The sequence below is a fragment of the Ziziphus jujuba genome, chromosome 10, assembly GCF_031755915.1.
Source record: "Ziziphus jujuba cultivar Dongzao chromosome 10, ASM3175591v1".
Classification (NCBI taxonomy): domain Eukaryota; kingdom Viridiplantae; phylum Streptophyta; class Magnoliopsida; order Rosales; family Rhamnaceae; genus Ziziphus; species Ziziphus jujuba.
The window spans coordinates 20,207,191-20,276,761 of record NC_083388.1 but is presented as its reverse complement, the minus strand read 5'-3'; the positions used below and the strand labels follow the sequence as shown (position 1 = coordinate 20,276,761).

Sequence of the window (69,571 nt, the reverse complement as noted above, 5' to 3'; positions counted from 1 at the left end):
TGTTAGTAACAGTGGTAGCGTGGAAGTATTTTGAATTTTTGTCACCCACCGAGAGCCATAACTCCCTTGACTTTTGTCTCCAAAGAATTTCTACTCTTCTTCTCCACTCGTTCAGTTCCCATTGCGTACTTCTTTCCTCTGCCAGGACTCCCTCAGATGGTTCTAAACCTTGAAGCCATTGTATTTTGTCTTCTAGTTTTTGTATTATGGTCTGACAAAAGCCAAAAACATTTTTGTTCCATTTCTTCAAGGCTAGCGCTGTGCTATGTAGTTTGTAGCAAACCGATGCATGACGATTTTCGGATTCTGCACCTTTCCAAGCCATTGCCACCACATCTCTGCACGTTATATTTCTTGTCCAGATTTTTAGGAATTTGAATGGTCTTGCTTTATGACTATGATCCAGAGTTAATTTGATCTGGATGGGAACATGGTCTGAGTTAGCACTAGATAGGTGAATAACTCCTGCTTGTTCGAAAATTGTTCTCCACACTGGGCTGGCTATTACTCTGTCAAGTCTTTCCCTGATATTGGCTCTACCTCCCCTTTTATTACACCACGTAAATGAATTTCCATGGTACCCAATGTCTATTTCCCCCATATCAAATATAAAATAACGTAAGAAATAATTGGATTTCTTCGAGACTAGTCTACCCCCTAATTTTTCATCCTGCTCAACGACATCATTAAAATCTCCTACACAAATCAACGAGTCTAGTCCTGTCTTGACCAGTTCGATTAATTTTTCCCAAAAAGCCTTTCTCATGGATCTTTCCGCTGTGCAGTGACAGAACCATACCATCCAGCTATCCGTATGGTTTAAGTCCACACTAAATCCAATGATTCTGGTCGTGGCCAGCATGACTGACCATTGCCATTTGGAATCCCAAAAGAGAGCCATTCCACCTTTTTTATATTCAACCTCAATAACAAAGGAATTCTCGAAGGCCAAATTCCTTTTGATCTTTTCAATTTTCTCCTTACTAGCTTTAGTTTCACAAAGGAATGGGCTTGTGGGAGAATATTTTCTAATAAGGCAATGGAGGCCACAGACTACCAAGGTTCTCCCCAATTCTCGGCAGTTCCATGATATGAGATTCATTGTTTTGGGGGGGGAGGGGGGGGGGGGGAGCATGTTAAGGCCCTCCTCCTTAGCCTTGGACTTAACGAAATCATTTACCAAACTATCTTCTAGGGTTCCTTCATTAAGGAAATCACTAATGGTTACTTGACTTAGTCCTCTAGCACGTTTCTTGAGTCTAATTTTCGGTGACGAATAGCTAGGCAAGACTTGATTCTCCAATGTGTTTTCCTCTTTACATAAATCTCCAGTAGGTTGGGAACCTCCTAGAGACCTAACATTTTCCAACCTTCTGGATTGGTCTAAAAAAGATGATTTATGGGCTTGAAGATCTTCTTGTGAGGGCTTTGGATCATTGCTTTCCTCTGTTGGGCCCAGATCAATATTCGTTGGCATCTTTGTTTGATGGGCCTCATCCACGGATGACCCATACGGTCTAACCTTTCTTTTTTGTCCCACGCCAATTGACTTCGTACCTTTTCCTTCTTGCCTCATTAGGGATCCAACCCTAAGGCATGAAGAGATTTTGTCAGAGCTTTCCTGTTCCTTGCTTTGAAGGGAGATAGGTCTCTCCTCAGTGACATTAAGCGTAGCTCTTAGGACCTCAACAATCCCGCTATGAACATCAGGTATGTGAGAATTTGAATTTGAAAGGGTCTTTCTCTGATGTGAATTAGGTAGTTTGTTAGACTTTTCAGGCACAGGTTCCAACGGGACCCTAAGGTTAGGGCTGCGATTCATGATTTCTTAATCCCTTGAACAGTAGCGATCTTTTGATTGATCACGTGACCCTTGAGGCAACTCGCCAGAGTTTAGAATCAGAAAGTCTACCGAATCTCTGGTGGGAGAGGAGTTGTGGTTGAGGTCTGAAGAAGGGATTCGACTCGGATCTATGGCTTGGTCTTCCTTGTCGATTCTCAGTTCTTCGTTTGAATATGAGTCAAAGAAGTCCTTTCTTAGATTCTCTATTCTGTGCAGTTGGCTTCCTTTCCTCATGATAGAGAAAGCCCCATCTTCGCCTCTCAACCATACCCCAAACTTATCACCATCCGTCCTTGCCGAGGGATTATTAACGAGCTTGCAAGAATTTTTTAAATGCCCTATTATCCCACAGTTATAGCATAAATCCCTTAGTTTTTCGTAACAAAATTGGATCCAGGTTGTTTTTCCAACAAATTTTTGAAAGAAGCTAGTCGGGAGAGGCTTTGTAACGTCAACCTCGGCTTGGATCCTCATAAACGACATCCCCAACCCATTCTTCCTCGAGGTATCTTCACAGCTTACCACTTCTTTAAATAAGCTTCCAATTTTGACTGTGTTTGATTTGTTCATATATTGTAGAGATAACCCGTGGATTTGAACCCAAAAGTTGGAATGGGAGAAATCGAAATCCTGCTGGGTCATTTATGGATTCCATTCTTTAAAAGATAGGTGAGCCCTATTGACAATCCATGGAACGATGGCTCCAAACCCTGTTTCGATCTGCAATTTTTTGGAAAGAAAAAAGAAAAGTGTTGTTGCTTATTTGGTCCAAACTTACTGGATCTTGTGTGAACCAAATTCTTCTGGTGATCAACTACACTGGGAATTTCTTTTCAGATTTTTTAAAGAAAATCCTCCCTACTAATGTCAAATTAGATTTCCTTGTAGATTCTGCTAAGTCTGGAATGAGATCCAGTTGTGGAAGATGGCTCGTCCTTGCGTCTGTAATCTCCTCTTATTCCATTGCTTATGATTTCTAACTGCAAAAAAAAACTAGAAACTAAAGCTTGTGGAGAATCAATTAAAAATCCCTCTCCGTGCACCACTATACAAGATTAACTACCAGAAAATCGCTGTAAGTGTAACGACTAACCTTGTGTTAGAAGCATTCTCACATGGAGAAAACACATATATGTAAACACCTATCACTTCAATTGAGTACTATTTTGAACATTATATGTCAAAACATGGCATTTTTATTTCACATAAGCTTCTCCAATAGAAGATTATCAAATTTGCCGATCACAAATTTAGTGTTAAATTTAGCGTTAGTGTTAAATTTAGCATTAAATGTTTAATTGGTTCCATTTTCATGAAGTATGTAAATCCCTTATCATTTAATAAATTAAAAAACATTATTTTATATTTAAGTGGTAAAAAATAAGCCAAAAGTTAATATTTTTACTATTTAATGAAATTTAAAATTAATATTGTCTGTTTTTTAATATTCATTATTAAAATATAAATGGTAAAATTTAATATTAGTATTGGTATTTAGTATTGAAGTGCTATCTCAATGTCAAATTTTAAAAATATTAATGGTCAAATAATATTTGTGATGCTTATTTGTTTTTAATGATATTACAGGTATTATTTAATATATTAATTAATAATTTATTTATTTATTTTTATATTATATTAATATCTTACTAATTAAATAATATATGTATTTTTTATAAATATATTAGTAAATTAAATGATATATTTATTTTTTTTTTACCCCATTTCTAATTTTTTTTTCCCATTTCATATTCATGATTTTATGTTATATTTTATGAGGTCTCTTTTTTTTTTTGGGTAATATATATAAATATATATATATATATATAAATATATATATATATATATATATATATATATATATATCAAACTTCATTTGAAAAAATAACAAATTTTACTACTTTATAATAAATTATTAAGTTTAAACGGTCTAATTTGTAGAATAAAGGGATCTTAATATTCTCTAAGCAAACGCGCACAAAACAAAAAAGGTAATTTTATAAATATAGGCAATAGTAGATTTAAAGAATGACAATTCAATAGTTAAAAGAAACAGTCTTATTAAGTTCAATCTCACCGAACATGTTTGTCAATATATATAAGATTACCAAATTCATAAGCTAACTTTTTAAAAAGGGAATGTCTGCCTGGCTAGTAGCTTGTTAGCTCTTATCATATCCCAAGAAAATTGTACCTCTGGCCAGTTGTTATATGACTCCTTTTACAATAATTTTGGGTGAACTTAACATCAATTATTTTGTCCAACTTTTTGCTTAATCATGTGTTCCACCTCTTAAACACCTCAATCAATGGACCAAGAAAACGTAATCAAGTGTAAAAGCATCTCCATTAGGAGTATAGATGTCGATTTTCATCGGTGAAACAAATTAATTAACATATATTAATATATAGGTGGCATGATTATATTGAAAGCAGAAATATAAAAATAAAAAATAAAAAAATTCCAGTGATATTGTGTAAAAGGATTATTAATTAATTATATATTTTATTAATTTTTTTTTGTTATAAAAAAATTAACCTTTTAAATAATATTTACAATGTTTAATAAAATTTTTCAAAAGTAAACATAATGTTTAATAAAATTTTTAAAAGTAAACATTCATTTTATAATATTTTTATCCTATTATATTGATATTCAATCTATACATTATCATTGAAAAATAATTATTTAAAATAATCTATATTATTTATATCACATATTAATTTTTATGATCCATAAAAAGATGCATTCACCAAAAAAGAAAAAAGAAAATCTACATAAAGATGCTCTAAATCAAAAGAAGTTTTCATTGATGTTGTCCCCTATTGATTACCAAAAACACTTTAATTAGCTATGAAAGATATGATAGTGCTTCCTAACAAATGACTGCACATTTTCCTTAATCGAGCAACAATTAAATTATAAAATATTCTAAAAGAAGATAATATTATTAATATTAAACCATCTTCTTTTTGGTTTGTCTACCATAGAGAAAAAGAACATGGAAAAGGAGTTCACCAAGAGATTCTTCTTTTGGTCGGGAAATTATAGATTTTCGCTACCAAATAAATTATCATAAACGAATCACTGTAATTACAATTAGCAGTATCTGTAAAGTGAGAAAGTTGAACAAACAAATCTTTGACTCAAACAAAATGGCTCTATCTTTCCTACGGCCATGTAGGCTTGATTTTCCTATGCATATAATTTAGCTTTTAGTATTGTGTATTATAATTCATGTTTAATAAAAAGCAGGCAAAGGGTATAAACTGGTTTGGTTATTTAAAGGAGACATAGGGATTAGATTACTTGTCTAACATAAAATCAAAAAATATTAATCAAAGATTCTTAACTTACTAATTAGGTGCCAATGAGATTAAAGCATGCTGGCTACAGCAACCAAGAATTATTAGAGTTCTCCATCTTTTAGGGAAGAATTATATGCTTTTAGGATATAAAACCAAAATATGATGCTTACGAATCAAGGAAACCCAGTGTGTCAGCAAGATACAAACTTCAATGAAGTATGTGCGAGCTATATAAAGTTATTTTCCTAGCTATCGGGATCATCCTCATAGATGGTCACCAAGTTTTTTATTATTATCTTTTGAAATGTTTTAAATTTAGTAAATTATTTTAACCCAAGGGCAAAGTAAATCTTTTGTAAATGCATACAGATGCAAAGTAAATTTTAATTGTCAAATTTAAAGCTGATATGGAAGATACTAATAGTTTTTTATCGAGATGGTTATAGTATGAGAATTTCTATACATATATATAATTATTCTATTTGGACATTTAAATTATTTTTCTATCAGAATTTTTATCATTATTTTTTAAATTATTTCAAAGGTAAAGATTTAAAAATATTTTGGAAAACTATATAAGTTTGATAAAATATTAAAATTTTAAATAGATAAAATGAACCTTGTATAAATTCATCTAAATTTCAAATATATTTTTAAATTTTAACTTTTAAAACAATTTAAAAGCTAATATGGAAGGACATAAAAATTTATATATTTATATTATATACATATTACTTATAGATAAAGATTGTGAAAACCAATATCTACAGCCTTCAAATTTACATAATCTATATTATCTAATAGTAATGGTTGTCCCTTATAATTTCTTTCCATTAGTCTTTCACTATATTAAACTATCATATGTATATGTATAATACACACACATAAATATAACTAAGATTTTATTTTTTATTTTTTTCATGAGGGTGAATTTGATAATATTATACTAAGAGTTCTCATCGTTAAATTGGAATGAGTTAATCTTAGTATAATATTATTAGATTCACCATATACAAGACTTATTATATATATTTTGTGCCAGCTATATGTTAAATGGGACCTAAAACTGATTAAGGGTTGTTTTGAAATGCGGACTCTTAACGAGAAGCAAATAGTATTATTGAAATTAGGAAAGAGACCTCATCTGCAGCACTACCTGCATGTATATATAGAATAGTTGAACGTAACTCCAATAGTTTCTTTCTATGCACTATATTAGGAAAAGGAATTGGATATATGTACAAAGCGATTTGTTTTAATTTGTGCAAATTTCTATGGCAATGCAAAAAGCTGAAAATGACTTTTGTGGATGAATTCCATTTCTTATGAACTTGTAGTGGAACCACATCACCCACAAGAAATTAATTAGATAGGTAGTGCCAGAGACAAGTTGTGGCCACAAAAGACACTGAATCTAATGCTAGAAAGGGTACCGACATGGAGAGGAAGCCAAGGAAGTGTTAGGAGCTAAGACCATTCCTCAATAATCAATACAGGCTAAAAACTTGAACCGCAATTCATGGAACATTGTCACACCCTCTTCACAAATTCCTCATAGACAAGTGCTATGTGTGGGGTAGTTCTAACCTAAGAAGTAGGTCACTATCTTTGTCTCGTGGAAAATAAGTAGTAGCTCTATATAAATTGGTGCAAGGCCACTTCTTCCGATAGTGAGAGAACCTGCAGCCCAATGACCCAAAAAAATAAAATAAAATAAAAAAATCTCTTTTTGTTTTTATTTTTATTTTTTTGAAGCTCACTGTTGTGGGGACTAACATGGCCAATAGATTTCTCAACTTCCCTCTTGATTGACTAATTTAACATCAACTTTGCTTGCCCTTCACTTAATTTGGAGTGGACCGATTCTATTGGAAGTCGAATAGGCCCGATACAAGAAAAAATTTAACGAATAACTATAAATACGAGCAAAAAAGCTTAAGTGTATTGTAACTTTGGGTCAACAGCAGGGAACGAGTTTGATATTGAATTAAGTTAAAGACCATGTTTTTGGCATGTATACCATGTGCACACCTAGATAACACGTTTTAACTATATATGTAATGCTTTCGGTCTATGATCCCCAGTTCTATGGTTTTATAAACAGCGTCATTTCCTTTGATCTGCAAGTTTGAAATTTATATAAAACTGATATTTTCAGCTAAGCATGCACAGAGAGAGAGAGAGAGAGAGAGATCAGCATACTGCAAACTACACTATGACTAACATTAGCTGGCTACAAAGTGTGGATACAAGCATTAATTAATAAACCAGGCATTTAAGCACTTTTAAAGATCAGGGACTGCAAATCAAAGATCAGCTTAAGCTAAACACTCAGAAGATTTCCTAGAAAATGTACAATATGGTAATATTTGCGTATTGCGGTGTAGGCTTCAACACCCAGCTGCCTTGAGAAAGTTGTCAAAAGGGCTAGCAGGAGGCAGCCTCATAGACAACCACGGATCCTGCCGCAATGCGGCTCCATGAGAAGACCCGCATTCACTTGTTATCTGCATGAACATACAAACAAGTCCACTTATTAGTTCCTAGCCTGCAACTACCCTCACCATTTAAGAGTATAGTTATAACAATCTATACTGATAGTTGAGAGATGCCATAAACAAGAACCCATTCGCACAGGTACAATAGTCTCTGACCTGAGAGAGGGCTGTGCGCCCATTTGCAGGAAATGTAAGAACGAATTTCTCAGATGTTTCACCATGATGAGTATCATGGGCCAACCAATTGCATAATTTCTTCCTTGTGCCCGTGCCAAGGGCTTCACACTGGCTAGCCATGGCATTGTATGGAAGAGGTGATGTAGAGACAGATGATCCTGCAACTTGACCAGCGACCTCAAGCGCCTGAAAAAAAAAATATATATATATATATATATACATATATTCATTAATATAAATAACAGGAAAATTTTTAGTCTTCAGATGTAGACTGCACGTTGCATGCTTAAACATGTGCTAGTTAACATGCTCATATTTTGGACTGGAGGTAAATACAAGACTATTCTGATCAAATTAAGAAAAAATACCATTCCCTAGAAACATGGTTACAACTTACAAATGAATTAGCATCTTGCCATCAAAATACATTGTAGAGAAGTTACTGAAATTTACAAAACTTTCACTGTATTACATGAGGAACCAGGGGATTTGCAATTAACTAGATCCTAATAAGAATATATCTTCTCTGATCTTTGTGTACTCTCTAATTTATCTCTCTTAATCCTACTTGTACCTTTTCCTTCTTATCAGCTTTTGATGGTCATTTTACAAGGGTAATAAAGCTACATTTATATGGTCACAATTTTATATCTTTGTAAACCTTGTTTCTATTCACTTGTGTAGCTTTTAGACGAGCCTACAACAGAAAGGGGAGTCTTTAGTGTGTTGAAATGAATTGGCATAGTTGGATTCACTTCTTAACAATATACCTTAGATACCAGTGAATATATATGCTTGTGATGAGTGTGAGAGAGAAAGAGACCAGGGAAAGGGAGGGAGACAGAGTAAATAATGGCTACCGATTCTAAAAGCTGCCCGATGCTGATAACATGAGGCAGAGATGTGGTCGATGGCATTTTGGGAATGAAGCGAGAAAGGTCTGCAACAGATGCTTCACTTGTCGTATCATCATCAACTAATGAACTTGTTGCAAATTCCTGTCACAAGTGACAATCAATCACAAAAATATTAATCCATTGCTTATGTGATTTTTTTTTTTTTTTTTCTTTTCTTGGCTTACATACATATTACAGCAGTGGCACCGAGTATAATGACAAATGGAAGGTAGCATGCCATCAGAAGTAACTAGGATAAAGAGTATACCCCATCAAAGGAAAGGGAATCTTTGGAATGAGCAACCATTTGATTATGGTCAAAGTCCAGTACTGATTGTGGACCAAACATGAATGCATCATCAGGTGTGAATGGCTCCAAAAGTTGCTTTGACACTTCTTTTGCCTCCAGCTGAGCAGGAACAAATAAATCACATGAGAGAGGGAGATGAAGAGAGAGAAAACAAGGGAAGAAATCTGAACCATTGAGAACCATCATACCTTAGTAATATTTGTTAGACTCTGAACTAAAATATCTACTATGACGTTGTCAGATTCATGTAATTTGTTCCTCAACTCAAATAGTAACGATGTAGCAAGCTGATTATCAGCCACAGATCCATATTCTCTAAGATCTGCCTCAGGCTTTAGATATACCTGAAGATCATCACTAATGCCTAGGTACGGATCAATCTGAATTTGCAAAAGATATTAATAAAAAGTTATTTACATAAAGTAGTGCATACCAATAGCAAATTATACAATTAACATCAGACGAATACTTGAAAAGCCCGAATGCATATATTACTTAAAATTTGAAAGCTTTATCATCATATTAGGAAATGTAAGGTACTGTTTAACAGAGACTACAAAACCAATCATATGCTCACATCATTTGGAATAGATGACTTGAGAAAATCATTCAGATCAGGAATATGAAAGATCTTAGCCGCAAACATCAACATCCCCATTGATAGTACAAGGATGGATCTCTGGCATGCCGGAGGCAATGACCCTGGCAAAAGATAAAGAATGATTGTTATACACTATTATTTTCCTCAAAACTGAAATAGTAAGGTTTTTGTCCATCCACACCACTGTTGGGGTCAAGAGCCATATTCCTGAGAGATAGAAGAAGCTGAAAGAAATGGACCACAAGGCAGTCATTTGGATTCTGCAATATCATAAATTTAATGAAATTTCATTAGATATTATTCGAGGCCTGAGCACATGCATATATATATATATATATATATAAATGTACAAAACAAGAGATTATACATGTAAGTATCTCATCAATCAGAATGAAATAATTTCAATTTAGGGGGTGGATTCTCCAGAAATAAAAATAAACAAAAAGGATGAGATATGGGCACTGATCATGCAGCATCATTTTTCTCCCTAACTGTGACATAGATTTCTATTTTTTACCCTAAATATTTGATAATAAATTGGTTTACCAAATTATATATAATATAAAATAATGTAATGTGAACTTCAGTCTTGCAAATACTATATGCGAGACACTAGAAAAGGAAATTGTATATGAGGCTTTAGGCTCAAAGTGAAAATGACAACAACAACCAAAAAAAAAAAAAAAAAAAAAAAAGGTACAAAAAGACAAAGTAAGAAAGGTAAGATGAGTCTGATAAATCACCTTCAAGCGTGAAGAAATAAGTGTTAGAATGAAAGAATGAGCAATGGCTTCAATATTTGACGGCAAATTATCTGGAAGATTGGCTTGTATCCAAAAAGCAGACAGCAAGTGTGCAATTTGCTCCTCAGTAAGCTTCATGACAAATGGCTCCTGAGAAAAACAACAAACAACAAATTATACAGACTGATCAAAATAAGAGAAAACTACACAATCCCATATATGTAACCAGTTTAGAAATGATGATATTGCTTACTGCATCATTTAAGCTGATTGACCCAGCTGTTCGGTCAATGATGGAGCTAATCTTGTAAAAATTAGGGGAATTCTTGCGTCCACGCCCCTGTTTGCTGTCTTCTTCCACAATTTCCTTTTCTTCAAAATCATCATGAAAATTATTGCATTGCTTTTCTGCTTTGGAAGCACCCTTTTCCTTCCGAAGCTTTTCAAGTCTAGCTGTAATTGAAGCAAAGGTAGACGAAGTATTTGAATGCCATCTTCTTGATTGGTATAGAAAACCAGATCGCAGTGAAGCAACTTCACGTCGGAAGCGATTAGAACTTGGAATGAGAAGAATAGAAAATATTTGGTGTGCTCCAACACGTGCCTCAACGTCTGGATGTAACATCACTTTCAAGAGTTGTACTAGAAGTGATTCTGGAAACTGCATGAAAACAATTTATTCTTTATTTCCAAAGCATGGAATAGAAAGTATGCCATCCACAATCATTCAATTGGTTATCAGCTACCCTTTCTAAAAAAATATTGCAAACGTCCATAAACAAAATTTCCAGGAAAATGGGCATTAGGCATTACATGAAAACCTTAAATACAGAGGCCAAAACGTTATTCAACTCCTCTAACCTGCTGGGAATGTGAAGAGATTGCCAATGAGATCATATGAGCAAGAATCATTAATGATCCAACGGTTGCCCTAGCAACTATTCCTGATGGCAGCTTCTCCAGAGTTATTGCCATCATTTCAAATAGTGGTTGTGCATTGCCAATCTAGAAAAACCCACCACAGATTTCAGTAACAGCACCACAATCACAGCAACTACATATACAATAAAGGCAACAAACTTACTCTCTTAGCAATTTCAAGTAAGCAATCTTCAATGGAAGTCTGGAGTGTGACATTCAAGTTTGACTCCTGCTCTCCAACTGACTCAACAGTAGCTTGAAGACTCTTCCTTAGATGCCTGCACAGGTCTGAGACAAACCCAATTTCTGCTAGCATTGCTCCAGATCTAATTTGCCTAGCTAAAGCAGTAGCAACTAGAATGACGTATGATTTGAGTTGGGGATCATGTGAAACATTTTTGTGGTCAAGATGGCGGATCACATAAGTTAAGATCAATTGCTGGTTTCCTGAAACAGAATTTTGAAATGACTAAGCACTGCTAAATTCTATGGTTCAAGTGCATGTACATGTTCGCAGTCCATGATATATATGTGAAGGCTAATAACATGGAAAGGCGATTTAGATACCAGAGCTCTCCATGAAGTAGGACATATCCGACAAAACCAACATGGCCAACCCTTGCTGAGGAACCCAGTACCCCCCAGAGTCAAAGTAGACAAACATTGGATCCAATATGCGGCGCATTGTTGTGCTTTCCTTCGCTAATTCAACCATTCTCTGGATACAAATTTGAGCCCATACTTTTGGTGTCTCAATCTCTTCCCTAAAATAATGATCAAATAAAGCAAATGTCTTGAAAAGAAGAAGAAGAAGAAGAAGAAGAAGAAGAACTGCAATGTGATGCCATTGGAATGATAAATGAATTCTAAAGTATGGTCAGACAAGCTTTCCTTTATGGGCTGCTATTCAGTAACTGCTACCTTGTCAGAAGAGAAGGATCCTTCTTCTCTGGCCGTGGCCTGATGACCATGCTGCTAGGGCTGGAATCATTACCAACACCAACTCTGCCTTCACTACGAACTACTTCATCCACCCAATTATGATGTGGCTCCTCTCTCTCATCATCATCAGAATGTGCTTCTGCCTCATAGTTATCTAAAGTCACATGTACAATCTGCACACATAAGAAAAACTTGTAATCCTTAACTGAAAAATGAAGGGTGGAAAAATGCAGATACTATAAAATTAGAAATTTCATAGGGATATGTTCAACTAACTTCACTGATGATGTGATCAATAGGAACCAAAACCATATAGCAGTCAGAGTGACCTACACACTTTTTATCTTATAGTCAAATTTATTTTGAAATCTATTGATCATAAAGCACTGACCCTGTATGAAAGGACAAGAGACTCTCCCCTCCTCATGGATCGAAAATTAACTGATCTAGTGGAATTTGATATTCAATATGGGTGAACATTGCAAAATTAAAGAAACTTCCCCACTAGAAAGTATCCGTACATCTTTCCTTAGAGGTATTCTGCATATTCCTAGATTACTTCTGCTTAATTTCAAATAAGGTAATGATAAAATGCTTATACATACAATAGCTTCAAATGCAAATAGAAGAACTAACCTTGTCAAAATCTACAAAAATATGAGAAATTTCAGTCATGAACCAGACCTGCAAAGAGACAAACTTATCGATAAGGAATTCTCCAAATCCCCCCACCACCAAAAACCAACCAAAAAAAAAAAAAAAAAAAAAAAGACCTAGAGTAGTTTATAGATTAAAAATTCAGGCCAAAATCCAAGAAAACAGAATCAGAGAGTAGTACTAACCTTGTTCTCAAAAATATTGCCAAATTGTAACAAATCATTAAAAACACTAGTCAAATCATGAACATACCATGGCTGAAAGACATTGCAAGCTTGATGCCCTCAAGCAGATCTTTTGATGGTCATCCCCTTTCTCACATGCTAGCGAGCATACTTTGGGAACCAAATTCTCAATGTTACGTGCGTATGTGGCATCTGCCTGTTCATGCATTGGGGTCAGACAGAAGACTTCATAAAAACAAGAATAGTAAGTATAAACAATGTAAAAATGATTAATCTATACATCAAATTGAATAAATCTTCTAACACCCACAACTCGTTTTATCAAATACTAAAAGAATGAACAACAAAGACAAAATATAACCAACATTTTCTGTTAGTAATGAGTGGATGCAAACAGCAGAAGACATCTTCATCGCTAAGATATACGTAATAAAACTGAATAAATTAACTACGGAAAGACAAGCTTGAGACCCTCCCACTTAACTTTAAAGTAAAAAACCTCTTATCTATCCCACTTTAAAGGAAAAACCTCTTATCTAAGTTTAGTTGATATTCTAATCAACAATAACATGCAAAAATTCAGAGGGATAAATTATATATGTATTCAAACTAGCAGAAAGTTTAGTATGTAGTGTTGCAATTTTCATTTGGAAAGCCGAACTCAAATGTCCAAAGAATTTAAAATAGGATCTTCAATTTGTTTTCCCTACAAATTTGCAATGACCTATCATTTAATATAGATCGCGCTAGTCAAAAAGTAGTGTTTTGCTAAGCATATGGTAATATTTCTTTCAAAAGAAGGGTAAACCTCGTTGAAAATTTAGCTTACCTGACCATATATGAACCTTGTTAAGGTTTGGCATCCAAGTATTCTCAAAGCATCTTGCTTTGAGTTCTCCAGAAGTTCAGTAACCACATTCAGAAGACTAATGGTAAAATAAGCCCTGCAAAGTGCAAAGTATATTCAACATGAAAAGAAAAGAACGCAAATTAAATTTCTCAACTGCATCTTCAAAAATTAATTGCAGCAACATTTTTCATTGGCAAATCACCATATGCATTATTCATTAGAACAAAAACCAAGGAAAAAAAGAGGAAACAACTAGCTCTTACATCTGCTCCTTGCACAGGCAAAGCAATTTGCTATAAGCCTCAGTAACAATATTGATGAATTTAAGGTGCTCACATCGCAGCTCTTTGTAGCACCTTTCTTCAAGATATTTTGCAATCTATTGAGAATAATGAGCACCAATTAAACCTCGGCAGTAGACTCAATAATCTCAGGACTCCGCCCATGTTTATTAACCAACAGGTGGAAAAGCGGGATGAAGAGTCCATACCTTTGGGATTCGAACAGGGTTTTTTGAAGCATATTCACACAATCTAATAATTTTCCTTTCGCTTGAAGGTCCATCCTGCAAATATTCACCACTGACTCGTTCATTTTGCATAAAATTAACTTTAACATCTAATTCTGGATACTTGTAATGCAACCAATTTTACATATAGTCAACTCAATAACATAATCTCAAAAACTCATTTCCTACTTGAGTAAGCCCGACAGAAACAATCATAGGAAAACTAAAACATGGCTGCATTTAGATCTTAGAAAGTTAAATGCTTTAAAATCCTTCTTTCTTATACATTTGGAATATTTATAAAGCTTCCACCGATTACTTTCTAAAACTCATATCAAGGAAAAATTAATCTCAATTCAAATCTCTTTTTTTTTTTTTTTTCTTTTTTTGGTGGCAACAATCAATACCAAAGAGCATGCATATTTATTCCTTAGAGGGAAGCGTCTACAGAACCCCATTGATTTATCAATATACAATAGAACTAATAGAACTCTACGTAATATGATAATCACCCGCATTACATGATCAAGTGGTCAGATTACAGCCTACCGGACCATAACTAACATATGTAGCCACAGGAAACTAAATAAAAAACCCAAAAAAAAAAAAAATTGTACGGAAAGATAAAGATGATAAGAGACTCACAAGAGATTTGGGAAAAATTTCTGATAGCAGTTTTTTATACCGCTTGACGGGCTTCCTTGAACTTGATCTCAAACTAGGGCAGCATACACACATGCTCCCACATGCTGGGAATATCTTTCTGGAGATGATACCCATTTCCTGTCAATAAAAACAAAACAAGAAAGGAATAGTGAAAAACAAAAAGACCCACTAAAATCTTCCATTAGATTGTTAAAAAGCATCGTTTAATCAACCCCAAGTGCAAAATATTAGTTTATAATGTACCCCCAGAAAATGCAGTGAAGATATAGGGGGAAAAAAAACAAAAAATACCAAAACCAAAAATGAAGTTCAAAGAGAAAATCACGAGCTGGAACTTCCGTTTCAAATGCATAAGAAACGTATCATCCGAAAACAAACACATAACAAACGCTTAATTAGGACACTATGATACTTTGCTACAATTTTTTCTCAAGTACATTGAAGAAAACAGAAAAGGATAAACTTCTCGGTTCAACCAAAAAAAAAAAAAAAAAAAGAAAGACACCCAACAAGAAAATCAAGAACAAAACGGTAAGAGAAATTACTTATAACATGGTGAAAGGAAAAGGCTAGAAGAGAAAATTTTGAGGAGAAAATTTCGAGGCTAATAATTAGCAAAATGAACCATAAAAACAGAAACTTGCAGCAGACGAAAATTAAAACATGAAACGCCACAAAAACCCGAAATGAGGCGTCGAGAATAACATTAACACGACTGAAAACAAACCCATATACAGATTGGAGAGCCAAATGAGAAAACCCATTGAAGAGAAAAAAATAATAATAATAAAAATAAAATAAAATAAAATATGACGTGCACATACCTTGCTCTGCAGAGGCAGATCCGGGAGGTGAGAAAACTCCCACTGGGTTTATAAGGCTGAAAGCAAGAATGGCCGAGATTGCTTTCAAAAACAAAACAAAAAGAAGAACATGAAACTAATGGAAAGCAATGAGAGAGAGAGATGGAACAGAGAAGAAGAAGAAGACGCGCGTGGATTAAGACAAGTTAATGGAACATGGGAGTGTATGAACTATTTCACGTGATAGCTGTCAGATTGTTTTCTTTCATCACTGCTGAAAAAGTGAAACTGTTGCATTTTTGTGTCAGAACTTGGGTGACCAAAAACCAAACCAAATTGTTTCGCTTTTAAATTGAAATTTAAAAAAAAAAAAAAAAAGTATTTCCTTTTAGAAGAAAAATGCCTCAATTTGAATTTTCCATTTTTTTACTTTTTTTCTTTTTTCTTTTATTTTTGGATATTGTTTGGTGTGACAGTACAAATTTCAACGAACCTACCAGGAAAATATGATTGTTTTTCACGCTTTTGGTGTGTCCAGGTCAATGCCATGCTCAAAGACTCTACCTTTAATTTGAACTCTTTCGGGGTATTGCTTTATTTTGAACTCAACCGTGCTTCTTCTTTCACTACTTTGAAGGATCACGCACCATCATTTAAAAATAATTTTACATGTAATGGAGGTTAAGTGGGGTTTTCTAGACACCACAATTGGAGTTTTTACAGTCAAAAATAGAGGGAAAAAAATATATTAAAAAAATTTAACAATTTTATTCGAGAAACTTGGTTCTTCCACTCTCTTGAGTCTTGACCAAACTCATAAGACAAAGATAAGTTCTTTCTTTCTATTTTCAACATTCTTCTTCCAACATGCACCACACCCACTTTTTTTTTTTTTTTTTCTTTTTGTTTTTGTTCTAAAATAGCACCACACCCACTTTTATTTCTCCCCATTGGTCTCACAGTGCATAAATTGAATTTGGTCAAGCATTCTTTGTTGGTTTTCCAAATGGTTAAAATTGTGGCACATTACATGAAGGAGGTTGGAACTTTGAATATGATCCATCCTCCAAGAAAATGATTCATCCTCATTTGGAGGTATATCCTCGTGGGAAAGGTCTAGAGTAATTAACAATAATTAAAATCATGTGGAAATGAGAAACCCTTGTTTGTATTATAGGAACATTTCTTCAAAAGTTTGAAGGAATCATAAATGACACACACACAAACCTCCAAGCCATTACCATTGACAAACCCATTATCACAAAGTCTTCAAAAAAAAAAAAAATGTCTTCATTGCTTGAACAAGTTGTCCTACAGGAGATCTGCATATGCTCTGTAGCTGAGGAGCACATGCTATGCTATGGTCTATGTGCCCAACCAAGCTACAAACTAGTGTGGAAAAGATGCTGAAAGTTGGCCTATTTGACTCTTTTTCAGGCATATTAAATATAAAAAGGTTTTGGTATTTTCATAGAATTCAGAAAGAGGGAATTTTAAATATGCAATTCACTAGTAACTTCAAGTCAGTCAATTTATTTTACATTAGTTTGGTAAATTGAGCACAACAATCAACGATGGTTTGATTCTATGTGTTAATAGATCTTTCTAACATCAAATGTGGAAATAAAACTATATTTTTCTAGTGGAAAGAAGCCAAATAAGAGAATTTTCACGCCAATGATAGGGTAAGAGTTGCAAGTAGTTTTCAGAGACCCTAGGACTAGGACCACAATAATGATGTGGGGAATCTTAAGATTAATAAATTCCAGTGTACAAGTAGAAGTAAGGTATGGTAGTTTTGAAAAATCTTGCCCAAGAAATCTCATTGCTGTATTTGCGGGTTATCTTTGACAATTGAGATTATCGCTGGATTGTATCAAATACATAAAATATTATTCGCTTGGATGCATAGGAATTTATGTGGCTTCAAGGGTTTCACAAGCTCTACATTTGTCCAATCACAAATACCTCATATCAAAGATAACTATAAAACAAGGGGAAAATGTCAATTAAAAGTTTGTATTATTGCTGATTTGTGTTCTCCCTATCTTTCTACTGATGATTAAAAAAAAGAAAAAAAAAAGTCTGTCTTTCGATGAATATTGTTGTGTTTTTCAATGCTTAAGTTGATTGTTTGATTGGTTAACTGGTTAAGCAGGGCATGTAGCTTATCACAGCCCAAAATTAAAAAAGTCTGCTAAAAGTTGCTTTCATTCATTTAAACATCAACCTTGCAGATTAAGCAGGTAATCAGCAACTACTTATTTAAAGTTTTTGTATTGGTTTTGGTGGCCAATTAAGTCTCAGCCTTGGAAAACAGCCCCAGTAGCCATCAATCAGGAATAGTTTATTCATTTTAAAAATTGAAAGAAAGAAGCAAGGAGCCAACAAAATTGACATACCTTTTCTTTTTGGTAATAAAAATTGACATACCTTTAGGATCACAGAATTCTGGAATATATATTTACCCAAAAAAAAAAATAAAAAAGAATTCTAGAACATGTATACATTTAATGCATATTTATATTGAGGTGGGTGTGTTACAGGGTAGCCATGTGGCAGAGTTTCATGAGATTAGCAAAGCAGGGACCTCAGTTGGAGTCTTTATAAAACCCTGCAAGCAGATAAGCATGTGTGTATACGTGGGATATGGATGATGGGTTCTCAAACCTTGGACCCCAACTGATGGTGACTGAACAATGGAAGTAGCTAGTCCCAGAACAATGGCAGAGAAAAAGTGAGAAAGTTATTCATGATTTATGAAAAAGGCTTTTCAGGATGGTCCTACATAGGGCTTTTGGCGTGTGTTGGGGACAATGCTCCAATTCATAGCGGCTGGATTTGAATTTATTTTCTTTATTTATTTTTGGATTTTGGAATTTGTCTCTGGTTTTTGCTGATAAAATTTATGAAACTATATAATTTTTTATTTCTTTATTTTTCACACTTATACAGCGAATTCTATAATCACAATTTTATATATTGATATTGACCTCTGAAAATGCATCATATTGAGAACAGAGGTAACTGAGTGAGGCAAATGAACAGAAAATACGTCAAAATTGGAATATTATAACTGTCAAACAATTTGCAATGTGTCTTTAATATCATGAACGTTCCACCATTAAAATTAGAGTATTGGGATTCTTTTTTTTTATTTTTATTATTCTTATTTTCTTTGTAAACCAATTCTCCCACTTAGGAAAAGGTAATTTTCTTTTGCCTACTTATAGAACACAAAAATAGACTCTGGCAATGAGGCCCACATTATGGGTACAAATTGATAGCCCAAAACAAAATATGACTGAAATATACTCGCTCCCTCTACCCTCCCCACAGAATCCATGCCTGAAGGTTCTTTTTCCTCTAGTGGCACCAAAACGTTGACACAGACAGTAAATTGAAAGCCATAACCACATTCACTTTCCACGCATCCTCATTAAATACTGCAATCAACATGACCAAAATGGATGGAACTCATACACTACCAAGATGCAACAACAAAAGTTAAACCTACAAAAATTGGTTTACCGAATATAAGTTGCAAAGCACTTCACAAGAATTATTTACAATGAACTCGATTACAGATATTCGGAACTCAGACAAATCAATATCTCTTTATACTTGTTATATCACTTAAGGCAGTACTTCGAACGTAGCTTATCCAGAATCTCCACGTATTCAACTGGGGCTGCCTCGTTACAGAATACCTCGTCCCATAGCTTAGCAAGATCTGCCCACAAAGTTAATTAGTATAATGCTACCACTTCAAAAATCTACAACTCAGGGAAAATATAATATTGATCCCTGACCGGAAATTATTATTCACAGATGAATTGATAAACATATCAGAACAATATCATGATGTATTTAACATTTCTGACTTCAAAAAACATTTCCACGGAAAAATATGGGAGCACCCTTACCTGCTCTGTAAGTGGATGTAAGACACATCATAAGCACGTCAAATCTTGAGACCTTGGTTAAATTTTCCAAAAAACTTACAGCGAGGTCCATTTCTTCACTGCCAAAAAGAAAGGGACCATAAGAATTTTATCAAGCTAAAATGGGAATTCATATGAAGTACCAATCAGTGTCACTTACCCGAAAAAGGTTGCAACACACTTGACGATATCGACTAGAATGGGAACAGTCAAAGCATTTTTGAATATCTGAGGTAACTCACTGGGAGGTACAGCCTAAAAAAAGGGGGAAAAAAAAATCCTTATGTTGAGAAAATAAAAATGAAGAACACAGTAAAAACAGACTATAAAAATCAATTTGTGTGAAAATAATTATTTATGTCCATTCTGTGGTTGTGTACATTGATTATGGGTATTGAACAAATAGGAAGCCTCTTGTATTTGTTTGGGCTAGCACGGAAGCAAGGTCAACATACTCAAAATCCAAAACCCATCAATTAGGAAGTCACATTAATATCAGACTACAGGATGTCTTCAGAGGCCAATCAAACAGATGTCAAAAAAAATAAAAATAAAAAAATAAAAAAAAAATTGAGAACACATCGACTCGATTTAGTTCAGAAAGGATATGAGTCCATTTTCCCAGTCTTAAAATCTAAGACTTCAACAATGAACATGAATTTATAAAGCTAAACCACAATAACTGTATTACAGACCTTCAACAGACTAGCCTGCAAAGCAGGATCACCAGAAATTCCTCGCCAAGAAACCTCAAATTGATAAGCTGACTTTGGTGGTGTAATATTTTTTGCGGCCTCAATCTTCGCTCTAGAAGCAGCTCGAGAAGCAATCTCTTGCACAGATGTCTGCAACTCTTGTTTTCTAGTTACATGGTTTCTCTGCTAAAAGAATACAAAGTTTAACATAAGAAAAAGAAACAGACAATTCAATGAAAATTGATGCATAAAAGTTTAACATAAGAAAAAGAAACAGACAATTCAATGAAAATTGATGCGTACACCAATTTAAAAGCCAAGCAAAAAGACAATGTAGAGACCTATTACAGTTTCATCATTTCTGACAAACTTGAAATTTTATTTGTCATTCAACTCAATAAAGACAAAAATCAACATTACAGTATGAAAAGGAACCACAGCATGTGCAAGAGTCTCTAAATCTATTTTATTTATAAAGAAAATTTATGAACAGCTTGTTGAGTCAACCATTGAGACTATGCAGAATTGTTTCAGGACAATCCTCCCTCAATCACTCCCAATGTGATTATACAGAGGGCTTTTGAAAGATAGAAGACGTAAAAACAAGTAACAGATGCCTAAGATTCAACCAGGCTCTAATACCATGAAAATAAAATGGAGAAAATTCAATTTCTATTAATTCACTTCTATTAGTATCACCGGTACAGACTGAATAAATATACTTAAGTAGGACAGTTACAATAATATACCAGTTGAACTTTGAAACTAATTTAAAACAGGAGATATCATAACTAAATCTCCTTGATAATAGCTCTTTGAATTTAAAATATTTCTACAGAAAAATACACATTGGAAAGGTTTTTTAATAGGAAAAAAAATAAGTGCTCATCTTTCTAATCTGTGTCCTCAAATTACATTCAAAAAAAAAATAATAATAAAATAAAATAAAATAAAATAAAATAGAATAAAAAAAAATAAAAAAAAAAGAAGGAAAAAAGAAATGAAAAGAATTTAACAGTAAGTTAAATTTCTCACAATATAATACTAAAAAGCAAAAGCTAAGCATTATTTAGCGTGCACATTATGACCCGGTTACAAATGCAGGCAATATAAACTTCTCATGCCAAAGACAAGATGAGAAACCTATTACACTTATTTTCTTAACATGCCTTCTATAATTTTCAAATTTCTGCAGAACAATCAGTTTCAAGCAACTTAGAAACAGGAAAATAACGTTGAAATAAGAAACATGACAAAGCTGCGCTAGCTTTACCATTTTTATTTTTTTTCATGTTGAATGAAAGTTCTGATGACAAATACAAACAATGATAGCTTTAATTATCATTGTGAATACCTTGCTGCGATCTTGAGCTGCAGCGATTTCTGTCGATTGAGTAGCAATTGAGACAGGCTGTATGGGATGACCATTTACTTTGGCATCTGATGTTCTTCCTTCCTGAATTTCTTGTACTGAGACAGGGTGGGTACCCTGTCCATTTACTTTGGCATCTGATTTTCCAACTTTCTGAAATTTCTGTACGGTATTTTCCAGTGCTACAGAAGCCTTCTGAAGAATATTCTGGTTTAATTTTTAAAAAAAAAAAATTTCAAATTTCTTCCAAAAATTACATTAATGAAATACAAATGACAATGATTTAAATCATAACCACATTGTACTAATTTGTAGTCAGCACATTATAAATCCTTCCTAATGATCAAACTCTGCAGAGATCAATTCCCATTTTCCTCTCTTATTGGCACTAACAATCAACATTTTTAAATGCAGGACCACTGTTTCTAACTTTATATACTGGATGTGCATGGGGATAGACTTACTTTCTCATATAACGATTTGGCCTCAGAATACTGCTTCTTGATTTCTTGGTTGTGAGGCTCCAACCTCATGGCAAATTCAGCATCTGCAGTTTGTTATATTCATTACATCAGACAGCTTAAAGGTACTGCATCTAGATATCAAGAAATCAAGACCCAGTTTGGCTACACACCCTCAAGACATTCTTTTAGTTTTCCAAGTTCTTTTCTCGCAGTCGCTCTCCGTGAGTATGCTTTTATGTAACGATCATCCAAATTCAAGGCCTCTGTACAGTCATTTTCAGCCTCCTGGTAGCTAATGAAAAAAGTTGAAAAGAAAACTATATTATTAGTCTGATATTTAGATAACAAAAAGGGCGATACTTAAAGTTCTTAGTCTGGCATGTCAGCGCCAAAAGAATGTCAAAGATTTTTATCTCAGGTAAAACGTTTAATATTATTATCAGTTTCCAGAAGTGTAAGTCTAACCTGAATTTTGAAAAAGTAAAAAAGGACAAAACATATGGTTAAGGTACGTTTGCAAGGAAAAATAAAAACAAATTAAAAAAAAGAACAAAGAAGAAAGTTTTGGGTACAGGGCTTGCCTTTTGATTTTCAGATAGGCCATTGCCCTATTCGCAAAAGCAACTGCAGTTGGTGACAAGGCAATGCTTCTGGAGTAACAATCAATGGCTTCCTTAAATTTTTTCTGCTTAAAATACTCATTACCCTGCACGTAAAAACACCAACAGCAAACATTATAACATTGAAAATTTACAAAATATTGAACTTTTTCAACAACATCCAAAGAAAAGAACAACATTACAACTCCTACCAATTCTTTCTCTGAAGCAGCATCAGGTAGACTATCATCAGAACTGAAACTACTTGATATACTATTAATTGCGTCATAACTCCTTGCGTAGTCATATGGCCCTGAGCCACGTTTCCTGTCTTCACCAGTTACTCTAGTTTTCCCGGAAGATGAAACCTTTTACAAAAATTTCCCAGACCCAATGTGAGAAAGCACAGCATTTTCAAATTTGGGTTTAGCAACTAGAGAAAATTTCAGAAACCATATTAATTACCGATATTACCTTGTCGGAAGCTTGAGGTCTCATTTTCTTGTCTTTGTCTTTAAGGGAAAGTTCCCAATCCTGCAAGTCATTCAAAAACCCCTGGAAATCCTGGAAGAAGAAGAAGAAGAAGAAGAAGAGAAGGAACCCCACAAAAAAAAAAAAAAAAAAAAAAAAAAAAAAAGCAGTAGACGACAATTATTAATTAAACCCACTAACCCACTCATAAAAATCGATTTAAAAAAGAAAAAAGAAAAAAAAAAGCTCAAAATCTGCCATAGTTTTCATCCATAAATTTTTAGCTCACAATTGCATGAGGTGGTGGGATACATGTTCAAAATTTCCCTCACCTTACTCAGAAAACCCACAGAGAATCACAAAGACCAAAAGAGAAAAAAAAAGAAAAGAGAAAAAAAAAATGGAATACCAGAGCTTGATCGCGACCGTGCTTGGTTGGAACCCTAGCCATGGATTTCGCGAGCTGCTCTTGTTCGCAGATGGTTTCAGAATAAGGGAGGGAGAGAGCCTAAGAGAGAAAACTAGACAAAAATGCGAAATGGATTCTAATTTATTTTTTGTTTTTAAAGATTTATATACCTTATGAAGACTGTGGATCGTATATGATTTTTCCAGACAGTAGTAACGGTCTGCTGTAGCTCTCTTTGAGCCTACAATCTTCATTGGGCCTGGTTGATTTGACAACCATCCTTTTTGTTATTATTTGTGGCCCAGGCCCAAATACGGTTCAAATTTCTTTCTTGTCTATATATATATTCCATTTTTTTACTGGTTCGAAGAGACTCAAATATTCATATTAATTATCACAAATTTTATATTTTTATTTACATATAATAAAAATAGCTCATCGTAATGGAGCGAGGTAAAGTATGCAATGATCTAGAGCAATAAAAAGATCGTTGTATTTTCTTTAACCAACAATATGAAAAAAAAAAAAAAAAAAAAAAGAAGAGAAAAGGAAAAATAATCTGATATCACCACGTAAGGGTATGATTAAATATGTACACTCATAGTTGGGATTTCTTTCAATGTGTTCTTGGAAAAAGTGGAAAAAACAGTATACTAGTTAGAGAGAGTCCAGATGATTTATTTTTATTTTAACAAGCAGAGAGTGGGGGCATCTTTTTATGTATGGCCTTGTAGCATTGGAGACTGCACAGTGGAAGCTTGGACTGCGAATCCCGGTACTTGTATGGGTTTGAACAAGATGGACCAGCACATTTCTCACGGGGTGGTGGGTAACTGCATAATCCACATAAATGAACAACAATCCCAAAATCAGATATAATCATCAAAAACTTTTTCATAGATTTAATGGCGTTCAAAGCATTAGAAATAGCAAGTTTTAAGATTTGGGTCCGTTAAACATCACTTGTCTAAGTTGAAAGTCTCTACCTTGACAAGTACTTCACGTTCAGAAAACTCAAGGCTCTTATTAAAGCTCAAAACAATGTTCCATCACCAAAAGCAATATATCGAACTGAAATTTGAAAGTGTTTGTATACCTGCATGGCTTTGAGTCGAAGATTGTTGGCAAGCCAATTTCATCTGGAAATGTTACTACGGTTCCTGAGGGACCCATTACCCACCGGACAGAATCTGATGCAACTATCTCAGCATTTGCAGCCTTCTCCTGCAAAAACTAGGAATGTTTATAAAAGTAATTCTCTATCACGAAATCACCAAAGAAATGCTAAGAACAACCGTCACCTGTGCAAGATTTTCTTGACGTTTCTTAATCTTATCTTCCCGTTTCTTCCTACTGGAATCTTGGCCCAGGATTTTTCTGATTGCCTCAGCCTAAGGTCCAGGAAAACAAATAAATAACCACGCAAACATGTAAACAACTAAATAAAACATTTTACTTCTAGCAGACAAACAAATATAACAACTAGAGTGCTGTCAAACCTCAGATTCCCTTGCTGCCTTCTCTACTTGCATTTTACGTCTCTGAGCAGCCTCAGCCTTCTTCAGCTGCTGCTCCACTTCAGAGAGTTTCTCCTTTTGCTCTGCCATATAGAAAAAACAATTCAGATTATGGAAGTTTCAGTTTGACATATAGTATATTACTTTTTAACAGTTAGTAATAGAACTGAAAACCACTGAACAAATCATCACTCACTTCGTGGTGCAGCAGGGGGCAACCCATTGGGGAACTCAATTAAACTCACACTGGAAGAGACATCTTTACCAGTTTGAAGGGCTCGTTGGCGAGTAGTGACAGTCCTTTCCTTCTTAGGATCTATCAATGACTCAACAAACTCCTTTCTTGGCCTCTTCCTCTTGCTATCCAGCTCACAATCTGATATAGGTTCCTCCTCTTCCACATAATCAGTATCACCATAAACTCTTCCTGATCTGGACTTCTTGGTTTCCTTCACTGATCTTGATGAGCCATAGTCTCCCATATCAACAGCATACTTGGCATCAGCATTCCTCTTTGACAACCATGAAATTTTCCTTTGTGTCCTGCTTTCTCTTTCCTTGTCATCTTTGTCTTCCACACCACAACCAGTGGAAACCTTAGATGTTTTAAGTTTTTCAAGGTACCGAATCTCTACATCATCATCATCCTCATCATCAAATGTGTCAACTAATAAGCGCCTTTTTGGGACCCTCTTGCTCTTACGAAGAGGTTCATCCTTCTCCATTTTGTTTACATAGATATTTTCATCAGGCATCCTATCACTCAAAGGATCAGCATTCCCAGCATAGCTATTTCTAGAAGCATCCTTCAATGTGGCCCCCTGCCCCTGCAAGCCAGTCCCCTTATCTGAAGTGAAGGATCGATTGTCATCTGAATTGTCCTGTAGAAGAGATATATTTTCATGTCTCAATAAAATGTCAGCCCAATATGTAAGATCCGTACACATAAACACCAGATATACATTTGGCAGGCCAAAGAGGAGTACAAAAAAAAGGTAATTTCCAAGAAGCATATAGGCAAACAGAATAAAAAGTTTCTAGCAATTTGAAAAGAGCTTAATCTGAGATTTAGGTAATTCGCACAAGCAATAAAACTGTAAAAGCAGCTGATACGCTACATTTGTTTATGCCAATCAAAATATATTTTGATGTGGAATATAGTAAAACAATAACAAAATAATATATGCTATATTTAGTAGATTTTGAACAAATGGTCCTCAATACCTGAATTAACTTCTGCCGAGGCCGAGGGGAACCTGAAATGTGAGAAGATTTTGTAGTTGATGACCCAACTGCAGATGCACCATCAGATATAGTTTTGGCTTGAATTGTACGAGTAACACCTCCAACTTTAAGCTTAACCTTTTTCACTTTATTCTCGTTATCTAAACCATCTGAAGCAACTTCACTATGCCCGACCTTGCTTGTGCTTTTCCAATTTGCAGGAGCAAGGACACCTTTACTGGACCTTCTGGAATCAACCCCACTATTTCTCTGCTCATTACTGCCTCGAAAAGAACCATCATTCGAAGCTTCATCAGAATCTGCAAATCCTCCATCTTCATTTTTTATCACATTTTTGGCAGACTCAGATTCAGCAAGATTACTAAATGAGGCTCTTGAGCCGCATTGGTTCAGATTGATTTCTTTCCTTTGAGAAACTGAACCAAAATCATTATTATCATCACTAGAACCTTTGCTTGAATCATCTGAAGGTGGTGTTGATGACAGGGATGAGATATCACGGTAATCCAAAGGGACCTGTGAGTCATTCCGAGGTCGGCGAAATGTATTACTCCTTTTCTTTCTCACAGCACTATTTACATCACTGAACCCCAAACTTCCGTAACCTTCCATGGCAGTCAATGAGGTTGAACAATCCTGGTGCTGCACCCATTTCCACACACAGAGGTCAGTTAGTAATGGCTAACATAAATAGAAACCTTAAATTACCCAAGATAATGATAATTTGATCAATAAATAAACAGAAGTAGAGTCATCGAAACCAATACATGCACATAATGCCAGAAAACACATAACACAGGAAAGGGGAAGAAAATACATTTAAGTGCTAACAATATTCTCTGCTCTTAACGAGTTTTCACAAAAACAATGGATAAAACATCATTAACACTACTCTCATAGCTTCAACCAGAAATATCGATAAGAAGAATATAACAGGAATTTGGTTTTCTAAAATGAAAATTTCACCTCAACTAAGCAGAACAATTCTACTAAAATTGCAGGAATCCAAATTTTCTTCTTCATATCACTTCCTATCTCACACAATAAAAAAGTTTAGGTAATAAGTTTGACCTATTTTCCATCCTAAATTTTCAAAGCAGCCACATAGATGGCAATGGTATTAGGCAACCATCCTAACACCAAAACATGCGTTCCCAAAATTAAGGAATCAAATTTTAAGGCAACAAAAAAATTCAAAATTGATTAAGAAACAAAAACTCGAGTAGGCCAGAATTAAACAAGACATCAATCACTCTTATTGTCCAAAATGAAAGTAACGAAAAACCTTAAAATCCTAACTTTATTATTGGAATAGCCCCTCAAAATTCGAAACAAAGTCAGAAAGAGCGTCAGACAATTACACCAAGAAACCAAAAAAGACAACAAGCGAGAGTTCCATACATCGAAAACCAGTAAAAAAAAATCCAAAATACAATCACCACGATTACCATACAACAATTCAAAGGGGAAAAACAAAAAAAAAAAGAAAGGGATCTTTGTGTCAGAAAGGATAAATTTTATAGGAAATTCATACCCAATCAACCAAAATAAATATACCCAGATGAGAAAACCCCCCCAAAAAAAAAAAAAAATCGCAACAGAGAGCAAGGAGGAGCAATTAACCTTGGTGGGTACCCGACGAGGACCTCAAAAAGAAACCCTTAGAACACCATGAAGCACGAAGGAGAGGGTAATGATCGGTAAATAGAGGGTTTGGATTATTAGGCCAAATGGAGTAGTGTGATTGGAGAAAAAGATAAAGTGGGTACTAATTTAAACCCAGGATTGGATTTTATGAATAGAAGAAGAGGAAGACGAAAATAGTGTGAAATGAAAGAATAATAAATTTTCACCATTCCTCCTGGCTTCTGTACTGTACATCCAAGTCCAACAACAGTCGTGTTGTGGTTGTTGTTGTGGCGCGGCTGGGTCACCACCAACTTGAGTCGTGTCTTGTTGTTCCTGTCAAACTCTTCCGCACCCATATCACCCAAATCACCAAATATCTTTTTTCTCCCTCAAATATATTTTCGGCTGTTGTGTGGACTTTTTGAACAGACTTTCGACTCTACTTTAGGTCCCCCAGTGTGCCACACACCTCCCTGGCCTCCGTGCTTCGTTAACCTTGCCTGCCCTATTCGCATTGGCTTTTAGTTTTTTCTATATATGCACACGCTGGTATGGCAGCTGTCTTTTTTTTTTTTTTTTTTTTTGCGTTCTCTCATATTGTCTGTTGTTTGTTTAGCGAGCAAGTCAGATAATTAAAGTTTTATTCGCTTATCTGTTAGTACTTACTGAGGGAGCCAATAGGCATAAGTATAATAGTGGAGCAGTACTAGGTATGATTCTTTTCAGTGTATTGTGGTTGTAAATTTGTTGTGTTGCCCATAAAGTTTAAAACTTTAGAACGATGTTTGGATATGGATAGAAATGTTTATAAATTACTTTTTTGGGAGATCAAAAAGTGAAATTCATTCAAAAGCAACTGAACAGAGCTACCTGAAATGTCAGCTTGTAAAATGAAATGTCTATTAACTTTTTTAACCGCCATAAAAAAGAACAAATCAACAAATCATTTGGACCAGACCCAAATCAACCATCCCATGCTAACTGCACTGTGTGTTCTACTGAATTGGATTATTTCAAATCTGATCACGGTGATCCAAACCAGTACAATTCAAATCTAAAAAGAGACCAAACCACCTCACTTGGGCTAGGCCATTTCAATTTTCTCGATGGGCCTGTCTGTTATGCGGTGGGCTATGATTTTGGTATGGTAGCTTGATGGGTTTGAGATGCTTTGTCTTTTTCTCATTCAAAAAGGTCTTGCGAATCTATTGAAAAATATTCAAATTTTGAAAGTGAATAGGAGCGAAACGGACGAAATATTTTCACATTTTTTTTTTTTTTTTTTGGTTTATGAAGCATTGAAAAAGTATTTGATCTTACAAGAGTACTAGTACAAGAGTTTTTGTTGGTTGATGCTTAAGAATTTAAATCCCCAAAAGACAAAAGGAAAATAAAAATTATTTAGAATTCAGTAGAAAGGATCATTTCTCTCAGGTATAGGATTCACGTGGTCTCTACAATGATTAATCAAATCAAAAAATTATATTCTCACACGGATTAATCAGATTTTTTTTTTTTATTCCATAAAATAATTTTCACTTCTTGTAAAATACGTCGAGTCATTAATTTTTTTAATTTAATTTTTTGGGTGAAATAGAAATACATCGAGTCATTCATGTTTAATAGAGAGATATAGTGCATAATTTTTTTTTAATGTTTTTTAATTTTATGTTATGGAAAAGTAAATTTTTTATTTTTTATTTTTTAATAATAAAACGTGGGGACACAGAGGAGGATGGTGAAAATGTATCGATTTTATATGAGTGACACGTCTGAGAAAAAGAATCCAACGTTTGACGAGGAAAGGAAGGGATAGAGTGAGGAATAGGAATCCGTCATCAGAGAGAGAGAGAGAGAGAGAGAGAGACTGAGAGTGAGACTGGGACGGAGACTGAGATAGGGGTACGTGGATGACGCATACAACATCAGTGGATAGAGATGGAAAGAGAGAGAGAGAGAGAGAGAGAAAACAAAAGAAAAGAAAGGTCTTGTCTGGGGTGGTGACAGGACGGGTGACGTCAGAAAGACCCTTCTGAATTCTGATGATGATGATGGAGTTTAACCCATCAACCGGCAATCAATCATCCCCCTCCCCTCAACCCTCTTCTGCTGACGTGGCAGACAGATCGGACGGTTGACAGCGATGTTTTTCCCTCTTTTTTTGGCACACCACCATCGACAGTATCGCGCGCGATGCGCGGGAGCTTTCATCTGTGTGCCTCCACGTCAGCATATCTTACCCCAACCTTCCCCACCCTTGAATTGTTTTAGTACTCTTTCTAATGGACCCCACTCTCACCAGGCCAAGGGAATCAACGCCCTACAGTGCTTTTATTCATTATTATAAAAAATATCCTTATTGAGCAAAATGATAAAATGTTCATTTAATTATGATAGTTTTATTTATTCTTTACGATTTTTTAAAAATAAAAAAATAAAAATGGAAAATATATAAATTTTGTCAAATAATGATTAAGTCATTAAAAAGAATAAATGAAAACGAGCCATGTAAACAACTTTTTGTAAAAGTTGATATATTTTATTTTCTTAATGGATAACTCTTTGTCAGAGCAAAATGTGCATATTTTACCAAACAATAATCTATTTGTATTTTACTTCCATCATGGGGTTATTGTCTTATGTTACTTCTTTTTCCTCTTTTAACTATTTTTTTTTTTAACAATTTTATAAAATATAATGTGCTTGATGTAACATATAAAATTTTTATACAATTGTTTATTTTTTCAATTTCATTGCTTTTTTTTATTATAGTACACGTGCTATATATTTTGAAATTGTTAAACATTAAAGTATAATTTAGAAACTAAGAGAGCCAATAAACTTTTGCCATAAATTGAACGCTTCCATCTTGTCATAAGTTTCGTAACCAAACTCCAACTTAAAATGTTTTTGCATCTTTGAAAATAATGAGGTAAAAAAGCAGTGGAAAAGTGGGGTTTGAATTAGGTACACCAATCTTAACTTTCACTTCACCTCAACTTTAATTATATTGGTATATAATGATGGTAATCATCAGGAAAGGAGTATCAATTTCCTATGAATAAATGTATGAAAGGTAATAATTATAAGACCACTACCTAACCATTTATTTACACTTTTCTATCTTCAATCATAAAACTTATGCGGACAATTTAGTTCAGCCTCCATTTGAATTGATCTCATGAGTCATTACAGACTGGAAAAGGAAATTGCAATTTCATTAGTGCCTAATCACTGTACCTCATGACAGATAAGGCTCTCTTGATATTTCATTGACAGTAGCATACATACCGGCCGATACATACACAAAGATCATGAAAACCATTGGACCACCTAATTTACCTAACCTCTTTGCAAGCCTGATAATGACAAAACGCACAACCAAAACACAAAAAACAAAAAAATACGTTATCTACTCCAAAAATGTACAAAATTTTATCAGAAGATGATGAACATTTTCCATTGATCTCGAACATGAAGCCATTTAGGATCCACTCTTGCTACTTCCAGGTCCACCTAGTGTTAGAACCACACCTTGAAGATCGCTTCTAAGGCTTGGCTCTTTCGGTAAAGATGATGAAGTGGCTCTAATGATAGGAAATGGCCGACCCACTTGAGCTTGTCGGAAACTCTGTCCAGAACCTGGTATGGAGTTCTTTATTGGTTGATGGGAGAGCTTGTAGGGTGGTTCTGAGTGACTTGAGTTTGGCAATGGTTGAGCTATAGCTACAGGTACTTGGCTGCTTGTTAGAGAAGAAGAGTTGTGTGAAAGAATTGACCCTGGTCCTCTTGGGATGGCTCCTGGTCCCTGGTTGACAAACAAAGGGCGAAAAGAAGTTCAAATTACATGCAATGCTAAAACTAAAGCAAAATCTTTTAGTATCATTGAATTTTGGAAGCTTACAGGCGGAAATAAAACCCCTCTGAATAGCTTTCCATTAACAGTCGCAGTCATTAGGAATCCGGAGTCAAATGCTCCATCAACTTTGCCTCGAACCTCAGCGCCAATCTAAGGAGGAAGCAAAATAAAATGAATAGCTGAACTAATCCAAAAATAGAGTAACAGGTAGCAAGAAAGAGGAAATATGCATGAATTATTACAAGGCTATTACCAAATTTTGAATAGGCCCTGCCTCCAAGGGCTTCTGATCTACAGCTGGGAATTGCATATTATTTCTACCAATGTGAGCATGAAGAAACTGTTCTTGTCTTGGTTGGGTTTGAATTTCTCCTAAAAGATGAATATCCTTTGGAGTTCTTTGGACAGCATTCCCAAAGTCCTTCTGTTTACTTGGAATATTCTGAGACTGGGAATTGCTTGGTATCTCACTTAGATGCTTAAACAAATGGAATCCTTGAGAACCTGCAGCTGAATCAGCTGCTTTTTGAGTTGCTGTCTGTTCTTGATCTGATAACGAGGGAGATGAGTGCTGGGAGAGTGAAAGAGAATGCTCCTCTTGTTCTGAGTCAACATCCCATACTTTTACAGTGCTAGTTCTTCTCCTCTTCGGATGTAAAGTATCTAAAAAGTAGAAGAGAAAGTATTAATATTTTCAGTGACTCCATGTGCACCAAAAGGATTAGATTTTTATACCACAAAACCTACCAGAATTGAACTGAAAAGTTCGCTTGGTTTCTGGCTCCAGTTCATAGGCTCTCTCTTGCAATACGATATTATTCCCCATAAGCATTGTTTTCTGCATCAAGCATATACTATCAACTCCTTTTTCTTATATAGTATTATGTACTAAAGATAGATAGACACTCTTCAGAAACTATTGTACCATGTTATTTTCTGCTCCTCTTGAGCACCTTCTCTTGTCTTGATTCCAATGGTTTCCGAAGATTTTGCACATGGAAATGTTGTAACGACCATTTGGATGCTCTGCCCCTAACTGCAACACCAACAACTCATTGAGAGGACGTTCATCCTCCCCACACCTAACATGTTCAAACCAATGAACAGAACAATATTATAGACCGAAATCAATGTCAAGCAAGGGATCTGAATTCAAGACATGGTGTAATATGAAGATTACCCTCCATAGATGTCAATGTCTGAGTCTGTAACAACTGCTGTGTGAGAGAACCGGCCTTGTGGCTGCTGGCCGCGTGTAACTAGCTGGGTCCATGAGCAAGTGCCTACATCTAAGATCCAAACATCATTGTAGTAATGCTTGTCTCCAACACCTCCAATGACATAAACCTGCAAATAATAAAAAAAACTCATGATTTAATTTTCATATATTGCAGTAAACTATGAAACTCACTTAAAAATTATCTTATTCACACATAGTTTAATCAACAAATCAATTCAAAGAAATTAAAAGTTTTGATATATTTTGTTTTCTCTAATCCTCAAAATGGTATAGATCTAAACAAAACAGTAACAAATTCAATTATGTGCAGCACTTTGGTGCTTGCTTTTTCTAGCGTGCATGTATTACTGAAATTACTTGCCTTCGTTCCAATATTCACAGCTGCATGACCTGCCCTAACACCAGGTGAAGATCCTTGAACTGCCAACTGTTGAAAAACAAGCACAGCACCTTCTATTTCAATTTGTTCAAAATTTATAAAAGTTATTCTAAGTAGCCACTAAAAAATGTAACAGAGCAAGAAAAAGTTATACCCTTGACCAAGTCAGTGTGTCCACATCAAGCATATCAACATCGCCATGATACCTATCACCACAATCCCCACCATACACAAAGAGCTTGTTCCCTATTGCAACAGCACTATGACTGTCTCTTGGGACAGGTATATCACCCTTCACCTCAGGTGAACTCCATCTCATGGTTTTGAGATCTAGAATATGCAAATCATTCAAATAATTTGCTTCACCTTCTCCACTACCCCCAAACACCACTAATTTCTCATCACCAACAAGCGTGGCGGTGTGACTTTCTCGCGGTGAAGGAGGAGTCCCTTTACACTCAGGTTTAGTCCATTCTTTGGTTCCAAGATCTAATATATGGAGATCATTCACTTTCTTTGATCCATTTGTACCTCCAAACACAATCATTCTATGCCCCACTACAACAGCACTGTGACTGTCTCTTGGACCAGGCCCTTGGCCTGTTGATATAATAGCATTCCAAACCATCATCTCGAGGTTTAGCAGAAGAACATCGCTGAAATGCAAACCCCCACAACATCCCTGAAATGGTTAGGCGGAAAAAATATATCAAAACTTACTAGATACCAAAGTAAATAAGATAATATGACCAACATATCAAAAAAGATTAAAATACAGATATTCATCACAAAAGATAAAAATACAGATCATATTATATAACCAAAAGTGTACAACAGTTAAAAGCTTTTCTATATAAAATGCCATTTAGGTGAAATCAGTGATCAGCCTTTATGGACAAGTTATGAAGCAGATTGTTACAGAGGAGTTAATAACAAGAAGTGGTTAGCAACCTGTTCTATATCAATGTTCCCTTATGAGATCTTTCATACAGAAAACATGGAATGCCAAATTCTGCTAATAGATCCTAACGTTGGTTGAGTTATAATACCCAAGAAGGCACGACCTATGAGATATTCAAAGTATAGAATTTCCAAAAATAAGAATTAATGCACTTACCAAGGGTGTATAATAGAAAAATAAATAAATTCCCTCCTGAAATTTTTGAAAAAAGTTGAGATAATTTTGTTCCAAAATTCCCACTTATCCTCCTAAATAGGAGGGTCAAAGAAGCTTGGACAAGAAAATAAACATAACAAATTCTGCTAATAGACCCTAAAGTTGGTTTGAGTAATAATACCCAAGAAGGCACCAGCTATGAGATATTCTAAGTATGGAAGATCCAAAAAGTAGGCATAATGCACTCGGGAAGGATATAGCAATAGAAAAACAAATAAATTCCCTCCTGAAATTTTTTAAAAAGTAGAGATAATTTTGTTCCAAAATTCTCTGTTATCCTCCTAACTACGAGGATCAAGGAAGCTTGGACAGAAAGTAAACATAAAAACCTGTTTTGCCATTAAAAACAATACCAATACTTTCCTTTCTTAAGACAAAAGAAAAGAAACACAAAAGCAATAAAGAAAAGTGAAAGCATATAAGAATCAGCAATGGAAAACAAACACTATAAAACAAAAACAGAGATAAAAAGTGTAATCTTTGATGGGGAATCTTCATATATGTATATTTTTTTTTTTTAACAAGATGGCAAATAATCTTTTTTTCTCTAGAAACCAGGATCCATTATAACTATGAAACTATGGAATTTAAGATGTAAAAAAAAATAAAATAAAATAGAGGAACAAAAAATGGAGGAAAAAAAAAACGTGACTGAAAGAAAAGAAGGAAAAAAAAAATGAAAAACATTAGTGCATCAACAAAGCAGAGGAACATACCTGTCGTACTATGAAACTGTCCTAGTGATCAAATAAATTTTTAGACCAAAGCAAAAGTCCAGGAAATATTATAACATAGAAAGATAAACCAGGAAAGAACAAAAGCCAGTAAAGAAAGTTCGTTTCTCATTAGCCAAATATAACAAACAGTACGCAAACAAATAAATAAATAAAAAAGTACTATAATTTACAAGCACTCAAAACCAAGAAAACTGCCACTGCTGATTTCAGAACAAAGCAATTCAAAGTGAACAATTTCTACATTATAATCAGACTTTCCAAAGAAGGAAAAATTATTAAACTTAGTCATAATAAAAAGTCCATGGAACATCTAGATATCAGAAAATAATAAAGAAAAAAGGCAAAGTAAGAATTTTTATCTTTCATTTTATTTTAAGGAGATCAAATTTCATACATACCCCAAAGACATAGAGAATCCCTTGAGAATAGCACGTAGAATGACCCCATCTCTCAGAAGGATTAAATCCCATAACCTTAGGGTAGAGCCACATTGCCTTCTTCTCTGCTGCTCGAACTCCCAAAGACCCCATTGAAAACTCTCTCTTAGTCTCTTTCTCAGTCTTTTTTAGTTTTTTCTTCTTCTCTTTTTTCTCTCTCTTAGGGTCCAAGAGCTTTGTTGGTTATAGTAGAGATTACTTCAACGCTTTGTTTGACAAAAATGAAGAGCAGAGGAAGAAGAGAAATAAAGGGTCAAAAGACGACATGAACAAGCCAAGTGATGTATCAACTATCAGTGTCAATAGACATGAAAAGATGGGCGCTTTCAAGTCCAAATCACTGTGGCAACCAACAACAACAGAAGGGTGTGGTGAAAAGAACAATTTTTTTTCTTCTTTTTTTTTTTTTTTTCCATATTATTAATCTTTTTCTTATTTAAAACGAAAATTGAAAAAATTGGAAAAGACCCTTCTTAAATATTAGCATAGTTTTGAGTAACATTAATGGCTGGATAAGCTTCTGAGAATATCAACAAACTAGTGATGTAAAATCATGGGAAGTGACTGTTTTGGAGAGAGAGAGAGAGAGAGAGAGAGTGAAACTAGCTTTTTAAATTTTATTTCAATATTTATATATTATCTAATTTTATTTTAAGTATGTTGTTTATTAGTTCCTTCACTTTTCACAATTGTCTAACTGAAAATGATGAAGTGTGGGGGCATTGGTTTGTGGGAAATGATGGTGAAGGTGTTTTGGGTTTTGGGCTTTGAGGATTTTCAATTTTTTTTTCTTTGACATAATGGGGTTATAGAGAAGAGAGGAACTTTGGTTTCTGTTTATTGAAAAAAAAAAAAAAAAAAAAACTTTCACATGGTTTCTTTTTCTTCCTTTCTTTGTTACCATGATATTGGGATTGATGGGGGAGTAGAAGTATTTCTCTTTTTTCTCTTTTTAATTTTTATTTTTTCTCCCTCACACACACCCACACACACACACACACACACACACACCCCCAATTTTCAAGGTGGGTTATCGATGTGGATCTAGAAATGTCTCTTCTCAAGGGTCTTTTGGGGGCAAGCGTGGGGCTTTGTGCTGTGGAAATTCTTTTTTAGTTTTGGGAAATGGGATTGGGATGGTGTTGGTTTACCTCAAAAGGTTGGGTGTTTTCTTGAAAGCTGGTCTCACTCTCAATCACTTTCTCTCCACATGAGAATTTGATCATGTAAATTCCATCCTAGTCCGTTCATGGTTTAGATAATATTTTGACGTGATATTCAACCAAATTCAGATTAGTGTCTCATTACAATGGATTTGCTTGATTGCCAAACTTAGTTCTTTTTAAGTCCCATCCTAGTTTATTCACCAAAAAGAAAATAAATGTCATATCTTAGTATGTTCAATTCATGCTAAAGTTTATCTTAGACATACAACAATAATATAAAATATAATTTTTTTGATAAATATACTATAAAATATCATCATGTTTCTTACCAAATACAACCATTTAGTTAGTTACTATCATTATTTGAATTTATGAATTAGGATTTCTGAGCTTTTTATTTTTCATCTATGCCCCCAAAATTATTAAAAATTTTACCTCAGTAATCATATTTCTGGAGGCATTGGTGACAAATACAAAATTCAAGGAGCAAATTTGAAATTGGTATAAAGTGCAAAATTGAAAAGTAAATTGCAAAAAGATGCAAATTTCATGGGCATAAATGTAAACAAACTTTAATTTATAAAGTAACCCTCTTAAAGAGCTTTTTGGGAAGGAAGGGAATGTTAACCAGATTTAATAAATTTGAAAACTTGGTATTTTTGATGGTTTAATTATTAGATCAAACTTACAAATATTATTTGTTTTTATCATATTGACATCATAATATTATATTAAAAACTTATAAGATCAATCATTTAAATTTAATTTATATAAATTTAACCCAATATTATGACAAATTTGTTGTTAATTTTATAAATTTAAAGATATATTTATTTATATATAGTTTCTACTACTTTTTCAACAGCTAATTTTTTTAAATATTGAGATTGAAAGGATTGGATCTCAAACTTTTTATTGAATAAATAGTAGGCTTTGTTAGTATTTTATGTTATTGAAAGGACAACAACCTTTAGTAGACTATAAAATTGGTAAATAAAAATAACATAGTAGTATTATTCTAAAGTATTATGCTATATATATATATATATGTAATTACAAAATACCGATTTAGTAGTACATAAGAGGAATGGTCAAAACAAATGCCCTGGTCATGCAAAAACTCACCGGCAGGTGCACTTAAGCTCTTTTTAATTTGGTCCATTTAGCCCCACTAGAATTTGACTGTCGGCTAGCACTTGCACCATTAGAGCAAAAACAGGTAAGACTAGTCTGCCATGATGAGCTAACCAAACCAATGAAATCTTACACACTTGAATTGCAATTAATGACTTTTTGTTACTTTATAATCTCTTATCTATTTTATACTAATACAATCTTTCCATTTTTAGGGTCACCATTAATATAATATCTTGTCTACAACATTTTTTCTCTCTTAAAATTAGATAATAAAATTTTAATATGAAATTTCTAATGATTTTTAAAATTAAATAATAACATTTTAATAGAAAGTTTTTAATGACATTAAATATTGATATACAAGTGTCATACTAAAAAAGAAAAAAAAGTCATTGTCTAACTAACTAATAGTTGGAAAAACCAAAAAAAAAAAACAGTCCATCCATTGGAGTGTAGCTAATGGAATTAAAACACTAATTAAAAAATTGACAATAAATGATAAAAAAAAAAAAAGGGTCTTATCATATATTTATTTCGTAGTACGAGATAAGTAGGAGGAGATGTGAAAATATCACGATAAAAAGGAACTCTTACCAAAGTATATATTGACAGCGGAAGCGAGAGAGAGAGAGAGAGAGAGAGAGAGAGAGAGAGAGAGAGAGAGAGAGAGAGACGTAGAATACACGCGACAAACACGGGAGCGTAAATATTATAAATTATTAATATTTATTATTTTAATATATTTTTATTATAAATTAATATTAATATATTTGGTGTGGCGGTAGCGACTACTGACTGCCTTCCTTCGTTTCACGTGACTCTCATTGTAACTTGAACTTCTTCCTTTTTTATTTATTTATTTATTTTTTACTTTATAATGAATTTTTCCATGAGATAAGTAATGAAACTGAAATTTGATTAGAAAGACATCCATCTTTTCTAAAATAACTCACCAATTTTTATTTTTATTTTTTTGGGTTATTTGCTTTTGTATTTAAAAAAATATTGGAATAGTAATTGTTAATTAATATTTTAGTAAAAATTGTTTATTTTTCAAGAGTATTGCATTTACTCATGGTGACACAAAAACAATAAAAAATTAAAAAAACAGAAAAATGAGTGCTTTTCTTGGACAGTGGGGTCCCCAGCGTGACGGATACGTGCCGCTGATTGAGTGGAAACCCAATGCCCGGCATGAACAGGAGGAGTATGTACAGTCCCAAATATATACCACATGAAATTTTGTATTATAATTAAATATTACATTGTCGTCTGCTTGCCATGCAAAATTTTCATATCAAAGATTCAAAATCATAAAGTAGAAATTAGGATTTTAACCTTTTTTTTTTTTTTTTATATATATATATATATATATACTTTTTTGTTTTTTTAAGACAGGGCAATTAGATTTGACCCCTTGAAATGATTGATGTCTGAATGGAAATGGTGTAAATAATTTGTATACAAAAATTTGTGACTAATTTGACTTGTATGGAAATTGTAGAAAACTCACTTATTAGTCATTACCCTACAATTAATTTTACACGTTGGAAGCCAAAATAAAATGAATAAATAAATAAAAATAATTTTACAGGCTGCAAATTCTTCAACCTCTATAAATTTCATTGGTTTTTGCCTGTAACCAAATTACCAGTTTTCATGAAGGGTGTGCCGAAAAGAAAAACAACCCACTATGACAATGTCAAATTTGTTCGTCTCATTCAACACGCTTCTAAAAACATGATCTCTTAATTTTTTTTAAGCTTGTAAATGTTTCCCTGGAAAAATTTCAGGTACAAATTTTACAGGGAGTGAGTTCAGATTGAAGCATGATTCACAGTAAGTAAAAAGAAAGATTTTGAATTAATCAAATATTTTACAAATGTGCTGTAATGTTTGTACAAGTTGGTCCTCTACACATTTGTTATATGAGAAAAGAATCTGTTAAAGAGGAGACTACAGTGGAGATGATCAACCTCCATTCCATGAGAATAATGGAAAACCAGGTGTGTGTGGAAAATTACCTCTATTTACTTTGTAAATAGAAAAATGTGGGCACCGTTGAAAGTACCAAGTATATCAGCTGTCTAATTCACATCAAGCAGCCTTTTTTCCGGATAAATGATGGTGTGACTGCAAGTAATACAAGGTTATCATAAGTTAAAAGTACAATTAGTTAAAAATAAAATGTGATACTCGATTTTCATAAACAAAGCAGATGAATTCTAACATAGCAATGTGAATGCAGCAACTTTTATGAGCATGTTACGCAGAGCTCAAGAAACAAAAATATATCCTTATTCGTAAAGATATGAAAACGACAATAAAATTGAGATCAGCTAATTGTCAAAATAATAGTTTTGAAATGTTCCATCAAGATAATCTGTTTTATGGAATGGAATAGACACCATGAACTAGTTGAATTCTGTTATATCAGGAGGAAGGGGGTGGGAGTCTGCTATGTAGCATCTACTTCAAAATAAAATACTAAGTTTTAAGTTTATGTTCCATCATCCAGCAATGAATATTCATTTCTGTAACAAAAGAGAATCTAAAATATATCATTTACAAATAGTTATAGTCAAGTTATGAGCTATTTTCCAGCTAGGACTTGTATTTGAACTTAATCTTTCCTCACCATTTTAGACTTCCTCCTTAGGGTGGAAACAATCTTAGAACAAGATGAACAATGGGGCGTTATAGACTAAAATCGGTTAGAGATTATTAAAAGGAGGGCATTCATATTAATATGATCTTATATAAATTATTCATAACGATAAGATAGTAAAATGAAAGGGGAAACAAGAAGTAAAATATACACTTACACAAAAAATTAGAACCATGGGTCAAAAGAGAAAAGACTTCTTTGTTCTTCTGTTGGATTGTACAACCAGCGGCAGAACATGATCGCTGCCCCAACCACTGACAGAAGTGACAGCATTGCCAGAAATCCAAAATGAGAAACATCATTGGCAATTATTACAACGCCCAACATTGTAGACTCAGCCAAACTAGCGACAGCAACCTCTGTTGTCCCAATAAGATTTGCTTTCGATGGTGGTATGCCAGTCTGGAGAATTTGTGCTGCTACCACATCGTATGACATGTGTCCCAACCTTGATAATACCTACAAACCAAAGTACAAATAATAAAGATACCTAACGAAAAAATCCAAGAACTATGTGGCATAGTCAGCAAGAACAAGTATCACATGGAGTAATCTGCATGATTCAGAAGCATCCAGATGAGGAAACACTATCCATTACGACTGTGCGGGTCACTTTCATGCTTTAAGTTGGTATTTCACTTGCAATTAATTGCATCAATCTAAATTCATTACGCTACAGACTGATATTTTTCCTCCAAGTTCCCAGCATGGAAGAGTCATTCATTATCAAATATCTGTTTTTGCTATTAATATTTGCAACTAGAGTTTTTATCACTATCATTTAATCGTATAATTGGCTGTTGCAGGCAAACTCACTGTACAATACTTTGAGAAGTAACAGTGAAACTCCAATTCATTAGATCATGCTTAAACTTAACCTATTATTATATAAACGGAACAACTAATCTAACAGAACAACTAATCTGGCTGTTCTGAACTTCAGATCACAGTTATATGCTGAGCTGAGTCAAAAATTTTTGCTAAGGTTTATCCCTACAACATGTATGTTAAGTGCCTGTTTAATCAGTTATTAATTTTCTATTAACATGAAAATGGAAGATACTTACAATCATACACAAGAAGAAAAGAAGGGGGTTCTGCTGAGAAAGAGAACCACTCAAATACACAGCTACAGCTACAGTGAGAAGCGAAGCCTGGAATATCAATCCAATTGCTCCAGCCTGGTGATTAAGAAACTTCGTTAGAAAATCAGTCAAAATTATACTAGAAGAAGAAAAACAAACAAAACAACCTTTAAAATGCCTAGTCGTCTGACTAAGCTTGCAGAAATAAATGTTGCTGCAACACCCATGAATGCAGATAATCCACTGAACCCACCAATGAGAGATGGATTAAGGCCTGTTAAACAATGTGAAGTTAAAATTAAGTTACCAAAGAAGCCATAGAAAACATTTAAGCCTAGATTGCAGTATAATGATATTTGACGGTTTAAAACTAAGGAATCACATTAGAGCTTCATAACAACACATTCTTTTAAGCCAGAGGTTGAATGCAACATGTCTAATGAGGATATCTTTTGATGAGCCAAAAGCAAGATAGAATAGAAACTGTTCATAATTTGATAGCATATGCAAAAATTTCCATCCACATATAGATAAATGCCACAAATCACTAGATCCGGTTCATAAGAGAACATTAGATGGTGGCTTCACAACAATGGTTGGCATCCCCCTCTTCTGTTCTATGTTTTACTGCTAAATATATGTTAATATGATCTTTTTTATGTTTTACTGCTGATATACTCAACACATATAAAATTTCACATAGAAACCAGGGTCCTTAAAATTAATAATAACATAGGCTGTCTAAAAAAATTTCAGGTAAGTGAGAAACAGTTTAACAAATACCACGCTGTGTTAAAAATGCTGTCATCAAGCTGCCTGGAGTGAGAACAACGTTGAAATAAAGAAGCACATAAGCTAGGCTTGCAGGAAGAACTGGCTGTTGCATGTATTCCTTCCACCCTAGCTTAATAGCTTCCACACCTCTCTCCACTGATTAATAAGAATGAATTTAGTAAAATACAGCATGACTACTCATCCATTTGTTACAAAGTAAAATCACCAAAATTCACCTAAACTATCAGCATCAGGGACAGTTCCACCAGTAAATGTTCTGCAACAGGTTTGTGAACATTTAGGGCGGTCAAGAACCCCAGGAGAAAGCTTGTTGGTTAACCATGTACAAGTTATCTGAGCATTGGAAATTTAAGTTTCAAAATGAATGGATATAGAGTTTCCACCCAAAGAACAAGAAAAAGAAAAGTTATCAGGAGAATAATTACTGCAAATGGTAATGACCACATCATTAAACCAGCTGCAAACTTCAAGCAGGTTACTGGATCATACTTGGAGAGAAGAATGCCAAATAATGATGCTCCAGCTATCTGTGACAAATTAAAACCATATATGTCTAAGATGATGATGATGATTCCTTTGAATAATTGCCATCTACAATAACAAATATACAATAAAATCATCTACCAAAAACCACAACTGATCTATCCAAAGAAATACACAGTACCTCACAGAGAAGATCAATTCGACTAAGAACAGCATTTGCTTGTGCAAGTGCAATAGGCCTATTCACTCCTGCCAACTGTTTAGCCAAGGTTGTTAGCTTAGGACAGCTCATTTTCCAAGAGAATAATGTCTACAAAGTAATACGTATGTGTGATCACACACTCACACGCACGTACAAACATAACTTTATGTATTAATCTATTAACAGAATAAAAGGCTCAGATGGCACTAACCAGCACCACCCAATCGCGCTCCATTGCAACCCCCAATGCTACTCCGCATAGCCTTTCAACAGCCCCAGCTAATACAAGTACAATGAACCAGGGATGGCGAAGCAAGGACGACGACGAAGAAAGAGAAACAGAATGGGCATGGATAATCATTGTTGCTGATAACAATTGTGCAGCTGCCTGAGAAAGGCAAAACTGTTGGACAAAATATTGCTACCTAGTCTCTTGCTTATTAACTAGTATCCATTATGCAAATAAATCTAGTTACCTGGACAATATTGAAACAATTATACGCAGGGATTCTAGGAAAATAATCCAAATATTTGCCAACCAAAGGGCCTCCAACAATTATTGCAAGCTGTTAAGACACAAGATGGAGCTTGTTAGAAATAATATTCTCATTCTTGTCCTACATGATTATTTCATCTCATTAAACACGGTATAACCTTAGTAAAGAAACCCATGACCGCAACTGGTAGAAGGCTTGGGTGTATCAATGCAATAGCAGAAGGCCAAGCAAAATTCCAAAGCTGTTCCACTAAATTCCCAGCCACACAACTAGCATATAAAGCTGAAAAATATGTCCTCAAGGTTAGAAATTGCTTTAGAAGATTCAAACAGTCACCATAAAATTATTTTATAAATGAAATGACAAATGAAGATAGGTTTAAGAATACTTATCTTCAACTTTGGAGTCCAAAAAAATTGTCCGAAGATTCAAGACCAGAATAGTTTAAGAAAATTTAGCTAGAAGGTTATGAGCTAGGCAAAACTATTAACTTCCAACAATCAAGATAAGTCTGGAATAGGACACCCAAACTAAAATATGGATTAATTTCATTCAGCACAGATGGCTAGAGCCTAAACTTATGGGTGGATATGGAAGTAGTTTACCAGTGCACTGTAGCCAGCAGTACACAATTATGATTAAGCAATATATAGATGCCAAATAGCTTTCAAAATGAACAATCATACTCGTACATATATGCAAGGCAAATGTTCAAGAGACATCTGGAGCAATTCAAAGTATAAGACTTTTCCAAGCTCAAAGAGGAGCTTGCCTGTTAAAACTAACTAAACGGGGATGGGGTTTTGCTTAAATAGACCATATTCCAGACCCTCTGACTGGCGCTTCTAGTTTGAAGAATAGCCATGTTCTACATGTATGCTAGAAGATCTTACCACAAAGGTACAGCATACATAATTAGCCCCCACCCCAGTTTCCAACAAGACCATATCAGAAATTTATTTACAAGCCAAAAGTATACCTTATACAAACACCACTTCATATAAAAGAAGAATCCTAAATATAGGGGAAAAAAAAAAAAAAAAAAAAAAAAGAGTCCGAATTCATTAGCTTCATCACCATGCTTTAGTTGGACCAAGTGCTAGATGCCATTACCATATAATCCTGCTGGATGAGCTGGAGTTGCTGCAAGGGCATGCTGCTCTTCCTCCGAGAGAACCTGAGAAGTGAAAAACACAAAGCTGTAAGAACTTAACACAGAATACAACAATACTGAAAATGCGAAGGGAAAAGATTATTAGACCGCTATAAAAACATACTGGTAGTGCTGTCAGTAGGCAATCTACATAAGTATCTTCAGTTAGCAAATTCAAAGATTCAGCCTGAAGGATATCGGATTTAAGATTAACAATTGGGACAGAGAAATCAGGTTCAACTGCCGATAATTCTTCCTGTTTCTCATTCTCCGTGACCACATGGTCACACTGCATGTCAGTGTTGGTTATTGAACATCTTGAATTGAAACTATCAAACCTGAAACCCAGATAACAGGAAAGCCACGTTTATATAAACAAATAGAAATTAACAATCACATTTAATACTTCTTTCAAGTCATAATCCATGACAAAATTTCATGTACGTTTATTCTCTTTTGTTTCCAAGGTGATTGGTTATCAACAACACAAATTACAGTATGTCGCTGTGTATCATTGCTATTGCCAATACTTAATGAACCCAATTAAGCAAATGATGCATTAGGATTAAGATTAAGTAGGCGTAGCCATAACTAGGAGAATTCAACAGAATAACAAAAGAAAGAATACAGAACTAAAATAATTAACTCAGCTGAGTTAAATATGCAGAGGATACCACTAAATCATGAATTATCTAAAACATGAATTTCCCCTGGTCCGTGAAATGAAAAGTAAGTTTCTTTATTCCTCATTCGGATGATTTTGCCGGCAAAACACGACTAAGCTAGATTAAACTAAGTAATTTGATAAACCAATTAGAAAAATCTTTAAACAGAAAATTATAAAAAAAAAAAAAATCCCATTTTCTATTTCGATTTTCCGTTACTCTCTAAGAAATGGAACCTATAAACTGAAAAGCAAATGTCTACCTGAAAGAAGCCGCGGATGGGTAACATGGATTCAACCATCGGCGAGAAGGGAAGCGATGGCGAATTCGAGAAGAAGTCCGAGACGTCGAAAGCGAAGCTTGCCGGGCCGGAAAACAAAAGGAAGTGAGAGAGAGCGAATGTGAAGAAAGTGTGAGAGCAAAACCATTACCCATAGCCATTGTTGTTGCTTCTTCAAGCTCCCAAACTTGAAGGACCAATAAGGCTCTAACCCACTCATGCAGTCTCTTCCAAAAAAAAAAAAACTAACTTTCTGGGTTCTGACTGAAAGATTCAAGACTCATCAGAAATGGGTTTATCTCTTTCTCTTACAAAATCAAATAACCAAAAAAAAAAAAAAAAAAAATCCTTTCCTTTTTTTAAATTTAAAATTATGTGTTCTTTTCAGGCGGTAATTTTGATGAATACTTGCAAAAGCTCTACAACTATTTCAGGAGCTAACATACATGGGTTAAACCTTATCTTTGTGGTTGTAGAAAGCTGTTCGGTTTCTGAGTCCACCGGTGGGCGGACAATCCAAAAGCCTAAAATGGATTATGTTTGGGGCTCCGAGACTGGATGTGTGGCCCTAAGCTCTGATGACTCGGACTTTGGGTGTTCGTGTTTCTTTTGCGAGGACATACTTGCCAGGGGTGTGACACCTGGACCAATCAGAGATAGCCATGCTGCATTCCGATTTTCCACATAAAAGTCTTATATTTGGAACATATTTTCGTGGTTCTGGTTGAACACCAAGATTTTTTCTTTTTTGGATTAACACATTATACATTTCCGAATGGTGAACCGGACATATCATATTCATGGGACTTTCTAGAGCTGAAGAATTTCATTTTTGACAAGTATTTCAGATATTTATTTTTGTCTCCTTTCGTCATCTTTAATTTGTTATCGTATTTTCACATGGAATTTTAGCATTTAAGTCGTTATTGTTATTATTATTTTATTTATTTATTTTTCAGTTTGTCAACAAATCCTGCCTAATTGTAATGACTAATGTGAAGTTCAAATGTGAGTATATATTTAATTTTTATTTTTGGATAAAACCCATATTACTTTAAACTGAGATGAATATTTAGTATTTAAAATGATCTGTTATGTAATTTGCAAAACATGAAAAAAAGAAGTAATAATAATAATAATAAGAAAAGAAAGAAAAAAAAATTAATATTCTAGATTTTATATGTGATGCTAGGTTAGACTGTATTTATTTTAGTTTAGATCAAATTTAAAATAGTTTACTTTATCATTTTAAACTGATATATCTAATTAAATTCCATTGATCTCACACAAAATCACACCTTAAATGTATACCTTATATATCACATGAATACATTGCCAAAAACAATATTATTCGGAAATTTAAAAAAAAAAAAAAAGATGAATACATTGTTTAAATAATGTGAGCTAAGATTATTATATGGATTAGATGATGATGATGATGATGATGATGATAATGATATTTATCCCCATTATTGATTTCACGGATTAAGCAGCAGCTAGAAAGTTGTTAAGATATATTAGGAGCAGGTTGCTTTTCTAACCATCCATCTTGATTTATAAAAGATTTGACATCGATAAATTTATACAATTCCTGCCCTGTTAGCTTCTTCTCCCATTTCACACGTTTCGACATGTCCGACCCTGCTCCAAAGCATCCTTCCTCCGAAAACGTTATCCGCTCCCTTATTAACAAAAAAATTACCATAACATACATATTAAACTAATTATACGTATATAATATGATAATGAACATTTACAAGGAAAACAACAATACAGTAATAATAATGATTAAAAAAAAAAAAAAACAAAGGCTAAAAATTATAATAATTAATCTTACTCATGCCCATGTTGAAGCCATGCGTCCCAACCACTTGGGGCAATGACATTGGCCATGTAGGTCTTGTAAAACACCACCGTAGAGTGGTTTCTATATGCTCTTCCCAGAAATGCAGGACCTGCTCCAACCACACTGCTGGTATGGAATACAAACCCGCTGTTTTCCCTGGGGCTATCTCTGCCTTGAGCTGTAATAGATCCCGTATACCCCATTGGGAGACGACCCATTGTTACATTTATAGCGCATCTCTGCCAAATAACCAATTATATATGTTGTTATATATCTAACTGTTCTATAAGGTTGGAAATCTTTACGGTTTTTGTATATTTAAAATAATACATCAAGTGGATTTGATAAGAGATTCACTTGTATATATATATATAAATGGATTGATTACCTTGTAATAGGACTTGCCACCGCCCCAAATGAAGTCTATTGCTCCTTCGATGTAGCAAGTATCGAAGTAGTGACGGTTTTGGTTATCAAACAACGTGTCTTGCAGGCTTATAAACGCACATCCATGGAAACTCACTTTGTCTCCATAAATTAGAACTGCGGGTGCCCACTTTACAGGTAACCCCTCAAATCGTGATATAGGTCGGTTATATGTATTCTGTAAGGAAACGACATTCAGTATACTTACATGTAGCTTCTCTATTTTATCTAGGAATTTTTGTCCTTAAAAAAACATTAATTCAAAGACAAAAATGTCCCAAATATGAAAATGATTATATATATATACACATATATATGCTTGTATATATTACTGCAAATATATATTTATATATACGAATTATATAGAGTATAATTAACCACGAAAGTTATATTCCAAGCCGCAAAATTATCTGCTGCGATGGTAAATGTGGTGCTTTCTATAACATCGCCGGCATCTCCCGATTCAATAATTGTCTTTGCACGATTCTCTCCTTCAATCAAAATGAATTGTTTGTCTGAAGGGACTGAAACTTTTTCACTAAAATAAAAACATATACATATATCATAAGAGTTCATGATTTACGTTACTTTGACTATACTATATAGACAAGTCAATAAATAATTTGGTAACATTAGCATTATTGATATATATATTACTCACGTGTAAGTGCCGGCTTTAATGTGGATGCGAATCCAATTGCTGTTGTTATGTGGTACGGAATCTATGGCTTCCTGCACTGTGGTGAAATTTCCATGGCCTGACTTATCCACAGTGATGGTACTAATTGGATCAACGCTTTCAACATCATGTTTCAGTGAACATATAGCAACCCAGAAAAGGGTTAGGGCCACTTTTTTAATGTAATGGAGACTAGTAAGCTGATGGGATTGCATTATTGCAAATTAACTTGACCAAGATATTATGGAAATAACAGATAGTTAATTTATAGTTGTTTTGACTCTTAAATATCAGAGTACGTAGTTCATTGCAAGAGAATAGACTTTGTTCAATAAAAAAAAAAAAAAAAAAGAAACCTACAAATAGGACTAGCTAGTCAACGCTTGCACAGTTTTCCTTCATTTAAGAAGATTCACCAAATTCTGTATTAATTGCCCTTCTCACTAATTTTTTATTTTTTATTTTTGGACGAAACTCTACATCCTATCAAGTAATATATAGCAATTCATTAATATAGGGAAACTAGCATTGAATATATGTAGTGTCTACAAATTTTGGATTTCCTTTAGATATGATGTTTTTTTATTTGTTTTTTATTTTTTCCGGTTGTTGGGAGTGAACCTTTATATAAATTTATATTTATGACGTGATGGTATATCAAAAAACTATATGTGATAACGAGTGAAAAATCTTTAAGCTTTCCCATTATTGAAAGGCTCTTATTTTCACCTAGTAAATATATAAGACCAAATGGTATATCAACATTTTTGAGATTTAAAAATATTTTTTTAAAATAATATTTTAGTATATATGTCGATAAATCTATATATAGTTGATCACTAACTGAAGTTTAAATCATAATTTTTAATATAATTTAATGGTGAATAAAGAAAAACTCTAATGCTAAAATCATGTAGGTTCCGATTTGATCCTAACTTATATTTTAAATGTTTAAATATTATAAATTGCTAGTATTAAAATTGTCAATTAATTATTGTTACGATGTATATGGGCAATCGCTGTTTAATTATGATGTGAATAACCAAAATCTATAGGCAAAAGCAAAAATTACAGATACATTGCTAACAACATATGTAGAGATAGTTTTCTTTAACAAAAAAAAAAAAAAAAAAAAAAAGGAACGAATGATTAGAAAAATAAATAGGCAACTTGGAAATAAATTTCTATTAGATAACTAAATTTCCTTAGAAAATTTGTTCCAGCATATCCGTTTCATACTTATTTCGTTAACCATTAGAAGTTTTTTTTTTGTCAAAAGATTTTTCTATAACAGTCAATCTAACCCTTAGGAAATTAATTGATGAGATAAGCCTGAAATAAGAATTTATTGTCTAAGGAATCTGGATGGTGATTTTTTAATACTTTTTAAAAGACACATTTATTATGCTTATACAGGAGCCTAAGCATTTTTGGTTACCTTAAATTTTGTTCTCTTCTTATTTTGTGTAATGATCTGGTATTGTGCTCTGCTTGAAAGCTAGAACTTGTTGTTCACGTGCAAAATTTCGGTCATACAGTTTGAATTTTGCGCTACAAGAGTTTTGCTTGAACCTAATTATTTTCTTTCTAATATCTAGTTTGACTCCATTTTTAATTATTTTTATCCAATTGATAAATGTGTTTGGCTTAACTATACATATGTTGTATATCTAAGTTAATTATCTTTTTCACATTCTTCTCCAGTGGGTTTTTCTTTAAGTAATTGATTAATGCAATTGATGTTATAGTTATAACCAATATCAATTCGAATGGCAGCTTTAATACATGTCCGACAATAATACTACTGGTTTTGCTTTGCTTTTACATAGAAGTTACTGGTTGAGGAGGCTAGGATTAATTTAATATTGTATATTTATATTTAATAATCTAATATTTTATTGCCAAAAAAAAAAAAGAAGTATTTGTTAATTTATTTAGCTTAATTTCTTTTGTTTTTCTGTGACATGACTTGATGTGAGACCTTAAACACATATATAAGTTCCAACTTCCGAGTGGTGAACCAGATGGATCATAAATATTCATAGAACTTTCTAGAGCTGAAAAATTCATTTCCACAAGTATTTAAGATATTTATTTTGTCTCCGTTCAGTATTTTTTATAGTGTTCTTATATGGAATTCTAGCAATTTTTCTTTTTTGGAAGAAGGAATTCTAGAATTTAAATAGTTATAATCAACTTTTTTTTATTTTTTTATTTTTTATTTTATTTTATAATTTTGCGACAAATCCTGCCTAATAAGAAAGAGAGAGGTTAAAGTGTGAGAAGGATCTTACTCCATTTTCTCTAGACTATCATCAAATATATATTAGTCTTTGATTTTTCTAAACTGAGATGAATGGTATTTATTACTTAATATTACCTCTTATATATCTTATGTCCATAGTTACTTTTATTTATCTTTTTTTATGTAGCTATATATATATAAATATTAGTGAGAATTATATTAGAATCATCTGTTATCAGCTTTAACCTTTGAATCATATTAGAAATGTTAAAAAAAAACCAAACTGATCCAATCCAATATAATCAGATTGGTTACCCAAGTTTTAATTGAATTTGTTTGGAATGATTTTTTGAAAAATTGTTTTGGATTGTCTTTTGAACTTAAAAATCTAATTTAAATTGAATCGAACTGATCTACTTATAATATATTTAAAAAAGCATACATTTTTATAGTGACATTTTTCTATTGGTAAATTCACCATTTTTTAATATAAAAAAATTTGGACCATTTATAATGGAAAAATCCTTAAAAAAATGAAAAGAGTCCAAAAAATTGAAAAAGTCCAAAAGAATCAACTAATTCAATTTAATACCTAATCCAATCCAAGTAAAAGCAAAAGTGGATTATCCAATCCAATTCAAACTGGTTTATAGTGGATTGGATTGAATGTGTAATTCGGTCAAGACTCAAAATTTATAAAATTGACCAAGGTTGGATCCATTTGGTTATTGGACAAAATGGCTGCTTATGAATCAACACTCCAAGGTCAAATTAAAAATTAAAATTAAAAATTTTAAAAAGATCAAATATAGGTTTAGTGACATACTATAGTTCTATTTAAAAAAAATGAACCTTATTGACATGATAATCAATAATGATAATTTTAAATCTTAGTTCCTATGGAATCCAATAGGTAAAAAAAATAAAATAAAAAAATTCAACATTAATTTTGATATTACAAACCTAATTTGAACCTATATATATATATATATATATAAAATTTATTGTTAGCTTGTTCGGTGAATTGACACTATGTTGACTACGTCAACTTTGAAAAAAAAAAAAAAATGACTATGTCACGAAAATGTTAATTTTGACCCCTCAAAAATATCGTGGCTACAACCATAAGTTTTTCTTTTCTTTTGTTTCTTTTATTTTTATTTTTTAGTACTACTTCATAAAATATATACATATATACATATATATATATATATATACATATATATATATATACTTTTTTCTGAAAGTATTAGCCATCATCATAAAATTAATGAGAACATTATACTCCAAATTCTATTTGGAATGTAAGATGAGACTATATAAATCTCATATAAGGGTGAAACTTCTTATTTTATTTTGTTTTTTTTTTTCATTTTTGTGCATAAAGATTATTTGGGCTAAACTTAAAATAGTTCAATAGTTTAACAGTAAACCCTATTGCACTACTCTGAAGGCACCTACAAATAATATAATTGTGCAAGATTTTGAAGCTTAAATGAACCAAACAAAAAAAGTAGAAATCAGAAAACTGAAACAATTAGAAGAAAAACTCCAAAGATTGAAGAGAATCCATTAAAATATATCTGGCCAATCACAGTCACAACGCGAATATAATATTGGATAAAGCACATGAATATATAACTGAAAACAATCATATATGGAAATGAGAAAGGTGGGTACTTTGAATACAAGTCAACTAGATATTGATGATATTGATGATGATATTGATATCTCCATTATTATTTTCACGGGACTAAAAGCAGGCATAGCTTAGCTCAAGCAGGTTGGTTTTCCAACCATCCATCTTGGTTTATGAAAGAATTGACATCTATGAATTTATTCAAATCCTGCCCTGTTAGCTTCTTCTCCCATTTTACACGCTTAGATATGTCTGCTCCAGCTCCATAGCATTCCTCCTCCGAGTACGTTAACAACTCTCTAAACCAAAATTGCTATAAATATTAGGTGTACTTATTATTTATAAAAATTGATCACCAAAAATCACCCAAAAAAAAAAAAAAAAAAAAGAAAAAATGAAAAAAAGAAAAAAAGAAAAAAAGAAAAAAAGAAAAAATGAAAAAAAAGAAAAGGCTAAAAAATTAAGCATACTCATGTCCGGTATTAAACCATGCATCCCACCCTTCCGGGGCGATGATATTGTCGAAGTTTGTCTTGTAAAACACCACCGTGGAGTAGTTTCGGTAAGCTCTTCCCAGCAATGCAGGCCCTGTTCCGATCACACTGCTGGAATGGAATACAAAGCCGCTGGTTTCGCTTGCGCTTTCTCGGCCTTGAGCTGTAATAAACCCCGTTTCTCCTCCAGGTAGACGAGCCGTTGTTACATTTATAGAGCACGCCTGCAAATAAAAGACAATATTATTGTTTTATCATATACTAATATATATATATATATATATACATAAAGGAAGCTATATAATATAATATAAATATATATAGAGTTAATTGTGTCACCTTGAAAAAGGACTGGCCATTGCTCCATATGAAGTCTATTGCACCTTCGATGTAGCAGGAATCGAAGTAGTGACGGCCTCTGGCATCAGTCAAGGTGTCTTGCAGGCTCACGAACCCACATCCCTGGAAACTCACTTTGTCTGCAGCTACTAGAGCTGCTGGTGCCCATGTTATTGTTCTCCCTTGGTCTCGTGCTATAACTTCGTCATATGTATTCTGTAACACAGACAAACATTCAGTAATTTAACACTTTTTTTTTTTTTTTAATTTCCAGTTAATATAATCCACAAATTATATGTAATTGGATAATTATTTGTATGTATATATAGCTGCAAGTATGTATATAGAGGGTAATTAACCTTGAAAGTTATACCCCGAGCCATGAAATTATCAGCTAAAATGGTAAATGTAGTGCTTTTCACAACATCTCCAGCTTCTCCCCATTCAACCACGGTTGTATCGCGGCCCTCTCCTTCAACAAAAATGAATTGCTTGTCTTGAGGGATTAAAACTTTTTCGCTGAAATCAATGATTTACAGATCGAAGTTTGTTTTAACAATCTAATTACATTAAAATATCTTAATTTTATAAAATAAAAATATAGGATAAATTAGTCAAAATAAATTAATAATTTATATTGCAATCAAGATATTCTAATGTGATAATTATTGTTCATTTTAACATATAATACTCACTTGTAGATGCCAGCATTAACGTGAATACGAATCCAGTTGTTGTTATTGTGTGGTATGGAATCGATGGCTTGCTGCAATGTGGAGAAATTCCCATGTCCCGACTTATCAACGATGATGGTACCAGCTGGAACAACGCCTTCAACATCATATTTCAGTGAACCCCAAGCAGCAACCCACAATAAGGTTAGGGCCACTATAAAGTAATAATGGAGAGTAAGCTGATGAAATTGCATTTTTAAAGTTCTTAAGAACAAGATATATGGAAATAACTAGCAGTTTTTTCTTTCTTTGCTGAGAGGAATTAAATAACAGATAGTTTATTTATAGTTGTTTGCTTTTAAATATCAGAGAGAGAGAGAGAGAGAGAGAGAGAGAGAGAGAGAGAGAGAGAGAGAGAGAGAGAGGAAAAAACTTTGTTTATAAAAAAAAAAAAAAAAAAAAAAAGAATAAAACCCGAAAGATAAAGAAAAAAATATATACCAAAAAAAAAAAAAAAATGGTTTAGACCACTTAGAAAACCACACAAATAGTTCTGCTCCCAACTCAAAATGTGTGGACCCCCCATGTGGGTCCCATATTCTTTTATCAGTTGAGAGTACCATCTCACTGTTTTCCATTTTGATATATATAAAAATATATAAACTCACAGTTCCCCAGATTCACCAAATTCTGTATTATTTTCTTACTAATTATTATATAGCAATTCATTAAATATTGGGAAAGCTAGAGAATTGAAAATATGTAGAGTTTATAAATTTTGACTTCGATCCTTAATTTTGTATGAAGAATCTTTTGTCCTTAATTAATTATTTTAGAACCGAGAGAAAATATTATAAAGTTTCCATAATTGAAAGGATCTCATATCCTTAATAAAGATTTATGATCCCAAATGTTTAAATGTTGTAAATGGCTAGTGGATGCCCTTTCCAAAAAAAAAAATAAAAATATATATATATATATATATATACACGTAGATGTATATATCCTTAACTCGGTATTGGTACCGTACATCGGGGCCACCACAGTTTAATTACGGTGTGGACGTACAACCAAAGTAGGTGAACACAAGATAAGAACATATATATATATATATATATATATATATATATATATGTATATATATATATATATATATAATACAGATATAGTTTATCTTTCACAAAGTAAAAAAGAGAAATGGGCAACATGGAAATTAATTTCAATTAGTTAGGATTTAATTAGAAAAGTAAAACAAATTTCCTAAACCATTAGGAAATTTTTGATTTCAAAAGATTTTTCTATAACAGTACTCAAACTATTTGTTAATATATATATATATATAAATATAAATTCTCCCTTACCAATTAAAGTTTTCTTGAGGCTTAAACAGAAATAATTTCTTTTCATCATCTCTTCCCTTGGATGAGCAGAGCTATGGATCCGACCCAGAGCCATTCAGTAAGCAGCTCGATCGTTGAGGCGAATTCCAATCAAGCTACCCAAGCTGCTTCATCAAATTATTTGTTCACTTTTAAGTGTCATGTGCAGTTAGCGTGGGTAGTAGAAAAAGGGGCAGCATTATCATTTTCAAAAAAAATATTTGCATCTATGCCTCCTTAATTCTGCCTAAGTTGTAAATTGCCTCTTATTATTATTATTATTTACATAAAAAGTTTTCACATACGGACATCGTAGTTAATAAAATTAAGATGAAGCATATATGATCAATTTTTTTCTCCTATATATATATATATATATAAGTATGTTTGGCTGCGGAACACTCATCTTAAATGAGAAAGTGAATACTTACTTTACGTAGAGTGAACTTGATTATTGGTTTCATGTGACTAAAAGCAGGCACCTCAGGTTATGTAGGTTGCTTTTCCAGCCATGTATCCATCTTTGTTTATAAAAGAATTGACCTTTATGAATTATAGTGGTTATCAACCACCTTGATTACATGTAATTTAATTTACGTGATATATATTATTCCCAATTATATATAATTGGGGCACCAATATGCACTATAATGTGGGCAACTAGCAAAATTATATATATAAAATAAAAAATAATTTTATGATGTGGACATTCGTATATTTTTATATAATATATAGATATTTATAAAGACGATGGTTTCTCACCATGATTTTTTAAGAAAACTGTTATTTTTGTAGATATACACATTTTAAACAGGCTATATATATATATATAATATAACTCATGTGCAGATGCCAGCTTTAAGGTGGATAGGAATCCAATTGTTGTTATTATGTCCAATGGAATCAATGGCTTGCTGCAGTGAAATTTATATGTGGCTTGCCTTATCAACATTGATTGTACTACTCGGAACAACGCCTTCAACATCATATATATAATAATTTCAGTGCACCCGAAGCAGCCCAAGTGCATGAGGCGACTACAAAGTAATGGAGAATATTAGGCTGATGAAAGAGGTACCTAATTTATATGTAGTTGTAGCAATTAAATCAGTGAATAGACAATTCACCAAAAGAGAAAAAGACCCCCCCCCAAAAAAAAAAAAAAAAAAATTGGGATACTAGCCAACGCTTACTTTTCATATACTTAAGAACATTCGCCAAATTGCAGTTTTGCAATTCATTAAAATTGGAAAGTTAGCATTGAATATTTGTAAGAGTAATTGTGATAAGGTTTGGACTCACCATCTAGTTTTCAAAACGGATAATATCTCATGCGGGTGGTCTGAGCTGTCACAGATTGTATCAGAGTCGGATCCGGATCGGTGTACCAATGAGGACGCCGGGTCCTAAGGAGAGAGGATTGTGAAGTCCCACATCGGTTGGAAAGGAGAACAAAGCACGCCTTATAAGGTGGTGTGAATACCTTTTCCTTGAGATGCGTTTTGACAAAACCATGCGGACTGTATCCAAAAATGACAATATCTCATACGGATGGTCTGGACTGTCACAGTAATGCTTATTTTGTCTTTCCTTAGACATGAGGAATCTTGTCCTAAATTAATTGATGGTTTTTATAGGATTTCTTTTTGCTTTTTGAATCTACGTTTTTTAATCTACTTTCCTTAGACATGAGGAATCTTGTCCTAAATTAATTGATGGTTTTTATAGGATTTCTTTTTGCTTTTTGAATCTACGTTTTTGAATCTACTTTCCTGGACATGGCAGCAGAGAATATGGAGAATAAAAAATAGAGAATAGAGATGGGGCATGAGTATGATGAGGATCTGCTTCTTCTTCTTCAAAGTAATTGGTGAATGAAATCCTGTTAAGAGTTGAAGCAATTCCAAATCCATAGAAATATTTGCTCTCAAATTGTTGGGTTTGGTTTCGATACCAAAAACGTAATATGGATCACAATTTGGTCATGATCTACAAGTGCAATGGCAAGTTTGTGTTCGACATGCATGTACAGCTTAAAAGCAAACTTTTGGAAAAATGTCGCAACTTTTTCAGACAAGGGATTTATGCATGCATAATTGTCCGCATGGTGTTTTCAGCAATACGACATCGCTTTCATGGAAAACAGAATATAAGTCATGTGAGGGTGAAACTTGGGGTATGATTATTCCCATAGACCTGGGCAGTGAGACGATAATATACACATAGCTACACCCTTGCCTAGTAGTATTGGTCATGACTAGTATCCTCCTCCTCAAGAATTCAATGATACTTTTTGTTTGGTTTATAAGGAGTTCTTGGGTCTCGTTCATTATTATGGTCCCAATCGAAGGAGCAAAAGAACTTTCGATGCATTGGTATTGGGTGAATATGGTGTTAAGGAGTCATGGAAGAAGCTATTCACTATTGGACCTCTTCAAAGAATTGAGCTAGTTTTGGGATTTTGGACGGACGTAAAGTGTTTGTTCAAACAGCTTCTAAGATGAAGTTTTTGCCTCAAACCCAAAGAAATATATATGAAAACGAGGTGCTTTTGCTTGATGCTCTTAGTCTACCCAACTTCTTCAAATATTTAAAGGTGCTTATATGAAGATGTTTACCTTCAGAGGCAGTCTAGTTCCACTTAATAGCTAGCACACATTAATTATGGATTTTATTTCTTTTCCTAGTAGCTATAGGAGTATCCTTTACATTTAGATTTTTCAGTGCATATGCACATGCAAACGTTGAATAATAGTACATAGTTCATGTTTTCTATGTTATGGTATTTCTGATTTTAAATCTGAAGTTTAATTGCAAATAAATTATATATCTTGTTATGCTGCCTCAAAAGTTGAAGCATTATGGAATTGAGAAGGTAAATATAAAATTAAAAAGAAAAAGAAAAAACAGCATTTGTGAAAAAAATATGATCTACAGATAGATAACAACTCAAAAAAACTCACTTCTGTTCATAGTTAATAAATTTCCTTCGACAAAGATCCAGAGTTCGAATCCAATAACTTAAACACAGACACAGTAAGTGACTAGTATGAAACCATATTACATGCAAGGAGTAATATTCAAAAGAAGGGACACATTCGCATATTTGGAAGAAACTAAAACTGGCAACAAGGGACACAATTTGTTTAAAGCATATAAAACGGTCACAAATATAAAACAGAGTAAATCACTTGATTAAAGCATTCCGAGGACATTGTATCCAATAACATATAAATTAAAGACACCATAAAATTGCTTGTTTGATCTCTGTTCATCTGTTAAAACCATGGAAGAGCTGTCGAAATTCGCAGATATATCATATATATTTCTAACTCTGTGAGAATACCGAGTCTAGTTGGGCCACAAGACGCTTCAAACCCTCTTATACCATCCACAGTTTCTATACGTTTCTTCCAGTGATTAGCATTGGAGATCAAATCCACACCCAGAATGAAGATAACTCTCATTAGAAAGTCCGGAATTTCATTCATGTACTTCATTTGAAGGATTAGGCAATGAGTCCCTACGCAAAGTAGTAAGGTCATGTCCATTAAAAGAATTGCATGAATCTGATAAATTCTTACATCGAGCCCCATAATGTGCTGATTTAGCATAGACCTTAACTCCATCAACCTTAATTTCATCAACTAGACTGGAATTGCAGTTATACTCACCTTTACTGTAACAACATCACCATACTGATCAATTTTGTACGTATCCATTTTTCTCAGGAAATATAACGGAATATTATTAATGTCTCTAATAGTGTTCAACTGATATTAGCAAATTGATTGGCTAATATATAAGGAAAAAAAATCCAAGATTGTGTATTTGACATTAAAAAGTGTCTGTTTAGGATGCCAGACTGCACTAGTCAGACTAAAACAGTCTGTTCCAAAAAAATCCTTCTCTTCCAATTTAACATGTATCCACAAAAGTAAAGAAAAAAAGTTATTGCTACGATGCATAAAGGCCACCACACAGTGGACAACCAAATAGTAAAAGCAAATGAAGGAAGAATAGTTCTCTTTAAGAAATTAAACAAATAGAATGAACGAACATAAAAGAAATGGGTAAAACTTGGAAATTTCTATGTAAGTTAGAAAAGCAAAACGAAGTTTCCTTAACCATTAGGAAATTCTAGGCGGATACATAATAATTCACACAAGCATTTGCGGATACATAATTATTTCCCTGGTGTTTTAAACAATGGAATGCTTTCTTGGAAAGCAAGTTATAAGGACAATGGAGATATTAAATATACTAGGGTGATAATTTCTCTAGAACTTAGCAGTGAGACCATAGTAATTACATCCTTGCCTAGTAGTATTAGTCACAATCATCCTCCTTGGGACCTCAAGAACAGTTATTATTTGGATTATAAGGAGTCTTTGGTTCTTGTTCATTGGTATACTCGAGCTCGTAAAAGAAGTCTCGATATATGGGTATTGGGTGAATATGGTGTTAAGGAGTCATGGAAGAAGCTATATTTACTATTGGACCTCTTCGAGGAAGAATCGATCAAGTATTGGAATTTTGGGAGGACGATAAGGTGTTTTTTCAAACATATCCTAAGAAATTCAAAACAAATATAAATGAAAAACAGCTGCTTTTGCTTGACAATCTTAATCTACCCAACATCAAATTTTTAGAGTAGCTTATAGGAAGATGTTTACCTATAGAGAGAGTCTAGTTCCACTTAAAAGCCAACACGCTTTAAACATTAATTATTGAACTGCTTTTTGTGCGGAGCTTACTGCTTTACTAGTAGCTATAGGAGTATCTTTAATATGGACATTTTTTTTTTCAGGGCATATGAATATGCGTAAAGTGTCTTTCATATAGGAACAATGGAATGTCTAATAGCAGTTTGTTTTAAAGGAAAAGCTTTTATAATATATAGTTCTTGTTTGCCATTCTATGGTATTTCTCATATTCAATCTGAAGTATAAATTCCAAATAAATTATGCCTTTCACGCTGTCTAAGTAAAAAATTGATTAAAAAGTTGAAGTATTATGGAATTCAGAAGATAAACAACAAATAAAAGAAAAAAAAAAAAAACTTGCATTTGTATAAAGTACTCTATAGATCACAACCAAAACCTCACATAACTTAAATGCAAAACACACTAGAAGACTACCTTGCAACCTAACATGCAGGGAAATAATGTTCAAAAGAAGGGACACATTCGCATGGAATTAGTTACTAAAACTGGCGATAAGGGACACAATTGGTTTAAAGCATATAAATGGACACAAATATAAACAGAGTATGTCACTTGATCAAAGCAGTCCTAGGACTTTGTTTCCAGTAACATACGAATAATAGACACCATATTGCTTGTCTAATGTGTTAAAACCACGAAAGAGCTATCTAAATTTGCAGATATGACAACTTCTATGGGAATACCAAGTTCAGTTTGGGGCTTCTTCAGCTCCTTGGCTGCAAAAAGTCCCCCTTCAACCCTTATTTTAATTACCATCCATTATTTCTAAATATTTCTCCAGTAATTAGCATTGGAGGTCAAATCCACGCCCACAAAGCGGGCAATAACTCTCATTAGAGTCTGGAATTTTATTCATGCGAAGGATCAGGCATCGAGTCCCTACGTAAAGTAGTACCATCACATCCATTAGATATATAATTGTATCCGATTCTAACATCAAGCCCCATAAGACGCTGTTTTAACAAACCTTAACCCCAACAACCTTAATTTCATCAACCAGAATAGCATTGTCAATTGTAAATTAAGTTACCTTTACTATATAGCATTACCATACTGATCAATTTCATACGAACCCATTTTTCTCGTGGAAGTATAATGGAATATTATTCATGTCCCTACTATTAATCAAACTGATAATTATTTTTAATGCAAATTGTTATGGCTAATATAAATGGATAACCTTTCGGATTGTGTATTTAACATCAAATTGATTGGCCATTACCATTTGTAATGGCCCCACCAAGTTATTTCTTTTGCATCCTAAACCCAGGCTTAGTATATGGTCAATGTAGGACATTTTAACCTTGGATTACCCCAAACCTAGGGTTATACTCTATTTCTTTTCTTCTCAACTTCAAAAATACTTTAGTGGAAAAAAAAAAAAAATCTTTGACAGAGGCAAATTCCAACGAGAAATCTGCCAAGGTTAAAAACTGTCCTTCTACCTTTTTTTTTTCCCCCCTAACTTCTATACTATAAGTCTACACTATAAAGGAGAAGAGAAGTGGTTTTTGGTCTTTTTTACTGTTCATTTTGGTCCAAAACGGCACTCCTCCCATGCGTTTTGCCAACCTGTTTTTGGTCCTTTTTTACATGTTTACTTCACCAATCAAATCAATCAAATCAAACAAATCCACAAAAAGAATTCCTTCATGAAGATGATACTATGAAACTATCCGACATACCCAAGACTTCAAAATTCGCAAAGTTTGTACCCCATCAAACACGCTCACATCTCTAATCCCATCACAGCTAAATCATTCACCAGATATAACCCTTTTGAAAACATGACTGACTTTTTTTACTGTTCATTTTTTTCTCATATTGTTATTTATTTTAGTTAACTTTTTTTTTTTTTTTGGGGGGATTAACTTATATAGCTTTAGCTTGATTTCAATATTTACGCTTACTATTAAATTTGTTTAATTCAGGTCAATAATGCCTATGTCATTTATTTTATTTGCAATATTAAACATAATTACAAATAAGATGATAGTATTGTCTATTTCAAATTTTGTCTAATTTTGTCAAAATAAAAAGGAAGTGTGTAATTTTTACTTTTTGATATATGGAAAGGAATTTGAACTTTAATAATTTAGCAAGTTTTTGAGTTGCACTTAATTCAACACTAATTCATCAAAAGATGTTTAAATAATTATTTTAATATAATAGTGGTGCTAAAATGATAAAAAGCAAATAGTTGTGGTAAAATACAGTGGATATGCACATAATATGATAATAGTCATACATAAGAGTTAGACATTATTTCAACATTAATACAAAATCAGGTTCAAATATCGATTTTATGGTTTGGGTGAAAAGAGTAATATATAATAGGAGTGTTATTAGTAATGCAAACAAATAGAAATAAATAAAAAGAGTAAAAACAAAGGGAGTACTGTCAGTAAGAGTTGGATAATAAAGCCATAGATTAGTATTTCCATATTTTATTATTATATATCATTTTATTCTAAATAAATTTTAAGGATTTTTATAAAAAAAAATCAATAATAAAATTATTGTTTTTTAAACATTAATTCTTAATTCAGTAAAGTATTACCTCAAACAACACTTATAACCATACAAATTAGAAAATATCACTGAAGTATTAGGTTTTGATTACATTTTGGATTTGATATTTACCATATTTGAGTATTGAAGTGTAACAATGCTGTCTATGAGGACAATCAAGTAGCTCTCCTCACACATTGTTTTTTCAAGATCAAATTCCCCAACTCCAATAAGAAATTAAAAAAATCAAATTTTTTATTTAGTAAGTTACTTGAAAATAAAAAAGTATAATATAATGAATAAAATATAAAAGGAAGAGAAATCAATGGCTTAGTTAAGTTAATAGAAATATAACAAATATTAATATTTTTATTTTTTTTACTATATGATGAAAACATAATCCATAATATATGCAAACATCTCTCTTACAGTATGATGACAGTAGCGAGAAAAATTTTGCTCAGCATAAAGACAAACAAAGAATGATTAATTGGCTATCATGAAATATTCTTTACGTCAATATTGGAATGATAGACAATTATAACTTTTTGTATACTATTACAAAATACTTTATTTTTAATGTCCTACAATAATAGCACTAACATTAATATTTTGTAAAATGCAAGATGAAATAGAAAATAGTTTAAATATTACATATTTTTCTATTAAATCTTGCAATTATCTTATAAAAGTATTAATTGTGCCAAAATATCCTCATTTATAATGCAAGTACTTTGTGCTTTTACTGTTCATTTAAATTTTTGCTTAGTAAAAGAATGTTCTAGTTTCTACAAAAATAAATTACTCTTCATGAAATGCTTTATATGATTATTTTATTCAAACAAATTTTCTCCTTTCTATTAATATAAAATTAAAAAATTAATTAGTAAATAAACGATTTTCAAATTATTATATCATAACAATCATAAAATTATTTTAATTAGAAATATTTTATATAAACAATTAGATATCCAAATTTTATATTAAACCACATGCATCGCACGTGGCCAGACCTAGTTTATAGAAATATGTAAATGACCACAGAATATGAAGAAACCCACAAAAAAAAAAAAAAAAACCGATCCCATCGTAGTAGTCTGTCAAGCTCCTTATATACTCATATTTCCTCGGCTTTTCCCATGCTTTGTATAGACTTCTCAAGGTGCTAATGAAATTGAATCATTCATAATATTAGTATTCACCTATGCAAATAACAGGCGCAAATTTACTATCCTATAACGGGCTAGAAGTCTAGTTGGTAAAGAGGCCTAAGATTTAAGGTGTTCTACCTGGACATACCTTATTCCCTTTAGTACCCACAAGGGGGAAAAAAAAACAAAAAAAGAGGAAAATAAAGAAAAAAATCATTACTATATCTATGCTATCTATTTAGGTTGGTTCTTTAATAATTAGTTAAAAAAAGTCAAAAATTAAATAAAAAGAAATTGCTAATTATAATATTGGTGGAACGGGTTATAGCCCTAAACACATCAAGTGTGTGTGTGTGTGAAGAGGCAGAGAACAGAGAATAGAGAGATGGAGCATAATAATATGTTTCTTCTTCTTCTAGAGGAATTGGTGAGTGACATCCTGTTAAGGTTGCCAGCGAAATTGCTTGGCAAATCCAAGTGCGTGTGTAAGTCATGGTGCTCCACCATTAAGAACCTTTCTTTGAATCGTTATCTCCTATTCGATACCACCACTTATGACAGTACTACCCCTTCGAGAAAATTAACTATTCCCAGGATTTGTTACGACACACTTGGAGCTCATGTGAAGCAGACACTTATCAATCCTGATCCATTAATCGTTCCAGAATTTTGAAAAACTAGTTATTACAATTTAGTCTGTACTTACAATGGTCTCTGTAACACCCCGTCCCAAATCGCACCGGAATCCGTGCACGTTGACCGAGGTTGACCGTTGACCGTTGACCGAAGGGGGTCAAAAGTTGACTTTTTGACTCGGTGAGAATTTTGAGTTGACTAGGGTACTGTGGCGAAGTGCACGATGCCACGAGTTCGTAGACTGGTAGCACGTCGAAAACGGAGCTACGGTTTGAAAGTTATGGACGAAACAAGTTGCGGTCCAAACTGTCCAAGGGGTGCTGGAGTTGACTTTTTGTTTATGGGGAATTGAGCTTTGACTCATGCATGGTTGTGAAGTGCTCGTCGATACGAGTTCACAGACTAGCGTCACGCTCAAAACGGACATCCGGTTAAAAAGTTATGGACGTTTGAAGTTTACCGGATACCGTATTATTTTAATGTTTTTGGGTCGTGAACAGTGAAATACCACGTGTCAGCTTCTGAGTGGTCCACGTGGCATGAACAGTGTCATGCAGGGTTTTAATTTTGAAAAACTCTCGGGGAAGAGAGAGAAAGAGAGAGAAGAGAGAGAAAGAGAGAGAGGAGAGAGAAAGAGAAAGAGAGGACCCGCCGGCCGCCGGCCATTTTCACGTTTTTCCGGCCTAGTTACTGTACACGTGCCGGCCAGCCAGATTGCCCACCTCATTTCCGGCAAAACCTCCAAATTTCACGGCGAACAGCCGCCGGACGCGCCCGGATCGGACGTCCGAAGTTTGGCGGCGATTTTTCCCCTCCACCGCCGGCCACCGCGAATCGGCACTATTCCGGCCGATATACAGTACACGCGCCATACACCCAGCATCCTCTCCTCAAGTCCGGCCTACCCACCAAAAATCACGGCCATCGGACCACCGACGCGCCGGGATCGGAGCGTTTTCCGGCGAGGGGTCGAAAATCTTCAAACGGTGATTTCTCCGCCGTCCGACCTCCGTTTTGCTCACCGTCGGTCCCGTTGGATTGCTCTCCTCACGTTCTACAAATCTGCAAAATTTCACAGCAAACGGCCACCGTCGGAAATTACTGTTCCGGCGACGGTTGCCTGTGACGTGGCGGCCCGCCGGAAATTACTGTTCCGGCGAGTACCCCGAAAATTCCGGCCAGCTCCAGTCCGCAGTGTTCGACCTCCTGAACCCAAATCCGACTTCCGTTTCCACCAATTCGCGACGGTTTGGGAGAATTGCAGAGCCGAAACCCGAAAAGCTTCCCGATAAAATTCCGACCCCGTCGGGTACGATCATCGGAAATTAAGACCGGATCTGTGATTAGCATCACTCGAGCTTCGATTCGGTATATAATTCGTAAATTTTAGTTATCATTTGTGTTTTGACCCCCCGGATACCGGGTATTATTTACCCGAATAAAATATTAATTTATTTGACTGTCTGTGAATTTTGTTCTAGGAGCACCGGTGAGTCGTAGAATTGATCCCGTAGTGGATCATGGGTTAATTGCGTGCTCCAGGTGAGTGACCCACCTTCAAATTAATTTTGGGGAATTTAATTGATGAATATATTATGTGTGAATTAAATATTTGGAATTTAATTTCTATGTGCCAAATATTTATTGGATTTATTGTAGAATTATTTATGAATTTATTGGATTTAAGAAAATACGAATTCTACAATTTATGCCATGTGGAATTATTTTATGGTTTTGAGGATTTTGAAATTGGTGTGGTTTTAATGGTAAATTGGGCACGATTCGATTTTCAAATATTTCAAGGAAAATATTTGGTTATGTTGGTGATTTCAATTTTTATGAAATATGCCCATAAAATATTATGGGATTTGATTATGATATTTCGAGAAATTATTTATGCTTGGAAAAAATGTGGATATTTGAATTGATGGATTTGGGAGTTGGTGGATTTGAAAATCATGGGATTTATGGTATTAATTATAAGGAAATTGTGGAGAATTTCCCGGTTCAAGCGGATGGATTATGCCCGCTATGCTTATGAAAAATGTGAAATTTGTTTTATGATTTAAATTTATGGATTTTATGATTTTTAGATGCACCGTGCACGTACTGGTGTTCTGATTATGTGATATGGTATATGTGATATGGTTAGTGTGCACACGGTTGTGATTAGCGCGCAGGTGGGTGTGATTAGCGCGCAGGTGATGTGATTAGCGCGCAGGTGGGTGTGAGTAGCGCGCGGTTGATATTATGAGGGTGTCCTGTGGATGCCATCGGAGAGGGCGGCCACCCCCCTTTGGCCGGGACACCAGGTTAGCAGCGGCGCAGTGGGACGCCACGCGACCGTATGCCGGTTTCTTTCTATAACCTCCTGTCTGGCGGTACCTTGGGACGCTGGGTACTGTTGGCGCCACTGGTATATAGTGGGTGCATCAAATGATTTTCAGAACTGTGTTTTAAAAATAAAATGTTTGGAAACTGAATTGGAATTAAAAATATAATTGTTACCGCTTCTGGTATTTAATTGATGTCTTGGTTTTCGGGGAATATGGATAAAGGGTTTTGTGAAATTGTTTTAAAAGGGGAACCTTTCCAACTGAGAGAATTGTAAGGGTTTTGAGAGAAAATATTATTTCCAAATAATTATTATTTATACTTATTACTGTGATATTATATGGTATAGTAGTAGGGTCGCTCACTGAGATGATTAGCATCTCACACTCTTAAATTCCGTTCCTCTAGGTTCCAGGTTGTCGGTGTTCATTCGGAGCGGACTTGATCTTCCTCGCTGTTTTACTTCGTGAAGTACCCTGTTCTTCTTTATTGCGGTTGTACTATTTCTTTCATTCTTGTTGTATTTATTTTGCACTGGATTACTGTATTTTGAAGTGCTGGAATTTGTGGAACCAATTTGTAGTTTGTGGGAGGAATAAGGGGATATTTTTGAAGTGTGTTTTCAGTGCAGGTAAATTGTGGTAAGTAAATCCCTTAGGGGAGGCTCTGTCGGATTTTCCGTTGGAGGGTTCGGTAGGGTTTCCCTGGGATCAGGGCTGTCTAGGGTTCCGGAGGAGGAATTCTGGACGGGTCCTGACAGTTGGTATCAGAGCTCTAGGTTCTAGTATTTCGAAGGGACTGTGCATTGTTGTGCATCCTATCCGTGTTTAATCTCTCGTTTTACAAGCTTTCTTTCCGTTTGTCTCGAAGTAAATTCGTTGCCCGAGTTTGAATAACTCTAATCTTCGAGGGTGTCAATTAGGATCATCTAGCCTAACGGGAAATTCCTATGGCCTAGTCGATGGTCGAGGATGCCTTTTCTTTTTGAAGGTCAAGCTTATCATCGTGAATGGTATCCGTTTCGTTCATGGAGAAGAATGATGATTGCCTAAGGATGTGTGTCGATCGATTTCAAGGCGTCAAAATATTTTCCCGGTCGATTATCAAAATTTAAATGCTTTTCAAAGTGGTATTTGAAATTAAAGGTGTTTTATTCAAGTATTTTTGGTTTGTGCTCGTACATGTATTTGTATGTTATATTGTTTGATATTATACTGCACCAAATGGAGGCGGCGAACCAATGTGGTCCATGTAGAGCTAGCCCCATGATCATGTTGCCTACGAGTCCAGGGGATTGGACGGCCAATATAGGCAACCACCCTGGTTTGTATTGGTAGCTGAGTGTCGGCGACAGTTGGAATCATGGATTACGTAACATGTAGAAGGTGTCGTACGTACCTCCATTACAAGCGTGCATATTTTATTTTATGCTATGAATTTCAATGTGGAGTTTTAACAATTGCCTATGCAAGTTAGGTATAGTTGAAAAATATATTTTATTATTTGTTTTATGTTATGGTTTTTCCAAAAGCGACTTAAGGTTAAGTATCGCCAATTAAGAATCCAAAGCAGGGTATCGTTGAGTTCAAAAAGGAGATCCTAAAGGAAGCACGTGATTCAATGTATGCGATACACCCCAAGGGTATAAAGACGTATGGAATGCTCACTGGATGACATGGTGGTTTGGCACGATAAAGGAAGTTGCAAGATCCGAATAAAGGTACTTAGGTCACCGACAAGTAAAGTAGGGAGATGTAAATATGGATTTCGTGCTTAAACTTTCGTTCACAAAGAGAAGGTACGACAGCGTTGAGAGAATCAAGCAAGATCCGGATAGCGACTAAAGTTCTACTTGGTGGTTGAGGAGGTTAATGAGATGAGGATGATTCCTTAGGCATGGTTGGATGTTTAAGCATGGTTATTTTTCATTCTAGAAGCTAAGATCTTGATATCTTATTTCCTTGGAGATTTAAGGTTCGTATTGGTGGTGCTTTATCGATTCAAGGTGGTTGATATTGTTGGTGATAATTTACAATGATAAGGAGTATGATTTTTGGGACGTAGTTAGAATTTAAGAAGTGTGGAATACTTTATTGGGTTAAGGATCTAGTGATTTGTTCATAGTATTGGTGGTGATGCTAGAATTAAGATTTAAATTTCTTATTGCTTGAGGTGTGGATTCATGGAATTTATTTGAAATGGGGGAAACTTAGGGTTTTCAAGAATGGTATTTGGATGTTGAGAATTTTATTCATGACCTTGATGAATTTAGTTAAA

At 33.9% G+C, this 69,571-nt stretch overlaps 7 protein-coding genes across 18 annotated transcripts; all 7 read right to left on the bottom strand.

Moving 5' to 3' along the window:
* Positions 1-7,345: 7,345 nt before the first annotated feature.
* Positions 7,346-16,242, bottom strand: LOC107411773 (protein SEMI-ROLLED LEAF 2). Of its 2 annotated transcripts, none has more exons than XM_016019429.4 (20): positions 15,931-16,242; positions 15,086-15,223; positions 14,423-14,497; positions 14,196-14,311; positions 13,912-14,026; positions 13,150-13,278; positions 12,877-12,924; positions 12,220-12,413; positions 11,866-12,062; positions 11,462-11,745; positions 11,239-11,382; positions 10,631-11,038; positions 10,378-10,527; positions 9,819-9,894; positions 9,611-9,735; positions 9,222-9,413; positions 8,992-9,132; positions 8,688-8,825; positions 7,807-8,013; positions 7,346-7,659 (listed from the first exon to the last, which is right to left on the bottom strand). In XM_016019429.4, the coding sequence occupies exons 2-20, from the start codon at positions 15,218-15,220 to the stop codon at positions 7,543-7,545; spliced, it is 2,991 nt and encodes a 996-aa protein (XP_015874915.3). In that variant the 5' UTR covers positions 15,221-15,223; positions 15,931-16,242; the 3' UTR covers positions 7,346-7,542. The 2 variants fall into 2 exon arrangements, with proteins under 2 accessions (XP_015874915.3, XP_015874914.3); XM_016019428.4 differs by having other exon boundaries at positions 9,816-9,894; positions 15,931-16,241.
* Positions 16,243-19,309: 3,067 nt separating this feature from the next.
* Positions 19,310-24,022, bottom strand: LOC107411756 (uncharacterized). 3 transcript variants are annotated; one of them, XM_016019408.4, is made up of 11 exons: positions 23,864-24,022; positions 23,458-23,547; positions 23,196-23,351; positions 22,966-23,090; positions 22,555-22,676; positions 22,385-22,467; positions 21,903-22,127; positions 20,549-20,734; positions 20,014-20,108; positions 19,836-19,933; positions 19,310-19,642 (listed from the first exon to the last, which is right to left on the bottom strand). In XM_016019408.4, the coding sequence occupies exons 1-11, from the start codon at positions 23,903-23,905 to the stop codon at positions 19,542-19,544; spliced, it is 1,323 nt and encodes a 440-aa protein (XP_015874894.3). In that variant the 5' UTR covers positions 23,906-24,022; the 3' UTR covers positions 19,310-19,541. The 3 variants fall into 3 exon arrangements, with proteins under 3 accessions (XP_015874894.3, XP_015874895.3, XP_015874896.3); XM_016019409.4 differs by having other exon boundaries at positions 20,549-20,731; XM_016019410.4 differs by having other exon boundaries at positions 23,458-23,517; positions 23,864-24,005.
* A 379-nt stretch (positions 24,023-24,401) lies between these two features.
* Positions 24,402-28,775, bottom strand: LOC107411750 (uncharacterized). Of its 4 annotated transcripts, none has more exons than XM_048468173.2 (7): positions 28,479-28,775; positions 26,605-27,267; positions 25,577-26,261; positions 25,363-25,463; positions 25,165-25,254; positions 24,960-25,096; positions 24,402-24,696 (listed from the first exon to the last, which is right to left on the bottom strand). In XM_048468173.2, exons 1-7 carry the CDS (start codon positions 28,608-28,610, stop codon positions 24,552-24,554), a joined length of 1,953 nt encoding a protein of 650 aa, XP_048324130.2. In that variant the 5' UTR covers positions 28,611-28,775; the 3' UTR covers positions 24,402-24,551. The 4 variants fall into 4 exon arrangements, with proteins under 4 accessions (XP_048324130.2, XP_060667882.1, XP_048324129.2 ...); XM_060811899.1 differs by having other exon boundaries at positions 24,960-25,087; positions 28,479-28,770; XM_048468172.2 differs by having other exon boundaries at positions 28,160-28,607.
* Positions 28,776-31,498: 2,723 nt separating this feature from the next.
* On the bottom strand, positions 31,499-36,602 carry LOC107411757 (uncharacterized). 3 transcript variants are annotated; one of them, XM_016019411.4, is made up of 9 exons: positions 36,045-36,602; positions 33,887-34,414; positions 33,715-33,780; positions 33,294-33,460; positions 33,039-33,195; positions 32,861-32,951; positions 32,367-32,776; positions 32,159-32,263; positions 31,499-32,062 (listed from the first exon to the last, which is right to left on the bottom strand). In XM_016019411.4, exons 1-9 carry the CDS (start codon positions 36,174-36,176, stop codon positions 31,739-31,741), a joined length of 1,980 nt encoding a protein of 659 aa, XP_015874897.2. In that variant the 5' UTR covers positions 36,177-36,602; the 3' UTR covers positions 31,499-31,738. The 3 variants fall into 3 exon arrangements, with proteins under 3 accessions (XP_015874897.2, XP_024926131.2, XP_024926130.2); XM_025070363.3 differs by lacking the exon at positions 36,045-36,602 and adding an exon at positions 35,031-35,251; XM_025070362.3 differs by lacking the exon at positions 36,045-36,602 and adding an exon at positions 34,850-35,000.
* Positions 36,603-40,230: 3,628 nt separating this feature from the next.
* Positions 40,231-46,865, bottom strand: LOC107411755 (solute carrier family 40 member 3, chloroplastic). Of its 4 annotated transcripts, none has more exons than XM_048468884.2 (14): positions 46,197-46,851; positions 45,394-45,607; positions 45,230-45,293; positions 44,274-44,398; positions 44,096-44,185; positions 43,831-44,022; positions 43,599-43,673; positions 43,360-43,461; positions 43,150-43,267; positions 42,923-43,069; positions 42,307-42,413; positions 42,122-42,235; positions 41,212-41,513; positions 40,231-40,519 (listed from the first exon to the last, which is right to left on the bottom strand). In XM_048468884.2, exons 1-13 carry the CDS (start codon positions 46,373-46,375, stop codon positions 41,220-41,222), a joined length of 1,821 nt encoding a protein of 606 aa, XP_048324841.2. In that variant the 5' UTR covers positions 46,376-46,851; the 3' UTR covers positions 40,231-40,519; positions 41,212-41,219. The 4 variants fall into 4 exon arrangements, with proteins under 4 accessions (XP_048324841.2, XP_015874892.3, XP_048324842.2 ...); XM_016019406.4 differs by having other exon boundaries at positions 43,831-44,007; positions 46,197-46,840; XM_048468885.2 differs by lacking the exon at positions 42,923-43,069 and having other exon boundaries at positions 46,197-46,862.
* A 763-nt stretch (positions 46,866-47,628) lies between these two features.
* On the bottom strand, positions 47,629-49,388 carry LOC112489893 (probable pectinesterase 29). The gene is made up of 5 exons (XM_060812137.1): positions 49,148-49,388; positions 48,865-49,024; positions 48,449-48,664; positions 48,052-48,299; positions 47,629-47,896 (listed from the first exon to the last, which is right to left on the bottom strand). The coding sequence occupies exons 1-5, from the start codon at positions 49,378-49,380 to the stop codon at positions 47,722-47,724; spliced, it is 1,032 nt and encodes a 343-aa protein (XP_060668120.1). The 5' UTR covers positions 49,381-49,388; the 3' UTR covers positions 47,629-47,721.
* A 3,616-nt stretch (positions 49,389-53,004) lies between these two features.
* LOC107411741 (probable pectinesterase 29) lies at positions 53,005-54,853 on the bottom strand. Its single transcript, XM_016019389.4, has 5 exons — positions 54,578-54,853; positions 54,242-54,401; positions 53,883-54,098; positions 53,520-53,767; positions 53,005-53,348 (listed from the first exon to the last, which is right to left on the bottom strand). The coding sequence occupies exons 1-5, from the start codon at positions 54,808-54,810 to the stop codon at positions 53,186-53,188; spliced, it is 1,020 nt and encodes a 339-aa protein (XP_015874875.4). The 5' UTR covers positions 54,811-54,853; the 3' UTR covers positions 53,005-53,185.
* Between the last annotated feature and the right edge of the window lie 14,718 nt (positions 54,854-69,571).

Excerpts from the sequence above, each read along its gene's own strand:
- LOC107411773 (XM_016019428.4), bottom strand. The coding sequence starts at position 15,220 with ATGGGTATCATCTCCAGAAAGATATTCCCAGCATGTGGGAGCATGTGT. Across the intron at positions 13,279-13,911 it reads CAAGGTTCATATATGGTCAG|GCAGATGCCACATACGCACG; the intron begins GTAAGCTAAATT and ends ATGCATGAACAG. Across the intron at positions 8,014-8,687 it reads TCGGGCAGCTTTTAGAATCG|GCGCTTGAGGTCGCTGGTCA; the intron begins GTAGCCATTATT and ends TTTTTTTTTCAG.
- LOC107411750 (XM_048468173.2), bottom strand. The coding sequence starts at position 28,610 with ATGGGTGCGGAAGAGTTTGACAGGAACAACAAGACACGACTCAAGTTG. Across the intron at positions 25,464-25,576 it reads GCCCCCTGCTGCACCACGAA|AGCAAAAGGAGAAACTCTCT; the intron begins GTGAGTGATGAT and ends TCTATATGGCAG. Across the intron at positions 24,697-24,959 it reads TTCGACTCAAAGCCATGCAG|TTACCCACCACCCCGTGAGA; the intron begins GTATACAAACAC and ends TGGATTATGCAG.
- LOC112489893 (XM_060812137.1), bottom strand. The coding sequence starts at position 49,380 with ATGCAATCCCATCAGCTTACTAGTCTCCATTACATTAAAAAAGTGGCC. Across the intron at positions 49,025-49,147 it reads ATTAAAGCCGGCACTTACAC|TGAAAAAGTTTCAGTCCCTT; the intron begins GTGAGTAATATA and ends TTTTTATTTTAG. Across the intron at positions 47,897-48,051 it reads TGGCTTCAACATGGGCATGA|GGAGCGGATAACGTTTTCGG; the intron begins GTAAGATTAATT and ends TTTGTTAATAAG.
- LOC107411741 (XM_016019389.4), bottom strand. The coding sequence starts at position 54,810 with ATGCAATTTCATCAGCTTACTCTCCATTATTACTTTATAGTGGCCCTA. Across the intron at positions 54,402-54,577 it reads GTTAATGCTGGCATCTACAA|CGAAAAAGTTTTAATCCCTC; the intron begins GTGAGTATTATA and ends CATTGATTTCAG. Across the intron at positions 53,349-53,519 it reads TGGTTTAATACCGGACATGA|AGAGTTGTTAACGTACTCGG; the intron begins GTATGCTTAATT and ends ATTTTGGTTTAG.
- LOC107411757 (XM_016019411.4), bottom strand. The coding sequence starts at position 36,176 with ATGGGGTCTTTGGGAGTTCGAGCAGCAGAGAAGAAGGCAATGTGGCTC. Across the intron at positions 34,415-36,044 it reads GGATTCTCTATGTCTTTGGG|GGATGTTGTGGGGGTTTGCA; the intron begins GTATGTATGAAA and ends TAACCATTTCAG. Across the intron at positions 32,264-32,366 it reads CAGGGCCTATTCAAAATTTG|ATTGGCGCTGAGGTTCGAGG; the intron begins GTAATAGCCTTG and ends CTTCCTCCTTAG.
- LOC107411756 (XM_016019408.4), bottom strand. The coding sequence starts at position 23,905 with ATGGCTAGGGTTCCAACCAAGCACGGTCGCGATCAAGCTCTG. Across the intron at positions 23,091-23,195 it reads CTGCTTCAGAGAAAGAATTG|GGTAATGAGTATTTTAAGCA; the intron begins GTAGGAGTTGTA and ends TTTTACGTGCAG. Across the intron at positions 20,109-20,548 it reads TGCAGGCTAGTCTGTTGAAG|GCTGTACCTCCCAGTGAGTT; the intron begins GTCTGTAATACA and ends CCCTTTTTTTAG.
- LOC107411755 (XM_048468884.2), bottom strand. The coding sequence starts at position 46,375 with ATGGCTATGGGTAATGGTTTTGCTCTCACACTTTCTTCACATTCGCTC. Across the intron at positions 43,674-43,830 it reads AGCGCGATTGGGTGGTGCTG|TTGGCAGGAGTGAATAGGCC; the intron begins GTTAGTGCCATC and ends TTGGCTAAACAG. Across the intron at positions 42,236-42,306 it reads GACGACTAGGCATTTTAAAG|GCTGGAGCAATTGGATTGAT; the intron begins GTTGTTTTGTTT and ends CTTAATCACCAG.